The sequence below is a fragment of the Rattus rattus genome, chromosome 6 (assembly GCF_011064425.1).
Source record: "Rattus rattus isolate New Zealand chromosome 6, Rrattus_CSIRO_v1, whole genome shotgun sequence".
In the NCBI taxonomy this organism is placed as follows: Eukaryota; Metazoa; Chordata; class Mammalia; order Rodentia; family Muridae; genus Rattus; species Rattus rattus.
Window position 1 is genome coordinate 84,324,039 of NC_046159.1, and position 72,089 is coordinate 84,396,127.

The 72,089-nt window shown below is 39.3% G+C and overlaps 2 protein-coding genes and 1 non-coding gene across 3 annotated transcripts; 2 read left to right on the forward strand and 1 right to left on the reverse strand.

Annotated features, from left to right (window-relative positions):
* Positions 1-3,426: 3,426 nt before the first annotated feature.
* Avl9 (AVL9 cell migration associated) lies at positions 3,427-50,659 on the reverse strand. The gene is made up of 16 exons (XM_032906435.1): positions 50,336-50,659; positions 42,545-42,665; positions 41,461-41,546; positions 40,303-40,374; positions 37,869-37,958; positions 36,869-36,935; positions 35,767-35,807; positions 34,724-34,762; positions 24,578-24,647; positions 23,369-23,907; positions 18,868-19,002; positions 16,939-17,158; positions 14,504-14,621; positions 11,835-11,888; positions 11,310-11,398; positions 3,427-8,133 (listed from the first exon to the last, which is right to left on the reverse strand). The coding sequence occupies exons 1-16, from the start codon at positions 50,426-50,428 to the stop codon at positions 8,018-8,020; spliced, it is 1,950 nt and encodes a 649-aa protein (XP_032762326.1). The 5' UTR covers positions 50,429-50,659; the 3' UTR covers positions 3,427-8,017.
* Positions 25,715-25,816, forward strand: LOC116904653. The gene has a single exon (XR_004388354.1). It is a non-coding gene; the product is annotated as a U6 spliceosomal RNA (small nuclear RNA).
* Positions 50,660-55,100: 4,441 nt separating the features above from the next.
* Positions 55,101-58,381, forward strand: Lsm5 (LSM5 homolog, U6 small nuclear RNA and mRNA degradation associated). The gene is made up of 5 exons (XM_032906436.1): positions 55,101-55,213; positions 56,395-56,490; positions 56,766-56,793; positions 57,668-57,740; positions 58,133-58,381. The coding sequence occupies exons 1-5, from the start codon at positions 55,168-55,170 to the stop codon at positions 58,163-58,165; spliced, it is 276 nt and encodes a 91-aa protein (XP_032762327.1). The 5' UTR covers positions 55,101-55,167; the 3' UTR covers positions 58,166-58,381.
* Positions 58,382-72,089: the final 13,708 nt, after the last annotated feature.

Sequence of the window (72,089 nt, forward strand, 5' to 3'; positions counted from 1 at the left end):
TCTGGGAATTTCCATCTCACAGGCATTCGGTGTGAGCAGATGATTTATCTAGGGCAGAGGTTTCAGTTTCTAAATGGATGGACACTATGGAACAAAGAACCAATTCAGGCCATGGCAGCTGAAAATGGTGCAACAGAATTGCTGCAGAGCTCTACAAAGTGCTCAGTGGCTGCTCTCTGGGGCAGAGCAGGTGGGAAGGCTCCTGTTCTTTGCTCACTCATCACTTTATTCTCCAGAGAAGAACAAGTTCCTGCTTAAAACAGGCTCATGGATTAGGTTGGCTAGAAGAATCTAGATGGACTTTTCACACATGTAGACTAACCCCAGCGTGAAGCATGCAGAGTAGGTTTCTTTCTTGGAGCACTGTAGTAGAGCCACATCTCTAGGCTATGCGGGAGACAGTAGCTGGAGCTGTTCGGGCCCTCAATGACTACCCCACCCCTATACCTATAGTGGCTTACAGTGCCTCTTGGTTAGTCACCTTACTGTCTAACCTCTGGAGAAACCTAAGAAGCCATGTGCTCACAGTGACTGGATTTTGACTGAGAACAGTTGTGGGAGTTTTGTTTTGGGGCTTACTGTGTTTTGGACACATATGTTTGGTTGGTGGGAAGCTGAGATTCAGTGAAAAAGGCTGGAGTAGCAGGTGAGTTCGAGATGGCCAGCCAAGAAACTGAGTTCAGTTCAGTTAAACAGGCTGTGGTGGTTAGACTCCTGAAGCAGCTCTCTAAGATGCTACCTGCCCCTAGGAAGTCCTGTTACCTTCCAAATTGTTTACTTTCACCAGGCTGATGGGACTCCCCTTGCCCCGACTTGACCTTATTTTTTGGTTTCATTTCCTTTCTGACCCTTGTTGTCACTCTTAACATTTGATTTCTCCAAGACATGCTGCTCCCTAGTCTTCATTTGTGCTGTTCACAAAGCTCTGGGATCCTTAGTGTCTTCAAGTTCATGTTCAACTCCCTTCATGCTAAAACTCCCAACCTTTAGGTCTTGGCTCGGGCTCATAGGAACCTAACTGTCCCTGATGAACAGCTGCCACCCCCTAGGAAGGTGTTGGTTTAGTACTCTGGCTCACAAGTTAGTACGCTCTACCCTCTGGCAACTGGCAACCTATGGCAGCAAGCTATATTCAGCCGGAGATAGTGTGTGCTACCATGCAATACACATGGCACACAGAAGATACTCAAATACTCCACAAGGAAGGCAGAACTTAGTGTAGCCTGAGGGACTCAGTTGATGTTAACAAATTTCAAGTGGCCACAGACTGTAAACATTAGTTTCCTGGGGGAAAATGGAATCTCTGGTACAGTTAAAAGGCCCTCAAAGTTTGTGGCTGCCCAGGACAGGTTTGGAAACACTGGAGCCACTGTGAGACTATTTGACTTTGAGGACATCAGCCAATCAGAGTACCAAAACAAGGTCCCTTCATCCATCTCTACGAAGTGGTGCTGAGGTAATACTTTGCCAAGACCTGAAACAAAATGAGAAAAATATGGATAAGTTAAATGAGAATCTTAGCTAATATTTAATACTGTAAATTTACTGTTTTCCGTAAAGACTTCTTTTTAACACTTACTGATTTTATGCTCCTCTTGTGTTTTTGCATGAACGTACAAAGATGAGAAGTTAGCTTCACAAGAGTTCTTCCTTGAGGAAATAAGCAGCAGCAAGATACACTATTCTTGTATGTCTTGATTTCACACGGCTCTAATGAAGAAATCCCAGGTAGTCCTGAATGTGAAACGCAAGAGTAAATAACTTCTACACTAGAGTGTCTTTATGATCTTGTGAGTAAAGGGCTTCTTAAAGAGAATACAAAGCCTCTAAATGTAATTGGGTAAATGCAACTAGATTAAGTATTTTTTCATGTGCTAAAGAGAAGGTGAGAAATGCCCTTGAATGCTACACTTGAAGAAAACCAGAGTTCAGGTCTTGGCTTCTACTTTAGATACCACCCATGACTCCAGCTTTGGGGGATTGGATTCCCTCTTCTGGCTCTGATGGTCACGGCACTGTGAAAAACCAACCTCTCAATATACACATAATTAAAAATAATTAAAAGAAAAACTAACTCTCAAGACATTGTGAAGAATGAATCATGGGAAATACCTGTTAAACCAAAAATTACAAAGAAACAGTATGCAGAACACATACACCTATGTGTGTGACAGTTGAAAGATCTTGTCCTGTTGTGGCAGTAAATTAATCCTCTGGCAGCCGTGTTTGCTAGCGCTTCTCACTACCACCCCAAAGTTGTGGATTCTCAAATGAAAGGCACACACGTAGTCTTATTTTTAATATGTTCCAAAGCAGCTCAACAGCTGGGCTATTTCCAAATTTTCACGTAGCTAATGCCTCCCCTCCAATACCCCTGATTACTTACTAAGATCTAATTTCTATCTTTGTTACCCCAGACCCAAATGGTGGTGGGGGTCGGGGAATTGGGGCCACTCTTACATGGCTGTACACTCCCACTTCTCTAGCTCTCAAGTCCAATCTTCCTGATTCCCCGTCATGGCAATTCTAAAACTTCTCTCCATGGTTCCCTTGCCTGGGAGTCCTGCCTCTGTCGCCCTGCCTGACCATTGGACACAGGCAACTTTATTTACCAATTAGAGCCAACTGGGGACAGGGACCCTCAGCATCTTTCAGGCAGAAGTTAGGGTTCCCTGTGATTTTGGGAGCCAAATTAACACAAATAGCATTAGAACCAATTTACAACAATTCACCCTTTCCATCCTTAAAAAGGCCTCTTAGATATAGATTGAACATAGTTGTAACAGTTATGTAAACTATAAGGTAAGATATACAATAATAACATCCAGTCCATCAATTTTGTCAATGTAGTACATTGCTATAACATCTAATTTAAAGAGTTTATAACTTTCTACCTGAATTGTTTTGATTTTTATCTTGTATTATCAACTGAAAAACCATCCTTTTATATCCAGATCACCTTCCTTAGTGATAAAGGCCATACTCAATACAACCCCAGGAAAGGAACGTTTATCTTATTCCATGAACAAGTTGGAAGGAGTCACGGTGCACAGCAAACATGCCTGAAATCTTCAGTGTAATATTTTTAATCTTACCAGTCCAAGTGGAGAAATGGACTACAGTAGCACAGTTTCTTTCCTCCCTGGCCTTGACCATGAGGTGATTACATGACCAACCTCCTTAGAACTTGCATAGCATTCCTTCAGAGTTCCCCAGATGCTATATAGGGCTCTTTCTGCAGAGGTTTCCTAGAAAGCTGAGGTTCCACCATAAGCAGTATCAGGAGGAAGCTAGATTTGGTGTGGAGTCCTTCAGCTCACTTATGTGCTGCTTTCTTGACAAATGAAGAATGCAATGCTGTCCAGTTGTGAAGACCAGAAATCACACAGACAGCATGTAGTTAAGTCCAGGAGATCAACAGCAGTGTGCAAGAGAAACAGGATAATTTTATTATCAGGTTTTCCTTAAAATAAAGGTACAGTAGAAGCTCTACAGCTCAGCATGATTAGACATGATTTATAATTTGAATATGTTTTAGAAAACAAATGACAACAGAGATGAACCAGCACAAACTACAAAGCTACTAGAGGAAAGAGAAGCTATAGCTTAACTTCCTTAAAAACTATTTTCCAACCATTAAGTGTCTTTACCAAGTCATTAATCAAATGCTTCCTAAATTTAGAAACGGATGATCAAGTGGACTGAAACATGTAATGCACAATCTTGCTTTTCCAGTTATAAAATAACAGTATCTTAACAAAATAAAATATGCTCTAAGCAGTTTCTGACAACTTCAATGACCTTTTCTGGCTCAGTACCTGACTTGAAATGTTCAAATGTTTATATTGCACACAACATAAACTTTAGCAGCATACTATGTGCATGAGAAGCTGATGAAAAATAAGATTGGAAATCCCCTTAAATTGTGTTCAATATACATGATTTAAATATATAGTTTTCTATATCTTTAATTAGTGTAAGTAAAAAGGTAAATTTCTGAATAGCACAGAAATACAAATGTATTTAGAGTTTTACAAAATATATCCAACACCTTTGACATGCACAATCTTTTAATTTTGGAGTGTTATACCATATGAGGAAGCCAGTTTCTTCTTCATAATGTAGGTAGGAAGTCATTTTTATGAAGTTTTTTATATGAAAAAATAAAAACACATTCCTTTTGTCCCTAAAAAAATTTTATGGAATGTTGGAAATTATGGAAAAACAATTTCAAATTAATGAAGTCAGAAGACTTGGAATGAGAAAATTCTAGCGGCACATTATGTTATGAGGAATGATGGTTATTGTCAAGTGATTCAGGGAGCATTCTGTCAGAGTTAAAAGCTACCAGGAGATGGCGTGGAAAGCCATGAATGCTGGGCCATTTCTCATTACAGAATCACTGTGCAAACGTTTTAGGGATCCTAAAGCAATACTCCAATACATTAACAGGCAGGTACCATAGGCAGGAGCCAGCACTTCTGTTCTAACAGGCTGCCCTCCGTGGAGGTTGTAGCAGACACTGCCTGTGGGTATAAATCAGGACGCTGGCCTGCAGGGCTTCTAAACTTAACAACATGAAAGGAAGAGGGGCCACCGGCTGTTAACTCCCACAAAATTTTCTCCATAGAATATAAAGCTTCAATAATACCCGCTTACCAGGAAAAGAATGTTATAGCTTCACTTAAAAATGTAAATAGCATATTACAATTCTAACTTCTGCCTAGACTCATGCCTTTCGTAAGCTAAATACTGATGTCAAAATACTCTCCACTCAGACTTTAAGTGCCCTGTTTCTAAACCATGTGACAGCTTTTCATTTTTGTTTTCCTAATTTGCTTTTTCCTTGAATTTCTAAAGAAATAGCTAAAGAAAGCTAATTTAAAAAAAAAAGTTAACTGCTTAGTACAAAATTTGAAAAGCAGAAAGGCTGAGGAAGTCCTGTCATGGGCTCTACTTTGCTGCCCAAGAAAGCCAACTGTTTCTTAATGCAAAAGGAGAGAACTGTTTTCAGGCTTGTGAGCTAGTGAAGGATTTGAGGACAGACAATTCATATTGGTTATAAATCAGATATACATATACAATTGCTCTACACTGTTACATGCAGTTTCAGAATTTCCACTCTACTCCACAGACTGACAGCTTTAGCTCTTTCCCCTCCTTATCTGCGTCACTGTCATTACACTAGGATCACAGTGGGCTTCCTCAAAACCATCTTGAACAGCAGTGCAGCTACTGCCAATGTCTGCTTTCTGAAAACCTGAAAAATGGTGGTTGACTTTCACTCCCGCAGGTCTAGTTATAAACACTCAGTTCTTAGACACAAAAGCATTGGCTATCACTGGAGAAAGCGTGGTTTCCAATAGCCATAGCTCCTGGCAATAGGTAAAGGCCTACTGTTGGCTAAAGAGCCACCATGCCGGGACTGGAGGGAGACTACTCATCAGCTAGTTTAGCTCACTGGAGCCTAAAATACAGTCTTCACGTGTGTTGGCTCACTGGCTGTATCTCCTATTCTCCAGGACACTGGCTGCTGTATTAGGTGATGCCCCTGCCAGCAACAAAATGTTAGGTCTTGAAAAGTCAACAGTTCCAAGAACCTGAAGGAAATAAGTGTATGGTCTTTTGACCATTCTAAGATGTTTTATATTCCAAGGTAAGTTATTTTATGCTGACCAGTTAAGTGACCATTTTAAGAGTTAAGTTTTTAACTACATTAAGAGAAAGTTCAATTAAAATATACACATAGTGGTGTGCTCCTATAATCCCAGTTGAGACAGAGGGAGGAGTTTGGCAATTTAGAGACCTATGTGGTAAGACTGTGAGACCATACACAGGGAGACCCATATACACTCAAATGGGGAATGTGAAACAAAAGCAGTTACAATTTTCCCCCAAGTATATTTCAAGGTGAATGTTGCAGTGCTTTTGTTTAAGTGACAGCAGGCATTTCCCCAAGTCATACAAACCTGATGCAAACTAAAGAACAACCATTATCTTACTAGCTAACCCAGGCACGGCTCCTAGCAATGTCAACTACCATGGGCCTATCAGTATGCTGCAGCCACATGAAATGATATCTAAGAACGAATTCTCAATAGTCTCGGCACAACCTTGATTGATGTGCCTCTCGCAGTTCTGTGTGGCTTTACTTTCTTCTCTTTTCAAATATTTAATGACCAGAGAAAATTAATGGTGCTCTCCCATTAACCAATTAATTTGTTGTTACTGGACTCTCTCAAGTTATTATGCCCAATTGGAAGTAGTTTGTATTTTGTGGTTTTGTGTGAAAATCTAACTTGCAAAGTTTTAAAAATATTGAGTTATGCCCTATCTTCTTTTTATAGTCCTTAGGGAATCTCATAGGGGATAAATGAAATACAATTAATGTCCTTAATTAGGCCCCTTACTTTCCCAATCATATGTAGATATAATGGTTATTCCACATGCCCTGTGCTACTGAAAAGGCAGATTGTTTCCCATAAGTACTCCCTGAGAACACCAACTAAGGACCCTCTGAAAGGCAAATGACAGTTACACATGACAAACACATGAATTAAATGAGAGGCTGGCAAATTCATGCCTGTGGTAATATGAAACTGATTTGCCAAGCAAGTGACTCATGGCATGGGTGTGAACTCATTCTCTTGCTTCTTACTGTTCTTTCACTTGAGGTGTGTGTCCTTGTGTGTGTGAATATAAGCCTAGGCATGACACACTGCTTATGTGGAGGTCAGAGGACAATTTTCAAGAGTTAGTTCTTCCTCTCCACGAGAGGCAGGGTCTCTCGTTTCTGCCAATTCATTGTTCACTCTAGGCTGGCTGGCTTTCGATATTCTAGAAGATTCTCCTGACTGTTTCCCACTTCATTGTAGGAACACTAGGATTACAGATGCGGCTTTTTATGTGGGTTCCAGAGATCTGGACTCAGGTTGTCATGCTTGCACAGTAAGCACTTCTCCTCACTAAATCTCCTTGGCCCACTTCTTGTTGTTCTAAATGTGAGCTAAGTCATGGTTTATATTTAACCTTTATTGGTCACTTTGGTTTTCTTTAGAAGGTGTCAGACCTGAATAAAGGAGGATTTTCAGTCAGGGAAATAGGAAGGTCAAGTGCCTTAAAAGCTCAATGCAGAACAAGACTAAGAGAAGGCCCGTGGATCTATCCAGATCCAATGGACAACCATTCACATGAAGAAACAAGGCACATATTTTCAATAACGAAGTGCTGATCGGACAGCAACATAACTGGAGTTGATCAAGCTAGCGTGTGGGTCGTCAAAGTACTGCCTTCCAGACATGTGCCAACCCTTCAGTGCTGCTGAGTCAGCACTGCTGCTTCCTTGCATGAGCACTGCCAGCAGGAGAGCAGCACAGGGGCATCTCGGCTGCTTCACAGCAACTGTGACAGGAGACATTCATAGAAAATGGTACCTTACTTTCAGCTTTCCCCTCTTGACTCTCACAGCTCTGGGAAGTGAGTTGGCAGATATGTTTAGTGGGTAGAGTGTTTCCTCTAAGCCCCCATAAAAGCCCACCCTAGAACTCAGGCTGGAATGCATAGTCCCTACGCTTTACAAATACATTTTAGGGCTAACTTCAGAGATAGTCAAATAGTAATATAACTTAATTTTAGTCAATATAAATTACAATGACCATCTAAATATTTAAACAGCAAAATAGAACAAAATATACATATGTAAAAATTCTTCTAAGTAAACAAATGTACAATCTCAGAACTTAAAATTCACTAGAAGGTTCATTGTGCACATTAATTAGGCTCAGAATGAAGTGAAAGTAGTCAATTTAACCCCAACCTGGAAACTATTTCTGCTATGTTGGTTTCATCCATTCAGCATCCTGCAACTTTCATTTAGACAGAGTGCAACCGTCCATGTAAACAGTTTGTCATCGTGGTCCCTGGGTATGGACCTTCGGATAGAGGAAGAAACCCTGGGAGCAGCAGATGGAGAGGGAGCATTACACCTTTGAAAACACAGCAGCTTCTGCTGCTGGACTCAGGGCTTCCCGTTGGGTGGCTCAGGAAGACTCTGAGGGGTGGATGTGGTAAAAGTAGATAGCCATGAAGACATAGCTGTCTTTGCACTGGAAAAAGCTCCTCCAACTGACTGGCCTGTGTGAAAAAGAAAAACAAAAGGAAAGATGGATGAGCTTAATATAAGGTTTAAGTATTTTGCATGCTGGGAATAGAATGTAGGCAGGTCCTTTAATAGTGAACCACATCTAATATTTGGTTAGACAATGAGAACCCAATAAACATGAATAAGGTTAACTCACTTGTAGTTACTGAGACACCACTTAAATTTTTAGTTCAAAAGACTAAACTGAGTTATATTTCAACACACTAGGCACTTTGTGGGGGCTAATGACATAATTTTGTAGCCATAGCACTAGCAATTCTGACTATAATGAGAATTATCTGGAGAGCTTAAATAGCTAAATATACAGGTGGAGAGATGCCTCAGGAATTAAGACTGTTTACTGTTCTTCCAGGATCAAATCCAGTTCCTAGCACCCATATTAGGAGACTCAAGACTGCCTTTAACTCTAGCTCCAGGAGACCCAATGCTTCTGGTCTCCATGGATACCCACGCACACATGTAGACAGAACACACGCACACATTCTCTGAACCCAATTGTATTAGAAGAGTAGTACTATACTGGAAGAGAGTCCTGTAGGTCTCAAGTCTTGTTGTTTTAAAATAATACTTTGAAGCTGCTGTGAGTGTGAGATTATTTAAGTCACTGATGTTAGAGAAAGGGGGTGTAGAGGAGACTTGGGTTGCAATTTAATTAACAGCAGCAACACCGGAAACCAAATATAACAGTCCTCCCTGCCTATGGTTTCAGTTCTTACATTTGAGTTCCCTGACATCTGAATCTTCAGAGAATTATATCCAGGTGATAAATGTTCAATGGACTATTTTAGAAATAAATTATTTATAAATTATAAACTTCAGTCTAAGTACGCCCATCACACTTACCAGTTGGGCCCTACTCATATCTCCTTTTATTTAATGTATACATGCTTCTGTTCCGCCTACCAGGCATCTGGTAGACACCTGGTTATAGACTCAGTCCCATGGTGTGCAGGTGGGTTCTCATTAACTTGACACAAGCCTAGACATATCTGAAAGGGGGACCTTAATTGGGAAAATGCTACTAACAGACTGTGCATACATTTATAGGGCATTTTCTTGATTAATGATTAGTTAGGATTATTCAGCCCACCGTGGTTGGTACCACTCCTGGGCAAGTGGTCTTGCTGGTATGCAGGCTGAGCAAGGCACTGAGCAAACCAGTAAGCAGCCTTGACTTCTCTCGATGAACTGTGTCCTAGGACATGAAGCCAAACAAACCCCTTTTACTCCAAGTTGCTTTTGATCATGATTATCAAAGCAATAGAGCCCTGACTAAGATACCTGGTATCGCAGTGTCTATGTTCCAGTAACCCTAAAGGCAAGAGCAGTGGAGCTGGCAATTTGAACACGGCAAAGAAGAGCTGTAAAGTGATTTCTTTAAACGAAAAAGTGAAAAAATTTTGAGTGACAGAATATATTCATATAACTTTTACTAAAATATACTGTTATATAACTCTCTCATCCTATTATTGCTGTTAATTCCTGTGGTTAATTTACATGTTAATGTTTTATCACAGGTTGGATGTGCAAAAGAAACAAAACAAAAACAAAAACAAAACAAAAAACCATGGCATGTCCGTAGCTGTGAGTCTTCTCTGTGACTCTTTGAATAGATCTCTTGGATGTGGGGGTATGCTACTGTAGTGATGCTTATGTCTTCAACAAAGCTAATTTTTTCTATTAAATATAAGAATTCAAAATAAATCAAATGTATAACCATACAGAAACAAATATATCAAATTTCATTCCTCTGGCAATAAAATGTACCTAGCAGTAGGGCTATGTGTTCTGTGTCTTTTAAAAGGAGTCCAAAGAGTCCTTACACCAACTTTCTGTAGGTGTGAGGAGGGCTAGCTACCCAGATCATTAGGACATTCTTATACTGGGGCTTTTGTGTTTTACTCAATAAGAGTTAACAGTTATATTTCTGTTATGGGTTAAACATAAAATGTCCTGCATGGGCCCACATGTTTAAATACTTTCTCTCTGCATGGTGATACTACTTTGGGAGGCTAAGGAACTTTGGGACCTGTGGTCTAGCAGAAGTGAAGTTTTACATGGGCATTTGAAGTTGTATCTATTTCCAGCTCCAGCTCTCTGCTTCCTGGTCTACTAGGATATAAGGAGCAGCAGTCACGTGCTCACACTGTTATGCATTGCACGACTTTGCCGACCGCATAAACTGTGCCCTTTAAAACCATAAGCCAAAGCAGAGTCAGGTATGGTCAAAGTAATAAGAAAGTAACTAATATGGTTTCTAGGTTTGAAACTCGATTGAAATAAGTTAAAAGTTCAGAACAGAGGTCCTGGGTGTGGTGGTGTACACCTCACCTTTATTCCCAGTACTTGGGAGATAGAGACAGACAGATTTTGAGTTCAAGGCCATTTTGGTCTACAAATTAAGTTCCAGGTTACCTGGGACTCCAACAACAAACAAATAAAAAAGGAAATAAGAAATTTATTCAGACATAACACAGGATAATCTTCAAAAAATTTTGAGTGAAAAAAAGCTAGGCATAGAATATATGTACATGCTATGATTTATCTAGTGTTGGGTATCTGGGTAATACTGGCCTCATAAAGTGAGTCGGAAAGTATTACCTCATTCACTCCTTTATAAAAGGTTTGCATTCAGTTTATGTTCTTTCCTTAAATATCTGATAGAATTTCAATGTGAAGTCTGTAATCTCAGCACCTGCGATGTTGAGCCAGGAGAATCTGGAGTTTGAGGCTAATCTGGACTACAAAGTGAGACCCTGTCTTGACAAACAAACAAGAGGGGTTGAATAAGAGAAGAAAGAAAGAAAGAAAGAGAGGCAGGGAGAGAGAAAGGAAGGAGGAAAAAGAGGAGAAAAGAGTTCAAGAGCCAAGTCAACATAGATGTGGACTACATTAGAAACCCTACAGGAGTCCTAAATTCTTCAGCATATCCAGAGCTAGTCTCACTTTCCTGGCTATCTGTGGTTTCTCTTTTTATTCCTTACTTAGAAAACATACATTCCTTTTTTATTTTAGAATCGAAAGCTTTAAAAGCCTTTCTGTATTGTTTTGTGATCCAGATATCTCTATAACTTTATTGTAATGAATTGCTCACTGAAGACAGAAAATGGATACATGACAAACAGCTCCTGCTGAGGGTGTGCCTTACCAACGGCTTTTCCTGTTTGTACCACATTCCGGCTGGTTGTGACCATGACATTGCCAATTTTTTTGCCACGTTCACTGTTCTGAACAGAACTAAGAAAAGAAATACAATTTTTAAAAATCTCAAACATTTGAGAATATTCACAACCAAACAACTCTATTAACATCCCAAATTAGTATTGAGAAAATAAAAAACAAAATTATTATGAAAAAATACTTGAGTATACTTGAAAGAAAACAGAAATGAGCTGAGATGAGGACAGAAAGATTTATGGCTAAATCTCCTTGACAGACATGATTTCAGAGAGGCTATCATCAAAATAAGAATGGCAAGTCCTGTTATTATATCATACTATTGTGTGTAGACAGAGTTTTCATTTTGAAATACATACTATTGAGCTACAGAATATTATACACACTGGGTTACTATTTGGAACACTAATCTATCAAGTATATAAACAAAATACCTAATTGGCAACATATGGCATATACTCAGAATAACTCCCCCTTATATTCTCTAAGTACTCACTGTGAGAATCTGAGTTTCATGTCTGACACGGAGTACTGGCCTTGAAAAGGATGGCTGTAAAACAAAGTTTAAGTTTATATTGTGAATACATCAATAACACTGCAAGGAGCAGCCACATAAACTGTTAGTAAACCTTTTGGGAGACACAAGTGGATAGAGTGCTCTGAAACTGACAGTGGGGTCCCATGCATCATTCCGAATATGAACCCTCCAAGTGACTCAGCAGTTTTGAGTTCTACCTTCTTTCCTTGTGCAATGAATGATTGTGGTTAAAAGTGAACGTGTGTGTGTGTACTGGGAGATGGACGTGCTAACACTACTCTGATAGAGGAATTAGTTAATCTGGGGTAAGGAACAAGCATCAGTCCAACTTAAAAATACATCAGGAAATTAGGTGAGTAGCTGATTTAAGCCACAGTCACAACTTTACCTTGATCCTGGTAAATATGTGTCATTGGCCATGAAAATTTGCTAGTGAATCAGCAAAATCTGTAGTGTATTAGAAAAGCAACTCAAAATGAAGAATCTAAAATGGCACTGTAGTTTTGTGAGAATTTCTGTCACACCAAAGGAGAAACATTTTATTAAAACCAAAACCAAATCAACCACAGGACTTAAGCACAGTTAAGATTGGAAGAGAGAATTGTCTCATACTCGGGGTCCTCTGTTCTGTGTTACAGAGAAAGAGAAATTCATAGCTATTTACACAATGCTATGGTTTTGTCAAATGACAGCAAAGTGCTCTGGGTTAAAGTAAGCATACAAAAAGTTCTTCCTTTTATGGATCACAGAACTAACCTAACAAATCATATAAACATGCTGTGCTTGTAGCTGCCTAACATATTCGAAGCCCAAGTTCAGTATCAAACAGTCATTTTTCCTATTTCCCAAAAAAGCTTGATTTCAGGGATGGGATGTGTCTGATGCTTGGTAATTTAGAGGATTCCTCTTTAGAAGCTAAAATAGTGCAGACAGATCTCAAGGGTAATTAGTTCAGAATATTTCAAATTACATTTCCTGATAATTAATAAAGACCATTTCTTTTTTTTTCATTTCTTATTTTTAATCTGGTGAAAATGTTTAAAATGTGATTACCATGACTCCCTAATTACTACTCTAATGGGCCTCTTCATCCTTGATGTTCTTGCCTTTGTGTTTTAAAAATGTAAAAAAAAAACAAAAAAAAAACTTTTTTCTATGTGTACTTTTATAAAAATATTTTTTATTTTTTGAAATTAAAATATAATTACATTGTTTTTCCTCCTCCCTTTCTTCCCTCCAAACCTTACAATGTAATTCACCTTCATGGCCTCCATTTCTTCAATTTTTGTTACACACACACACACACACACACACACACACAGCCCTTACCAGTCTGTATAGTATATAATGCTAACTGTATGTATATGCTTTCAGGGCTGACCACAATTTGGGGGCTCTCCCCTGGGAGGACTTTTTCTCCTGCTTCTTCAGTGCTCTGCATTCTTTTGCCTATAATTCTTAGCCTGAGTTTGAAGCCCCATGAGATTTCCTCCTTCCGTGTTAGCATATCTACTGGTGTTCTCTTTGTTTATTTTTGTTTTTGAGGTAAGTCTAGCCTTCAAGCTTACAACTCTCCTACGTTAGCCTCTTGAGTATGAGATTACAGGAATGTGCTACCATACCTACTTATGTGTGCTTTCCAGTCTGCTTTTCAATCCCCAGAACCTTCGTTTCTTTATATATATATTTTTAGGTAACATTTTTTTAAAGCCCAGTCTAGCTAAGCCTAGGTACCAGCATTAAGGTTTGCAGAGTTGGTTCATGTTAAAAGCATCAGGTGCAATGATCAAGACAGCTCACACACTGGATAGTTTAATAACTAGGGTGACCCAGCTAGTAAAAAGAGCCACCTCATGTGTCCCCGGCAAACCAGTTCACATACATTTCCTTCTGTGTGCCTCAGCACCCAGACCTTGTAACTGGTGAGGTAGACTACTTTGAACTCTTAGTTCTTTCCTTTAATAGCACTAAAACATGGTCTACTTTTTAATTGTTTTTAAGGTATTCAGATGGCAATATTATTACCACACCTCCATAGAACATATAAAGACATCAAATATAGCTTTTGCTATAGACAAAAAATTTACCGAAATTAGAGTTGAACTTATTCATTTTCTTTGAGAAATAATATAAAGATATTATTTTGTAGACTTGTCCACCAAAATGTTCTGAAACCATGTTTCCCACCAAATTCATCTAGAAGTTTTATTGTTTAATCTGTATGTCAGAAAGTGTGTGTATGTGTTTATCTTTTCTAGCATCATTTAAGTGGCATTTCTACTTTAGCTAAAAACAATAAACGATAGGTCCCAAATAACAATGGTGTTGAATACAAAGTTGACTTTGTCTATTCCCACCCAGAAAAAAAAGTTCAAAGTACAATAAAAATAGCCAATTTATGCTTGTAACATTAAAATTAGTATTTAAGCCAGGAGTGGTAGTAAACACCTTTAATCTAAGCACTGGGAAGGCAGAGGCAGATGGCTCTCAGTTTGAGGTCAGCCCGATCTATCACAGTGAGTTCCAAGTTAGGCAGGGGCTACATAGTAAGATTGCCTCAATATCAGAAAAGTTTTCGTTGTAAAGCAACCATTTTCTATCCCATTAAGTCTAGAAGACATGCTTACTTTGGATTTATCTCTGCAAGTGCTGGATGCTTATTGCTGTTCCATACCCTGTAGTTGTGAGTATTCTTCCAGGCAGCAACAAAAGTTGTCCCATAGTCTGATAACATCTTTTCATTATCTGCAAAGAAAACGGTTGAAGAAAAGTTAAGCTGGATCACAGCCATCTGGGCATGAAGATTAATAACTGTAAAGGGCGAAAGTCCTTTACGGTTTTAAATCCCACACCCACATCGTGGGGACATAGCCTATAGATGTAAGCAAATTTGGCTCTAGTTCCAGAAATCCTGTTAAGAAGCGATGTAGCCTCTGGCAAGTCACTTAATCATTCAGAAATTTATTTCCTTAACTGTGAAATAAGAGGGCTGAGCCAAATACTGCCCAAGGCTCTCTACCAACACCAAAATGTTTCCATGTTTTCCTTACTCTTACAAGGATCCTATTATCTATTAAAGAAAAACCACAGACATGACACTGAGCAGACATACTGGCTTAAGCATATGGTGAGGCAGTTAAAATCTCCTTCCAAATGTTAAAGAGGTTGAGCACAAAGAACTAAACTACTTCTTTTACCCACGGTTTCTCTTTTTTGGACTTTGTCTCAGTATTTGGTGCTGCATTCTTGAATTACTGAAGCATTTATACTGTCAAAAATACTTAAAACAACATAGGATTTTCACATTAATGCTAAGGAGCTCTTGGCTATTGATACCATGGGGAAGTGTCAATGAATATTTTCTTTTGCTTGGACACAGAAGGACACAAAAGGTCTAGAGAAGTGATTGAAGTAGCTATTGCCTCGCATTTAGCACAAATGAAGGTTTGCTATTTTGTTTTTGACACAAGATCTTGCTATGCACTCGGGCTGGTTTTGAACTCTCGTGGCCCTTCTGTCTTAGCTTCCTTCTGTCCAGGCAGATGGTATGTGAGGTGTGTACCACCACGTCTGGCTATATTGTTTGCTTTTAAGGTGAAATACAAGTGCTTTTCATTGCAAGAAAAGGACTAGGAGACACAAAGTTCAATTTACAGCATAAAGGTATGCTTCCCCCAAGGTATTGCTACAGCTCAACCTCCTCTGCTAATCATACAGAAGAATGGGCTTTTGACTGCTGAAGCCTTTCAACCAGATGGATGACCAAGTTACAGTAGTTTCCTGTCTTCTGTAAATTGGAATTTCTGAGATTATTAAGGCCCAAATTAATTACCAGCTATTACGTGTTCAGAACACACCTTGCAATGTATTGATTTTTTCAATTAGAAAAAAAGGTAAATGTTGGACAATTATGGCACATGCTTTTAATCCTACTCCTTGGGAGGCAGAGGCAGGCAGACAGATCTCTGAATTTGAGGCCAGCATGGTCTACAGAGTGAGTTCCATAACATCCAGGGCTACACAGAGAAACCCTGTCTTGAAAACAAAGAAGTGATTATTCATGAGGCCAAATAACTAGTAGATATCTGGCCTTCTTTTTAATATTAGGAAGTAAATTTGGGTTAAAAGACTTAATTTTGATGCCTCTGCTCCTATGTTTATAGAGATGATAGACATTAAAAAATACCCAACTAATAAATGAGGACTTGTTCATTACTTTTTCTTTATAATGGAGAATCTATCCCTGGAATCTAGAAATCTGGTAGGTGGAAATGATAATAATGATTAAAAAATAAATTCTGCTGACAAAAAAACGCAACTGCACGGTACTACAGACGTGCACTCTACAGACTGTTACAAATAAGTCACATGACACTGCAGACGTGTACTCTTATAGACTGTTACAAGAAAGTAAACTGCATGTTGTAAATATTTCATTGCTATTTTTTTAAAAAAGCAAAATATATACTGAAATCTCTTTTTGCTACAAGTCTACAAGTATTTGCCACAATTCCAAAGTAGAAATGTTCATTGCAAAACTCCACTTCTAGTTCATGTTGTTTTCTAAGTAGAGTGAAGTAGTTTTAACCAGGAACGTATTTTCACTTGTCCCATTTTAAATTTAATGGGAAATATAATATTTTTTAAAATGGGTCCAATCACTCTGAATATGATTTGCAATGATTCCTTTAAAATTTATTCTTTAATAACTTGAAAATATATAAGCAGTATTTATGAAGTTACCAAATACTGACATTTCCTTTGATACAAAATAATCAGCAGCCAAGTGGAAGTAAAAACAGTCAGTATTCTTTTAACATTTTTATCATAAAGAAAAGAGTAATGGTCAGATAATATGTTTAAATAGACTCACTTTTGTAAAGACTACACTGAACTATAAAATCAAAGTTCAAAACATATGTAAAGGAAAGATTTGGGGGGATATAAAGTACTCAAAATGTCAAAGAGTCATTACATCTGTATGGGTACCAATAATTTTCTAACTATGAACACCTATTTCTTAGAAGGCTTATAGGAAGAATTGTGGCTAAGTGCTTCTTACCTAACTGCAGTGTAGCAGCCAGCAGAGCGTGGATGTAGACCGCAAACTGGGCCCGGATCCATTCATCACCTCCCTCCCAGCCTGTGCCATCCAGGAAGACATCATCCCGGTTCTCAGTCACATGCCTCACTAGGTAATCTGCAAACCTTAGGTCTGCAGTTGTTGGGTTAAGCAGCTTCCTAAGTTCTGGATCATGGATCTGGATCAGTGCTTCTTCTACCTAGAAGAGTATCCAGATACAAGTCAGAGTTAGGACACAGATATCCATGCCACATTATAAAAAGGAACTACTGGGGAATTGGTACTGGAATAAAAAAATATGAGTAACAACATTCTCAAAGGATGAATCTAAGAAAGAGACAGGCTTGTACACTGAGGTTTCTATATATTCTCTCTTTTTATGGAAAAGAGTGCCTTTTCTAATTTTAGAAATTACAGGTAGAGGGGGATAGTTGGCTCAGTGGTTAAGAGCACTTGCTATTCTTGGGAATGATCTGTGTTTGGTTAACAGCCTCACAGGGTTGCTTATATCCATTCAGTTCCAGGGAATCTGACACGCTCTTCTGATGTCCATGGTCACCTAGTGTGCACACAGGTGCATGCAGGCAAAATAAGCACACATATAAATAAGTCTTAAGAAAAGACTTACAGAAAATATATGTGCAACTAAGAACATGACTTTGAACTATGAAAGTAATTCATGCTTTTAAAATCTTTGATAGTATACTTACTTTGGAAAATATAATACATACACAATGAAACTTGCCCTTATATTAACATGGAAAAGAACAAGTTTAGTTATAATTCCTTCAAATTTTCCATTTTGAGGGTATGTATACTTCAAAATACTTTTAATACTAAACACACACACACACACACACACACACACACACACACACACACACACACACACACACACACACACACACACCCCTACCTAACTGGCAAGGTTTTGTTCTCTTCTTTAGCTGCTGGTGATTAAACTTAGGATCTTACACATACTTAGCAACTGCTCTTCAAGTGAATTCACCCGAAAAGTTAGTTTTGGATCAATCAACTTATGAATGTTAAGCACTTTGTGCTCTCCCACTGTACCCTCCTATCTGGTATAAATTTTTTTTCTCTCATTTATATTGGGGATAATAATAAATCTGTTAGTAATTATAAAAACCTTAGTGCAGTTAAATAATCCCAACATTTTGAATTGTGAAATTAAATGAATTAAAAAATTTAAAAATAGGGGTTGGGGATTTAGCTCAGTGGTAGAGCACTTGCCTAGCAAGCACAAGGCCCTGGGTTCGGTCCTCAGCTCCAAAAAAAAAAAAAAAATTAAAAATAGTGATACAGAATTGAATAACTGCTATGAAGTTCTTTAATATCAGGAACATATTAAGCAGGGTATGTGTTTAAATTGTTCTGAAAAAAAATTTCACATTTTAATAAGGCATTGAGACCATGATAGGCCTGGTTTGCTCGGGCTGGAATCCTTGCTCAAGCATTTATCAGTTTTTTGATAATGGGACAAGTACTTAATTGTGTCCCTCAGCTTATGTATGTGCAAAATGTAGACAGTATTTATCTTATAGGGCTGCTAGGAAAATTAAGATCAGTTAATATATATAAAGTGGATATAGTGAAGTATGCCTTTAATCCCAATACTTAGGAGGAACTGGCAAGCAGATCTCTGAGTTCAAGGCTAGCTTGGTCTACAAAGTACATTCCAGGCCAGCCAGGGTTAAGTAGAGACCCTGTCTCAAAACCAAACAAAACCAAAACAACACAAAACCAAAAACTCAAACAAATATAAAATTAAAATGACTAGAATATTATTTTTCTTATTAATGTTGTTTATAATAGGTTCATAATTATATTTAGGAAAAAATAGTGAACCAGCAGGCCGAGAGTTCATATACTCAGACATAAACGTACTTCCACAATGGCATCACTGAGGTGCTTCTGTTGTCGAAAAAGGATGTTAGTAGCTCCAGCCACAAATCCCCGAACAGTGACATCAGAGAGAAGATGATGCTGCTGCAGTGCCATGTAAGGCAAACACAGATATCCCTATGGATTACAAGAGAAAATAAGAGAAATGTGAAAAACACAGCTACTCCTCTTTTCATGCAAGAAATGTCCATTCTTCTCTGCTGCCCATTTAATCTTTGACTCATTAGTATTCACAGAGCAATGGCTCGCCTTGACTGCAGTACGTCCAGCTAGTGATTAGCTCGTTTTCTTCATAAATGGCCAAGCCTCTGTAAGGCCATCTTACTTGATCCCTTCATTCTTGGTTCAATTTAAAGTCTGACTTTCTTTTAATTTAGGGAATTAAACATATTACATCCATTAAAAAGTATGTTGTCTAATAGAAAGCAGTTAAGAATTTTAAAGCATACATCTTCACACAGTCACCAATGTGCAATGAGAATAGTAAAGCATCCAGTTTACTATTAGACACAAAGCAAAAATATGTCAAAATACTTGCTACAAATTAAAGTAAAAGTATCCAACTTACATTTGAAAAAGCACTGCCTTAAAATTATAGCTGAATCACTAATCTTCAAAAGGCATTTGAATCTACAAACCACCCAACCGAAAGCAAGCCCAACCCATCCCAATCCCTAGAGTTAAGGGTGTGGTCAGTGGGAATGATCTGGGCATAAATGCAGGACAGAGCTGTTGAACCTCTCATCCTGTTTGTAGTCTGAGGTTATACATAAACCATCAGACTTACTGAAAACCTATTCTGATTCAGAATCTTTCAGCAACAGTTTCTATTTTCCTGTGAATATTTCAACTGGGCTGCAAGAACCTTGTCTCGAAAAAACACACACATCCTTCTGCCCAATACTTTACCTAAATTTATCCTATAGACATGCCTGCTCATCTGTTGACATATTTTTAAATTATTTAATATAGTACTTTTTATAAACAGGAATAATAACTTCATGAAAACTGGATTAGATATATTTCTAGCTAGAACATTCTAAAGCTAAAAAAGTGATAAAGTTCAATTCTCAGAAATGTAAAAGTGATCAAGGGGTAGAGAAAGATGGGCACAGACAATCATTGTGTAAAAGGGGTAAGGGAAAGTCTATATATTTCTTTGTGCTATAAAAATACCACTAGAAGGAAGCACAATATTGGTAATACTCATAGCTACCAGAGAAGGCAGATGGGCAGAAGAGATGGGTTAGGAATCATTTGGTTTTTGGTTCTAGGGGTTAAATCCTGTGCTGGGTGTATGCTAGGCATGCATTCTACATCCTCAGTCCACAGAAAATTTTATTACAGGTGCTTTGGACCTTTTTCCTATTGAACTATATGAAAATATTGCATATTAATACAACTGTTCAAAACAGTTTTAATATGGTATTATTTTTCTTTTTATGATGTTCAATTTAGCTAAAACCTTTGGAAGGTGCTGGAATATGATTATAGAAGAATATAAGTCTTTATCCAAAAGAACAGATATTTTTTTTTTTTTTTTTTATTAACTTGAGTATTTCTTATATACATTTTGAGTGTTATTCCCTTTCCCGGTTTCCGGGCAAACATCCCCTCCCCCCCCCTTCCTTATGGGTGTTCCTCCAACCCTCCCCCATTGCCGCCCCTCCCCTCAACAGTAGAGTTCACTGGGGGTTCAGTCTTAGCAGGACCCAGGGCTTCCCCTTCCACTGGTGCTCTTACTAGGATATTCATTGCTACCTATGAGGTCAGAGTCCAGGGTCGGTCCATGTATAGTCTTTAGGTAGTGGCTTAGTCCCTGGAAGCTCTGGTTGCTTGGCATTGTTGTACATATGGGGTCTCGAGCCCTTCAAGCTCAAAAGACCAGATTTTATATCCAAACCTACTCCTGGCTTCCCACTTATCTAAGACAATTCAATACCCATACTTGAAATGGTAACATATACTGACAAAACAAGACAAAAACCACAGAATAATTATCATGTATGATAAACATACACTAATACACAAGTTATAAAGATAAAAATTACAAGCAAACATTATTGAGATATTTGCCTATCTATATTCTCAGAAGTGAGTGAATAAATAAAAAAGTAGGGTGGACTATAATGGAATATTATTCATCTCCCCTTCAAATATCCAAATACTAAAAAAAAAATGCTATATTCAATTACAAGTTGAGAAGTTACATAACTTTTTATTGTCTGAGATATGATCCTGCTATGTATCTTGGGCTGGCCTCAAACTCAGGATCCTCATGCCTCTGCTACCAAAGTGCTGGGTCACAGTCATGTGCCACCACACATGGCTAAGATAACTAAACTTCACTATTTAAGATGCCTTGTTTTAAATTGGCATATAGAAATTAAAACAAAGTAACTTCTAATCATAGTTTTTACAGTACATCAACTGATTTTACTAAAAGATTTGTAATTAGAGAGGAAAGCTGACACAGGAAATTAAACAGAAAAGGATTCCAGTCCTAACACTTAACATGTTAAGTGTTAGTGTTAGTTGCAGCATGTGCCCAACTCCAGTACTAAATCAGGAGGAAACAGAAGGAAGGCCTTCAATACTGGACTTCCACACCCCCAAATGCTATTCTGTCTCTCTTTTTCAGTTTATCTTACTCCATCCCTCGTTTCAGTGTTCCTCTGCTCATTCATTTTGCATAGCAGCAAAGCATGAGTATACAGGCATGATTTGTTTCAATTTTCTCTTGGTCTGCTGGAATAGATGTTTCTAGACTCATCACTTCCTCAGCCAGTCTGTTACTTCTTTTTTAAAAAAGACTTATTATTTTATATATGTGAGTACATTGTAGCTGTCTTCAGACACATCAGAAGAGGGCACCAGATCCCATTACATATGGTTGTGAGCCATCATGTGGTTGCTGAGAATTGAACTCAGGACCTCTAGAAGAGCTCTTAAGTCAGTGCTCTTAACCTCTGAGCCATTTCTCCAGCCCCTTCTGTGTATTTCTTAAATAAGCTCTCAGAAAAAAGCCATACAAATTATTTAACAATCTGGTGTAACCTCTAATGCGCGCACGCACACACGTGTACTCACACACACACACACACACACACACAACAATAACAACGAGAACAACAACAACAAAACCACGCCCTTCTCAAAAGCAAAAGCAGAGTCAGAGCACAGGATATTAGCTGCACCCACATGGTAGCTCACAACCTTCTGTCACCTGAGCTCCAGGGGATCTGACACCTCCTTCTGATCTGAGCAGGCACTGTATGCACACGTATACATACAGGCAAAACTTTATACATATAAGATAAAAATAAATAAGAAAGTAAAAGAATCCCAAGAGGAAAAGAGCTTAAAAAATTTAGTTTTTAGAGCATCTTATCTTCCAAAGTTATTGACCAAAAGGATCAGTATTTGTAGTTAGAAGTGTGATTAAGCAACACACTGGGTTTTACTCAACACACAAGATGAAACCAAAGAGGAAAAATGACTTATTTATCACAATAACAGTGGTAAGCCTACCACTTATTTAGTACTGGCATAAAGCACACAAATCTAACTAATAGCTAACATGGTTTATTGAAAAAAATCCAGATCACTTTGAGTAACCTGACCCTCAAAACCAAAATTTTTCAGTCCATTTGCCTCCTGACAAGAAGTGCTCTTAGAGATGCAGAAATAACAGCAGTTAAAGAAATTGTACAATTTGGGGTGGGAAGGAGGGCTCAACTGCTAATAGCACCTGATGCTTTGCAGAGGGCCTGGGTCTAGGTGCACCTTAATGATAGGTCCCAACTATCTCTCACTCCACTTTCCAGAGATCTAGTATTGTTTGGACACTAGGTACACATGGCATATGTATATATATTTTCTTAGGGTTTCTATTGCTGTGATAATATACCATGACCAAAAGCAAATTGGGAAAGAGGGGGTCTATTTCACCTTACAACTCTCAGGTCACATCCATCACTGAGTGAAATTAGAGCAGAAATCATGCAAGAACGTTACTACCAGCTTATCTCCCATGGCTTCCTCAGTCTGCTCTTAAACAATCCAAAACTATCTGCCCAATAATGGTACCAACCATAGGGGGGCAGGCCCTCCCACAGCAATGTTTGACTAAGAAAATGCCCTACAGACTTGCCAATCTTATGGAGGTGTTTTTTCAGTTAAGATTTCCTCTTCCCAGGTATGTCAAGGTTCATTTAACCCCTTGCCAACTTCACACAAACACATCACTTTTTTTTTTTTTTTTCCGGAGCTGGGGACCGAACCCAGGGCCTTGCGCTTGCTAGGCAAGTGCTCTACCACTGAGTTAAATCCCCAACCCCCAACACATCACTTATTAATCATAACTTTTCCTTTCTTGTTCATCCCCAAAGATCTCATATTAATTATAATATAAACACAATAATTTTAAAAGTTCTTTAGTCTCGTTATAATCAATGTCTCAATTAAGGATACTCCATTTTACCTTTGTAAAGATGGCCAGAGGCATGCCATATTGGTCTTCTTCCAAACCAGAAATGAGCCCTGGTATCAGGACCACCTGCCTGGTATTAGCTTGAGGCTGTACTGTGATTGGAGGACTGTCTGAGGGCACAGAGTCCTTTTGGAATAAGTGTGTCTGGTCTGAGCCCATCTGCTCCCTTTCTTTCAAGCTGGCATCCTCTAAGACACTAGGATCCAAAGTTTCCCAGTCACTTTCTGAAGACTCTGGAGATGGTCGAGGTGGAAGTTCCAAATATCGGCCAGTGTCACTGTGTTCTTGTCCTTTGTTGTTGTTACCTTCTACCTGGAAGTAAGGCTTCTCCGTCGGAGGAACAGCATCTTCTCCATGGTTTACTGCCACGATTCTTGTGACAGTTCCCAAGCTGGTATTTAAGTTGTCAGAAGTAGACTCAGAAATAAAATCATCTGCAGAGGGATTACTTTCCTGAAGTCCAGCATCTTCAGACATACTCTTTCGGGGTCTATACTGAGAACAGTCACTGAGACCATGCTCAATCATGCCTAAAATATAAAATATTGAAGAACAGCTTGGCTTATAATAATATGGAAGAAAATAAAGTGTAGTTTCTGTTTTATACAGTGGAAATTTCCTATAAAAAGTTTCCAAAAGCTATATTTGCATCTTTTAAAATGAAATTTCTATTAAAAAAGGAAAAGCTGGGAAGTTGGGTGTGGTGGCCCACAAATTAATCCCAGTATTTGTGAGGCAGAGGCACGCAGCTCTCTGAGTTTGAAGCCAGCCTGGTCTACAAAGTGAGTTATGACAGCCAGGGCTGCACAGAGAAACTATTATCTTAAAACCCAAACCAACCAAGCAACCAACCAACCAACCAAACAAACAAAGGAAAGATGGGAGCTGGCAAGACGGGTAAGGGTGCTTGTTGCCAAACCAAGCCTGAAGATCTAGACTGAATACCACAACACACAATGGAGGGTACATTCTCACAGGATGTCCTCTGACCACCAGCATGACAAGGCTTACAGCCACCCCACTCCCACCCCCAATGTTAAAATTAAAGTAAGGAAGGAAAACCAGGGTAAATGAAAAAAACATATTGCCAAAAGAACTGGAAAGGTTAACCCTAATGAGTTTACTTTTTGTCTATTTTTATTATTAAAAAGTTGAAATTCCAATAACATTAAGCAAAAGTAGCAATGGCTACCCGCTTACCTGGAAAAAGGGATAGCACAGTCATTAGTGCACCCACCAACCTATTCACTGGAGAAATGTAAAACAGAACCTGAAATGGATCCAAATGAAATTAAATTAGAAAATTCACAAGGCTGTAATAATATATAAGGGGAGGATCCTTTGCATAAGAATAATACTTAAAAAGCCTATGAACAGATGTACGCTTAGTCTTCATGGGGAAGCCCTGACAACTGGCGCAGGGCTGTCTCCGACTCTGTGGCCTGCTTCTGGATTCTCTTCCCCTAATGAGGCTGCCTTGTATAGCCTCAACGGAAGATGCACCTAGTCCTGCTGCAATGTGATATGCCATGGCGGGTTGATATACATGAGAGTAAGAGAAGAAGCTGCTATCAGGATGCAAAGCAAAGCAAATAAATAAATACTAATTATATAAAAGTAGCTAGTAGATTAGTAAATGACACCCCTAAAAAATGAGAGAAATATAACGATTTGGATGATTTAAGGACCTCCCCAACAAACAACAACAATAACAAACGAGTCATGTTTTAAAACAACACAACAACAACAACAATCAACCACCCACAATTCAGATAAAATCTGCCAATAAGGTCTGATGGTGATTCAAAGGATAAAAGTGCCATCTCAGTTTAATCTGTGTGTCCTGCATGGTAGAAGAAGAAAAACCATCTGCAAAGGCTGTCCTCTGACTTCTATACGCTTTGGTGACGGTGGGAGTGCAAACATACACATGCAGAGACACACACTGAGTTAACCAGACTTTGGGTCTAGTTAATTTCATGATTTAAAAAAAAAATCTCAAGTTCTTTATAATAAAGTTTTAATAAATAAAAAAAAATTATAACTTAGAAAGTACTGCCAACCGACACTAAATGACCATGGTAGGTTGGGCAACAGAATAGTCACAACATGTTAGAGTCATTGTCCCATGAATTATTGGTTAAGGTAGTTTGTCAACTTAATTAACCAAATGATCAAAACTCCTATTATCAAAGAACCATACGGTTGTGTAACACTGACGTCATATCATCATTGATCTAGCATCTTGCTAAAAATGTTTAAAATGAAAGTAACCACAAGAAAACAATTACACATTTAATTCTGTAATACTCAAGTAGATCCTTTTTAAAAGTGCCAATTGCACCCACTTCAACACCATAGATATTAAAATTGGAACTATACAGAGAAATGACCCCTTGCAAAGATGACATGCAAATTCATGAAGCATTCCATAATTTAAAAAGGTGTCAATCATAAGGACTGAAGTTCCAGTTCCAATGCCCCCACATATCAAACTTGTAAAGAGCAGCTCTGAGGTGGGCAGAGCCTAGCTGATTGCTGAGGCTTGCTGGTTTCCTGTATATCTTAAGAAATAAAAGTCCCAAAACGGCAACCAACAGATTGGGAAAAGATCTTTACCAATCCTACAACAGATAGAGGGCTTATATCCAAAATATACAAAGAACTGAAGAAGTTAGACAGCAGGGAGACAAATAACCCTATTAAAAAATGGGGTTCAGAGCTAAACAGAGAATTCACAGCTGAGGAATGCCGAATGGCTGAGAAACACCTAAAGAAATGTTCAACATCGCTAGTCATAAGGGAAATGCAAATCAAAACAACCCTGAGATTTCACCTCACACCAGTGAGAATGGCTAAGATCAAAAACTCAGGTGACAGCAAATGCTGGCGAGGATGTGGAGAAAGGGGAACACTCCTCCATTGTTGGTGGGGTTGCAGACTGCTACAACCATTCTGGAAATCAGTCTGGAGGTTCCTCAGAAAATTGGACATTGAACTGCCTGAGGATCCAGCTATACCTCTCTTGGGCATATACCCAAAAGATGCCCCAACATATAAAAAAACACGTGCTCCACTATATTCATCTTGTAATTTATTCATAATAGCCAGAAGCTGGAAAAGAACCCAGATGCCCTTCAACAGAGGAATGGATACAGAAAATGTGGTACATCTACACAATGGAATATTACTCAGCCATCAAAAACAATGACTTTGTGAAATTAAATAGGCAAATGGTTGGAACTGGAAACTATCATCCTGGTGAGTTAACCCAATCACAGAAAAGACATACATGGTATGTACTCATTGATAAGTGGCTATTAGCCCAAATGCTTGAATTACCCTAGATGCCTAGAACAAATGAAACTCAAGACGGATGATCAAAATGTGAATGCAGATCGGCTCCTGAGAGACACAGCCAGAATACAGCAAATACAGAGGCGTATGCCAGCAGGAAACCACTGAACTGAGAACAGGACCCCTGTTGAAGGAATCAGAGAAAAGAACTGGAAGAGCAAGGAGCTCAAGACCCCATATGTACCCAGCAATGCCAACCAACCAGAGCTTCCAGGGACTAAGCCACTACCCAAAGACTATACATGGACTGACCCTGGACTCTGACCTCGTGGGTTGCAATGAATATCCTAGTAAGAGCACCAGTGGAAGGGGCCCTGGGTCCTGCTAAGACTGAACCCCTAGTGAACTAGACTGTTGGGAGAGGGCAGCAATGGGGGAGGGTTGGGAGGAACACCCATAAGGGAAGGGGGGAGGGGGGAGGGATGTTTGCCTGGAAAACCGGGAAAGGAATAACACTCGAAATGTATATAAAAATACTCAAGTTAATAATAAAAAAAAAAAAAATCTATAAATAAGTGACAATTCAGACGGAAGGAGAATAAGTGTCACGTGAGCATGGCAGGTCCTAAGGAAAGGCCTCATTGGCAGAGAAAACTTTATTAGAAGACTCATGCTGTATAACAGTGACCACTCACATATGTAAAATATGAGAAAATTCTTAGCAAACCCAGGGAAATCTTTCTATTTTCTTGAAAAAAAAAACCATGTCTTTTGTCTTCTTTTTAAAGTTATTTTGATATATTTTATATTTTTATTGCTAAGGGAAATGATTTTATATATGTAGTTATTTCATAATTAGAGTCATTATTGCACTGGCTAGATTATTACCGTTGTACAGAACAGGAATTAATTTGCTTTCTATTTCTGTTCAGCACAATTGGTATTGTGATGCGATTTAAAATGGATCTGCATGACACATAAGTGCAAAAAGAGGTCCTGCTGATCTGGCCAGTCCCCAGTTCTAATGCCAGAAGTAGAAAATCAGTATGCTTACTGCTAGTTAGGTAGATGCAAGAAAATTTCTCAATGGCAAAGTTTCCAGAACTGTCAGTTTTGCATATTTAATGAGGAATCTCATACACACTCCTATTAATCCTTAATTCATTTACATTGTTTAGTTTTATTCAATCAATATTCAGTTTTAAGCTATTATTATAAATAAATATTCAGACCCATATAACTTAATTGTACCGTATACATTCTTCTTCTGTTTTAATATTTTAACTTTTTTCATACACCTGTCCTTTTTTTCCTACTCACTGTAATCCCTTTCTTGTAAGACTGACAAACCTAAAAAATTCTCAACAGAGTGTGTACATTGTAACATCTACTGGTTTTTTTTTTTTTTTTTTGGAGCTGGGGACCCGAACCCAGGGTCAGCGCCTACCACTGAGCCAATCCCCAACTCCCATCTACTGGTTTTAATCTTACCAGAATTACTGTGTATGCTTCCTTTTGTTGTCTTAGGGATAGTTCTCAGGGGCTATATTAATTGTAGTTCTGCTTATCTTTCCTGGCTTTATTTTTTTATTTTGAAAATTTTTCAGATTATGTTCATATATATATATATATATATATATGTATATATATGTGTGTATATATATTAGTAAAGCACCTGTAACTGCTCAGAATTAAATATTTTCACACAGAAAAAAAAAAAAAAAAAAAAATAAAGTCCCAGGTTAAAAAGAGATCTTGACGCAAAATGAATAGGGTGATTGATAGATGAGGATAAGCATTACCCTCTGCTAGCCACCCATGCAGGCACAGGTTCTCATACCTGCATATAAGTGTACATAAACCCACACAGATATAGATCAATTAAAAAGTCCCAATGTCATGAAATTCAAGAAAAAAAATGGGAAAAAGAGGCAGGACTAGGAAGACAGTCCAGTGGTTAAAATATTCTACTTTAGCAGAAGACATGAGTAGATTCCCAGAATCCACATTAGGTGGTCTAAAAGTGCTTATAATTCCAGTTCCAGAGGATCCAAAGATCTCCTGGATTCTGAGCACAGCTTCACTTATATACACAGATACACACATAGACACATAGTTAAATATAAGACAGATCTTAAAAAAATGAATAAAGAAAAGGATGCCCACTCTTCCCACATCTATTCAATATAGTAAGGTAGAACAATGAGACAACAAAAAGAGATCAAGGGGATACAAGTTGGCAAAGACGAATTAAAGGTATCACTATTTGCAGATGATATTATAGTATAGTATATAAGGGACCCCAAAAATTCTACCAGAGAACTTCTCCAGCTGATAAACAACTTTAGCAAAGTGGCCAGATATAAAATTAACTCAAATAAATCAGTAGCCTTCCTTTGTACAAATGATAAACAGGCTGAGAAAGAAATTAGGGAAACAATTTCCTTCAAAATAGCCACAGATAATATAAAATATCTTGGGATAACTCTAACCAAGCAAGTAAAAGACCTTTATGATAAGAACGTCAAGTCTCTCAAGAAAGAAATCGAAGATCTCAGAAAATGGAGAGATCTCCTACGTTCATGGATTGGCATAATTAACCTAGTGAAAATGGCCATCCTATCAAAAGCAATCTATAGATTCAATGCAATCCCCATCAAAATCCCAACACAATTCTTCAAAGACATGAAGACAATTCTCAAATTCATCTGGAAAGGCAAAAACACCAGAATAGTGAAAACAATTCCTAACAAAATAGAATGGCTGGGGAAATCACCACCCCTGACCTTAAGCTCTACTAGAGCGATAGTGATAAAAACTGCATGGTATTGGTATAGAGACAGACAGGTTGATCAATGGTATAGAACTGAAGACCCAGAAATAAAATCACACACTTACGCACACTTGATCTTTGATAAATACAACGGAAAAAAGAAAGCATCTAGTCTAGCTGGATGTCTGTATGTAGAAAAATAAAAATAGACCCATATTTGTCACCATGCACAAAGTTCAAGTCCAAGTGGATCAAGGATCTCAACATAAAACCAGATACACTGAATCTAATAAAAGTGGGAAAAAGCCTTGAACTCATTGGCAGAGGCAAAATTTTCCTAAACAGAACTCCAATGGCTTATGCTCTAAGATCAAGAATTGATAAATGAGACCTCATGAAACTGGAAAGCTTCTGTAAGGCAAAGGACATAGTCAATGAGACAAATCAGCATCCTATAGATTGGGAAAAAAATCTTCACCAACCCCACAACTGATAGAGGGCTAATATCCAAAATATATAAAGAACTCAAGAAGCTAACCACCAAAACACCAAACAACCCAATCAAAAAATGGGGTAAAGAACTAAACCAAGAATTCACAATAGTGGAATCTCAAATAGCTGAGAAGCACCTAAAGAAATGTTCAAAGTCCTTAATGATCAGAGAAATGCAAATCAAAACAACCCTGAGATTCCACCTCACACTAGTCAGAATGGCTAAGATCAAAACCTCAGGTGACAACACATGTTGGCGAGGATGTGGAGAAAGAGGAACACTCCTCCATTGCTGGTGGGATTGCAACCACTCTAGAAATCAATTTGGAGGTTCCTCAGAAAATTGTAAATAGACCCACCTAAAGATCCAGAAATACCATTCTTAGGAATATACCCCAAAGATGCCCCACCATGCCACAGGGGCACATGTTCCACTATGTTCATAGCAGCCTTATTTGAGATAGCCAGAAGCTGGAAACAATCTAGATGTCCCACTATAGAAGAATGGATACAGAAAATGTGGTTCATTTACACAATGGAATACTACTCAGCTATTAAGAATGAGGACATCCTGAATTTAGCAGGCAAATGGATGGAACTAGAAAATGTCATCTGGAGTGAGGTAATTCAGACACAAAAGGCCATGCACAGCATGTTCTCACTAATAAGTGGATATTAGTCAAAAAAAAAAAAAAAAAGTACAGAATACCCAAGATACAGTCCACAGAACTGAAAAAGGTCAATAAGCTGAAGGGCCCAAGTGAGGACGCCTTAGTTCCACTTGGGAGGGAGAAGAAAGCAACCACAAGGGAGGGACAGGGGAGGGAAAGGAGATGGGGGTGGGAGGGAGATGGGAACATGATCTGGATTGGGGGGGGAGAAGGACGGAAGCCCTGAGGGCCAGCAGAAAGAATGAAAACAGGAGACCTTGGGAGGAAGGAGGTTGGGAGGACCCTCTAGAATGTACCAGAGACTATCAGGACTCAAAGTCGGGGACCCTAGATAAAAGGCCCTACAGTGGTGAGAGGGAACTTATTGAATCTACCTCCAGCAGAAAGACAGGGCATCAAGCGAGGAATGTGGTTGCTATCCCACAGCCAAACTCTGACCCATAAGTCTTCTTGTCTGAGAAAACTGCAGGGACAAAAATGGAGAAAAGACTGAGAAAAAGGAGGTCCAGTGACAGGTCCAAAGTGGGATCCAGCTCAAGGGGAGGCCACAAGCCCTCACACTATTACTGAAGCTATGGAGCACTCACAACAAGGGACCTGCTGAAAGAGTCAGATGAAGATATGTGTGCTCAACCAATGAACAGAAGCTGCTGACCCCTCTGGCTGAATTAGGGAAAAGCTGGTGGAAGCTAAGGAGCAGAGGGGGCAACCCTGTAGGAGGACCAGCAGTCTCAATTACCCTGGACCCCTGAGACCTCTCAGACACTGGGTCACCAACCAGACAGCACACACCAGCTGAGATGAGGCCTCCAAGACATGCAGCAGAGGACTCCCGGGTCTGCATTCAGTCAGAGAAGATGCATCTAATCTTCAAGAGACTGGAGGCTCCAGGAAGTTTAGTGGTTGGGTGGGGGCATCCTTGTGGAGACTGTGTGTGCGTGTGAGCACGTGTGTGCAGGGAGGGGAGTACGGGGGCGGGGGAAGGGGGGAGGAGGTATGAGATGTGAAACTCTCCGGGGTAGACTGGGAGGGGAATAAAATCTGGAGTGAATAAATAATAACTAAATAAATATGAATAAACAAAAGAGTATGAAGTAATGATGGTACAATTTGACTTGGAGTTAGATGTACTACCATTGTGCTATAGAATAATTTGAGACTAGCAGACACTAGAAATACAATATAGGATTCTTGATTCATGTGGTTCCTAGATGAAAATGAACAACTGTCTATACGTTTTATCTATAAAGTTAGAGGTAAGATACTCTCATTCATTATCTTTCTATAAAGACATTGAAAACTCAGCTCCTTACTACTCTTTAAATCTGTAATTTTTATACAAGATAAATGACTAAGAGATTGATGGGATGGGCCAGAGATATCAGAGAAATAAATGCAAAGGCTATAGTGCAAGAAAAATAAAATCTAGAGTGTGAAAACTGGGCAGTTACCATGTAGCCCAGGCTACTCTGGAGCCTACCACCATTCTCCTGTCTTAGCCTTCCAAGGCCTGAGATGACAAGACTGAGATACTATGTCTGGGTTTCTTTTTCTCTTCTTTTTTTAATAGAGCACCAGAATTTTTAAAAATTAAACTGTATGTGTGTTTTGCCTGCATGAACAATGTGTACTGTACAGATGTGTGCTTGCAGAAAGGCAGAAGAGAACGTCAGATACCCTGGTACGGGAATTACAGATGGTTATGAGCTACCATGTGGGTACTGGGAATCAAACCCTGTGACTGTGAAAGAACAGCTAGTACTCTTAACTGCTGAGTCATCTCCTATGAGCCAGCTCCTACGCCTGTGTTTTTAATCCTTATTTCATATTCATGTTTGTAGGTGTTCATGTACACATTTAAATGTGTGTGGAGGCTGGAGACATCAGGTATCTTTTCCCATTGTTTCTCCAGCTTATTACATTTGAGACAAAGTCTCTCACTTAAATCTGGAGCTCATAGACTGGTCAGATGGGCTAGTCAGCAAGTGACAGAGATCGTCAATTTCTATTTCTCCAGTGCAGAGATTACAGAACAGGTACTGTGCTAGCTTTTCTTTTCACATGGACACTGGGGATCTGAACTCAAGTGCTCATGCTTGCATCACAAGCATTTTACTAACTGAGCCATTTCCCCAATCCTTAATATCCTAATTACAGTAAAAATCCATTCTCCTAAATCCCCACAATGACACTTAACACCTGCATTGATAAAAAAATTCTCTACTTCACCTTGTGTATTATAATTACATTATTTCTAGGCAAATCGAATTAACATAAGGACATTATTATAACTACAAGTAGTAATATATGCTTATAATCCCAGATTCCCATGTTGGAGGCACTGGGATTAAGTTTTCAAACAGCTGTGATCACATTAGAGATCCTGTCCCACCCCAACTCCCTCCATGGCCCCCCCCAAAAAAAAGAAAAAAAAGAAAGCAAAGGAGGTTAAAACATCTAGGGAAACTTGAAAACAGACTGTATATTGTGTTCTACAGTCTTGTTTCAGTGAATCTGTATTTGTCTATAAAACAGGATCATAGTTAATAGAACACAGGGCTGGAGAAATAGCTCAGTGATGAACACTTCCTGCTTTAGCAGGTGATCCAGGTTCAGTTCCCAGCACCCACAGAGCAGTTCACAACCTTATATAACTCCAGTTCCAGGGGATCTGATACCTTCTTCTGTCCTCTGGGGGCATTAGGCACACATGTAATGAATATATACAAATACAGGCAAAACACTCATCCTCATTAGGTAACAATAAATAAACTTAAAAACAAAGTCACAGACTTGAAGGTTGGATAGCTTTTAGCCTCATGTGCCATGAAGCATTTTGACAATAAAAAGTATTGGAAATTTTTATTGTCCAGAGTAACATGCAACACACAACATAATTAGCTGATTTGTAACTCATTTTAAATGGCTCTGTGATGGACTCTTTCAGGTAGTTTTGCATCCAACTCAGATTAATTGTAAAAAAAAAAAAACTCTATGGAGCAAAGGAAGGTAATAAGCTTTAAGGTAATGAGCCATAATGAGCATAGTGCATGACTGACCCCTCAACATCCCTTTTACCTTAGATGCACTGAATACAGTTAATGTGGGATATAAAACTGGATGTATTTCAGGGACAGCTTCTGATTAGTCTAAGCATAAGTTCAGCAAACTTTTTCTATAAAGGGTCAGACACATGGCTTGTTAGCCATATAGTTTCTCACAGCTACTCAACTGTTTCTAAAGGATGAAAACAGCTATAAACAATAAGCAAACAGTAGCTGCTATGCCTCTTTTCCAATAAAACTTTTATCATGGCTCAATAGTTAAGAACAGCCGTTGCTCTTGCTAAAGACCTGAGTTCAAGTCCTAGCACTCACATTAGGTACCCTGTAACCACAACTACAGAGTGTCTGATGTCCTGTTTTTGGTTTCTGCAGGAACATGGAAGCAGATGCATATACCTACACACATAAACATAAAAACAAGTAAGTCTTAAAAACAACAAATTTCCCTAAAAGAAAGTGGTAAGGTAGAGTAGGCTACAAGACCTAGTTCATAGACCTGAGGTCTACAATGACTATGGCAATCCCATCTCTTTGTCGTACACAGTGGTCTGGAACCCAAGTTTAAGCCAATTAGTTTAGGCAGAATTTTGATAGCAAGCTGATGGAACAAATTCATGTTCAATAGCTCGGGAAGTGGTATTATATCTGAGAAAGCAAATAGCCAAATTATTGTTGGCAGTTTACTGTATACAAGGGAGATCACTTTGAGTAAAACCAGCTGGACTGTGGGACAAAGAGAAAACCCAAGATTGTGACACCCTGGAAGCACCAAATCAACCATCAACCCTGAAGTCTGAGTGAACCAACACATTTCCTTTTCTATTTAAGTTAGTTTAAACTTCTTATGGTGACAGTACAATTGACTATACTATCAAACTGTCTTTAAAAAGAACACAAATTTGTATATGTATGATAGTAAAAAAGAATTTTGTGTTTCACTTGACAGACAAAATATGTTTTAATACTTAATCATTAATTTCCACATTACAATAGTATGTAAAAATGCCAATAAAAAACCTGTTCTTCCTTTTATCCTTCTGTATCTCACCTTCTTTTCAAGAAGAATTAGCTTAAACAGGATCAAGACCTGCAGAAAGAGAAAGAAATACTATTTTAAAACAAGAACTCAGATCTATTTTTTTTTTCTTTTTTTCGGAGCTGGGGACCGAACCCAGGGCCTTGTGCTTGCTAGGCAAGTGCTCTACCGCTGAGCTAAATCCCCAACCCCAGAACTCAGATCTATTAATCATTTGCTATTTCTTTTTTAAATATAATCATGTTATATAATATTATATAATTATACTTAAGATACATGAGAAACTGAACTTGAGCTGAGAAATTAAGCATTAGCTATGTCCTCTAAAAATGTGAATCATTTGACCTTTAATTGAAATAATCTTTTTTTGGAAAGAATAGTGTCATCTCTGCTTGACATTTTTCTGAAGAGGAAGAGATTTGAGGCTGGGGAATTGCTTAGTTGGTAATGTGCTTGCCTACCATTCATGAGAGCCTGGTGTTCAGATTCCCAGAACCAGTAAGTTAGGCATGGTGGTACACACTTACAATCTCAGCACTGGGAGGTAGAGGCAGGAGAGTCACAAATTCAGGGTAATCCTTAGCTATACAGTGAATTCAAGGCCAGTCTGGGATACATGACATTTACATGGCTATTCAATAAAAGTTCGGTAAAAGTGACTGTATGTGTGTGTCCTTGGCAACTTATGCTTTAACAATAAGGACCATATCTTTGACACCAAAACCACAACAAAAGAAAAAGTAAGTCATGTAGAAGAATATTCCACTTTCAGGGAAACATCTTCGTTTCTACCCATACTAAGTGAAACTGCAAAGACTGCAGAATAAGAAATCAAAAGCAAACTCTATTGAGCAAGAGGTACTCCCAGACTTTTACCACACAAATATTCCTGATGCCTCCAGCCTTGTATACTTAAGAAGCTGTCTTAGAAGAGCAAAACCACAATTATGCCGCCAGCTGATTGTGATGCTGCCCCAATGAGTTCGCAGGAAAAGGAACACAATCACAGCCTCTCCCATTTCAGTACACCGCAAGTTGAAGGAGATCTATCACACCTTGTGTCGAAAATGAAGGACAAGATCTCGAGGAGACAGACCTACAATGTAAACAGGAGAGGTAAATGTGAAAAAAAAAATCTAGAGAAGCAAATGAGAACATGTAAATATTCAAACATTTATGTAATTTTTGGTGAAATATATATATATATATATATATATATATATATATATTTTTTTTTTTTTGAAAGAGTATCATCCCCAAGGATGAAAATGTTTAAAATATACCCTGTCAGACACATTAGCCATGTGGTCACTAAGCACTTCAAATGTGGCTTTCAAATTTTATGAACTATAGTATAATACACTTAGTCTATACTATTAGTAGATACAGTTTTAGACACTGGGTTTAACACTTCTATTCTACACACATAAACCACATAAATTTAAGTCATAAAGCTTACACCATAATGGCAGTCAGTCTTTTAAATGTGAACTCTGGTCACTGCATTACATATACTGCTATTTCTGAATCACAGTGTTTTCCAATCACATAGCTCTAACACCATAGTAAAAGAGAAAACAACTTACAAATACAGTCTTAGAATAGGAATGTCTAGCTGACTTTCTAAGACTGCACTAGTAAACCACAATGTGGCTACTTTACATTGAAATGGAAACCGAGGAAACAAAAATTACCATAGCATTACAACTCTTTTATCACAAAAGAATATTTATTGACTACCTAGGCTAACAATGGATTTTTTTGTGCTGTCGATAGTGTACATTAACAACCCCCCCGCCCCCAAAGTGAAGAATCTCAGTGAAGAGCTAAGCAACACCTGTGCCATTCTATTGGAATTGAGCTGATCAGCATTAATGGAAAAAAGTCTAGTACTAGTCTAAAACGCTGAAACTTGCCTCTGCAATACATGTAAATATCACCACCAGTATAAAATAATGACCCATCTCAGATGAATTCTGGGTATTTAAGGAAGAAGCAAACTTAAGAACTTAGATCCCATACGAAGATTGTGTGAGTACTTATTAGTTGTATAATACTCAATGGAATGTACATACGCTTAACAGTTCTGATCAACAGTTACATGCAACTCAAAGCAGAAAACTTTGAGGACATTAACTTGTTTTGCAAGTCACTCACCAAGATACACCTGTGATCCTTCTAATGAGGCTCCTCCCAAGGAACTGTTCATATGCTCATAGAGCTCCTGTGGAATGCAGAACGAGTTTAGAACTCTACACTGATACTTTAGCCACTAAGCTCCTAGAAATATGATGACCAGAGAGGGACTTTATTCTGCCACCTACTAAATAAAATAAGCAACCACAGTCTCCGAAACCTGCTAGTTTTCAGCACTCAACCCATTTCTTTTCTTGTAGACATGAACAGTAACAGGAGAGATCTGAGCAAAAAGAACAAAATGCTACTCGGGGGCGCGCTCTCTCTCTCTCTCTCTCTCTCTCTCTCTCTCTCTCTCTCTCTCTCTGTTCCTTTTCAGAACTTTAACAGAAATATAAATTAACCTTCCCTCTGTCTCCCCACTAAATTCCTAGCTGGCTCCCCTCTCACCAATGCCCAAGAAAGATAGAGAACTGTATACCACTGCCAGTCTTGAGAAGGATGTTATCTTTTTTTCAATAAAATACCAGGAACTAGAAACTGGACTTAAATTTATAGATACAATGCCATAGCAAGATATCATTCCTCCTAAGAGACACTGATAATAGTTGTTTATAGTCACTGCCTTGTCAAAAACAGTTTGAATTTAGTACTTGGGTTAATCTACTAGCACTTCAATGTTTAATGCAGATATATTATAGATAAAGATTTACTCTATTCTATATTTTAAAAATGATTTATCTTAGATTTTTATCAACATGCATGTGTGTGCCTAAAGAAGTCAGAGAAGAAGAAAGACATCAGATCCCTAGGTGGTTGTGAGCCATCAAATGTGGATGCTAGGAACCAAACTTGGGTTCTCTGTAAGAGCTTTTAAGCACTGAATCATCTCAGGTCCAAGCAAATGGATTTTCATACAATGTTTTTCTTAAACTATCAGGACTAGCCTTCACAGTACTGCCACAAGAGCTATTTGATTCATTAAGCTACCATTCACCAAACACGTATGGAAATTGATTACCTTTAGAATGGAAATTTGGGAAAAATCTTTCTCTTCAAAATATGCATGTGTAATAAGTTGAAGTTTTGCTTGAAGTAAGCCATAAAGAGGCTAAGAAAAAGAGAAACCATCATTAGGTTGATCATAGTGAACAACAGAAGCAAACAAAACCCTTCAGCTTTTAATTCAAAGATATCAGGGTGGAAAGTTTAGTAACTATCAACTGTAGGGTACACATTCAGAACCAGAAACTGTGATATCTCCTAGTCCCACTCTTTGGCAGCAGGTGAAAGCTATCTTGGCAAGGTTGTGAGACAGACTCTGGGCCAAGCTCCATCTTTCAATCTGCTTAATTAAATGCCTTAACCTCTCCATACCTCCTCACCAAGCTGATCCTGTATACCAAAAGGTGCAGCTTCTATGGCTGCGTAAAGGATTAGGTAAAGCACTTAGCAGAGTCTTTGACACATAGCAAGAATGTCAACAGCTACTGCACTGCATTCTATTGTGGCAACATTTAATCATGCTTAAGCAGTCTGGTTCTTACACCAAGTTAAACACTCATGATTTGATTTAAGTTCACATCCTTTCCCATTATTTGTGAATGGTGGGAGTACCAAATCTAGGTCCTCTACCATATTATTTTGTATATTTAAACAAAGTTATTCCTCAATTCTTATTTCTCCTACCCAAGATAGATCCACCCTTTTTATTTACATTTGAGACATTTTCTCATATTTCTCTCCCTTTTAGAATGCAAGTAATTAATACTGAACTAGTACCCATTCCTGTGAATATATGACTGTTATCATTAAGCACAATATCAGTACATTTTCATATCTACTACAATGCACTACGAACAAATGAACCTTTCTAAGTAAGCAGTTTTCATTCCTTAGTTTGTTTTAGATACAACAAAGTTGTATTTTTATCCTATTTTTATACTTGGTAGTCTCATATATGAGAATTAGATATTGCTACTCTAAAATATGGTATTTGTAAAATGAGACTAGCAAAGATATCTCAACATTGTTAGGAAAATAAAACTGACAATATAGAAAATGTTTTGAAACAGGTTCTCACTATGTAACTCTGTTTGCCTAAACTCACTATGTAGACCAGGCAGGTCTTAAACTCAGAAATCTGCTTGCCTCTGCTTCAAGTACTGAGATTAAAAGTGTATGCTACCACACTTGTATAGCCTGGCTATACAAGACTATTTAAACTGTCTGTGGATAAGGAAATTAGGTAAGTACTCAAGAAATAATCAGACAAAACATACATATATCTTATAATTGGGCCAATAAAATATTCTCAATTTTGGCTTGGAACAATTACAGAATGGCTAAGATAGTATCATAAAATATGGGTAATTAACATGATATACAGTTAGACTATTCCTTATGACATTTTGAGGGGGGGAATAAATTTTACTGTAGAATTAGGCATTTGATGCAAAGATGTCAAGATCCCCTTCGTTATCAATAGACATCAAATATTGTGTATTACTCAACTGAGCGCTATGAAAACCAACAATATCACTGTATATAGTATTTCCTTCCTCTCTCTGACCCTCTCTCCAATTCTTCCATTGTGGTGGGGAACAGAACTAGGACTTGCATAAGATAGATTAATACCCCAGTCATTTGTTTCTCTAAAGAAAATAAAAATAAGCTGAATGTGATCAAACACACATGTAATTTGAGAAGTGGAGGCAGAAGGATCAGGAGTTCAAGGTTTTAGCTATACAAAAAGTTGCAGGCCAACCTGGGCCAAAAAGGACTCTGTCTTAAAAACAAAATGATGTTACAATAGGGGCCTGGCAATGGCTCCGCTCACAGAGGTACTTGCAACTTGAGAGAGCCCCGATGAGTGAGTCTGATCCCTGACACATAAAGTCAGAGGGAGAGAAATGACCACCAAAGGTGTTCTATTGCCTCCACATGTGCACTCTGGCAGGTACTCCTCCCCCTTCTCTAGCAGCCCAAATTTTAAAGATAATGTACATGTTTAAATGTGTAATTGTTAATTTAAACTTGAAGACTATGCACCAAGAAGAAACACAACTCTGAAATTTTGTTTTAGTACAGTTATACCATGTCACTGGCTTTCCTCAAACATTCTAAAATTTAAAGTACATGTTAAGGCTAAATTTCTTAACTGCAATAGTCATGGACTTCTGTATTATCAATAAAATTGGAGAAGTTAAGATTTTTTTTAAGTTGTTAAAAGAACCGTTATCCACAGTCTTAGGAACAAACAAAAATAGATAAACGAAATGTAACAGCTGTTTCATTTGGGTCAAACTTGCTCAACTTAGAGTCTTCAGCAGAGTAGAAATGAGAGCACACTGATGGATACAGAGGAAATAAGAGCACATTAGTAAGCACCTGACTAATTTTAGCAAAGTTCTGCCTTGAATGTTAATAGGTAAGTAAGTTACTAGATCTCTTACCAGCTTGCTTAAAACACAGACACTTTTCTGAACAGTCTCTCTGGTGATGTCGGCTTGCCTTACTTTTAATGCCTATTATAAGCAAATAGTTAAGTATTAGAAATACTTTATAGCAGCATTTACAAAACAGTTTTCAATAAGAACATACAAAAATTGTGTATTTGGTTAAAGAATGCCACAGTGAATTTCAGATATGCTAGTTGAGCGAGTACCTGCCAGCCTTGTTCTGAATGTCAGAAGCTATGCCCTGGGTAGAACAGTGAGGAACAAACCCTCCTCTCCCAGAAGTTACTGGCTGATGAAAACTGCTTTACGTACAAGTCACATACCAGACCAACCATTTAGTGAGAACCAACTAACAAAAACTGACTGGATTAAAAAACAAAATTTGCTATCTTCTAAAAAAGCATACCTGTCACACATCCAAAAACTGAGAGTCACAAGGATGGAAATCCACCTATCAAACAAATGGAGCCGCCACAAAAACTAATGTTGCTAGATTCATAGCTGCTAAAGCAGACTTCAAAACTAGTCAGGAGAGATAAAGGAGGTCATCATAAATGTGTTTTTAGAAACTGATACTCAAATTTACTATGGATGTATTTCCTGTTTGTTAGTAATGCTACTGAAGTGCTGTAACATTTTCTTTTTGTACATTTCTATACATTTAACTACTACTGAATTTAATTTTTAATGTAATTTTGATGGATGCCTTCCATCTTTCACTAGTTCTCATTATATAAATTTTAATATGCTAATAAAAATAATCCACGGCAAAAAAAATTGTTAACAAATGCTGGTAACTATGTAAAGAAAGGAAAACCCTAATCATTGCTGGTAAGGGTGCAAATTGTTACAGCCATTATAGAAATCAGTATGGAGATTTGGCAAAAACCTACAAATTAAGAGCTGGAACAATGGCTCAAAAGTTAGGAATACACACTGCTCTGGCAGAGGACCCCAATTCTGTTCCCAGAACCCAAGTCAGATGAGGCACGACTACCTATTACTCCTACTCTATGGGACTGAACATCCTCTTCTGGCCTTTGCACACCTGTACTACATGAAGTTAAAGACTGTGACAAACAACCAAATGACAAACAACCAAGAAAGGATGGAGGACCTTTTCCTGCTGCTGCTCATCATCAACCATCATACCTTGGCTTCAATTTGTCGATAACAAGAGATACCATACACTGTGGCTCCATTTCCATTTCTGGGTGGCAAGTGAAAAAACACAGTATCTAAGAGAAACACAGAAAAATATAAGTAGTGACATTAGTTACTTATTACTGAACAATCAAATGTGAAATTATAATGCAGTCATTAACATAAACATAATGACACATCCAGGAACTATGTGATACTTATTTCTAGCATCAGACTTTTTCCCAAGCCTTATAGTACATGTCTGCCACAACACCTAGGAGTGTCAAAGATAGCAAGTCAAACTGACTATAAAATTACAGAAAATATATACAGGGACTGTTCCAGACTAAAGGAAAATCAAATCATAAAAACTGATGGCAACATGTGAATTCTTCAATTTTCTGAGTGCACTCAAAAAATTTGGTTTAAAAACTGGAAAAATTTGAACATAGACTAGATGTGAGATGATATTATGAAATCACTGTTAAATTATTTAGCTATGATAATACAACTGGATGCTGGGAAATGATTACATTCTTAGAGGGTGCATGCACTTAAATATTTAGAAGTCAAGTGTCTGTCATTATTCCAAATGACTTTAGAATAAAAAGTTACAAAACTGACAATACACACAAAGAAAACTTGCAAATATTCCCTATAATCTTAATTTAATTTTCCCACCAGGTTGAAAGCATCCATAATAAAAAAGTTAGGAAGAAACATAATTTCTGAGGTTACAAATCTTATAATAAAATTTATTTAAACTGTATGGTAACATCTGATTTATTTTATAAGGGATTTATTTATAAGTATTAAGTAATGCATGAGGAAAACAAGTACTCAAATGATGTTTAATCTGGTTTAATTAAGGTAGAATAGTCCTTCATTAGATGTGACAAAGCACTCCCATATGGTGGAAGAAGACTCCATAGGAAGGAAATAGGCCCAGTACTCTCTGAAGCTTCTCTTGTGCGTGTCTCACCTCCAACACATACACATTTTACAAATAATCACAACAGGTCCAAAGTAATCAAAACCATGAGAGAAATTTCAAAATTGCACTTAGTAATTCATCTATTATTTGACTGCATACCTTCCTGATAGTTATGTGCACCATCTGGTAAGGCAAGGAAAGGCAGATACTTCCATTCTTCAGGTAAAGTGTGGCTGTCATGTCCATCTCCTGGAATTAGTGGTGGGTAAGAGAATTCAACCTAAAACGGAAAAGAATGTTAGCCAAGCAGTGATCAAAGAAGGGATCTTACACTGATAAACTGTGATGCTCTTAAATCCTGAATGATGCTATTGAAGATTATCAGCAAACACAGAAGTGGAGAAAGATGGGAAGGTTTATAGACTATTCCCAGTTGACTTAAAGCGTCTAGTTATAACTCAAAGTGCTATCTACTTGTAAGTATGTTTAAACAGAATTTAGGTGCTAAGTATACTCAAAAATTCTGTAAGTGAAATTAAGGCTATGCTAGGATGACTTGGGTTCACAGTGTCTGTAACACAGTTTCTTTGGAAAAATGTGGTCCAGACTTTAAACAGCCAACTTTGGGAACACAATTCATCCATAAATTGTAGACTGCCTACCTTATGTTGGCAATTTTAGAATTCTTGTTTCCTGCTGGTAAAATTGCTACCATTAGACACTTGTTCTTGAAAATTAGAAGAATTTGCTATCAATTTTAAAATACTTAACCTCCTTTCTACATGAACACTCACGATTTTAATAGCTACATAGTACTACTACTTGTTTAGTCAATACTTCTGTTATATTAGAAGGTTTTAATAGCTGTATAAACTAGCTATTGTTATTCAATGGGCATAATAAAAATACTACTGGTTCCTACAACAAAGATACTAAAACCTTTAAAACTTCCTGAATCATAAATTACTTGTAATCAGCCCCTTATACTTAAACCATCTTTAGAATAAAGAGTAGTCACCCGAAATCCATGCCTTGATTAGAAAGATGGAACTTTCAAGCTTGTCCTTTCACCCTAGGAGAGATCCTGGAGATCAGCAAATAGCCAGTGTGTTGATCAATCATGCCCTTAGCAGTGGGGTTCAGGGAGCTCCTGAGTTGCTAAATACATGAAGATGAAGGGAAGGAATGGATGCTCCCTATCTCTCCTTCATATTCTGCTTTATATTCCACTCTCTTCATTTGGCTATTCTTGAGCTGACGGTTGTGGGAACCTTTAAATTTGACAAGTTCAAGTGGCCTGGGACCTTGGCACCTGTAACTGGCTTTGTAATAAGTCTTATGGATCCAAGCCCTTAAATTATGGGTTTTAACGTTAACTCAGAGTAGTTAATAATAGGTCTGCAGAGATGGTAAGAATCTGAGATCATACATGAACAATAAGCTTCCAGCTTCATATCTGGAGTTTCCTTTTCATACTTATCCTGATTATTATCTACTACTAAGTAGTTCATGGGCCAAAATCTAAGTAAAATTTAAGGATTAAAAAACACAGTGAGACATTAATATACATCAGTGTAAAGGAGATACAAACATCCCCCAAAAGGATAAAACTAAAACCAAGAAAATTTCAAGTATCTCTCTTTAGCCAATTCTTTTTTTTCTTTTTTTCTTTTTTTCGGAGCTGGGGTAGGCAAGCGCTCTACCACTGAGCTAAATCCCCAACCCCGAGTATCTCTCTTTAAATAACCAATTCATGTGGGTAGATCTACTCTGATTCTAATAATCTTACATATTTATTAAGAAGTGGTAACAGAAGGAAAGAAGACAATGGCTGACTTACGAAAAGTGGAAACAATAATGATGCTCTAAATCACAAGGAATAAGCTTTTTCTTTCTTATGTGTACAGGTGTCTTGCCTGCATCTATGTAAGAACACCATGCGGGTGTCTTTTTCTAGTGGTTGCCAACGAAACAGAAGGTGGGGTCCAAAGCTGAACACGAGGCAAGGATCTATCCTCAATGGCCTCCCACACGGTTAATTCCGATTTAGGTACCTAATAGGAAACATCACAACTGCCACTTAGAGTTTAAAATGATAATATAAAAAGGTGAAAGCTATGTTGAGGCCCATTAAGGGAAAGCTACTTTCTCTGGGTCAAAATAATAGAATCTTAATTATGCCTTTTGTCTTAGGAGGAGACATGACATTCTGATATGCTCCAAAGATTAGAACATTACATACTATTCTCTCTTAATCCTGGGCCAGTAAAATAGCTCAGCAGGTAATGTACTTGCAGTCATAATTCAATCCCTGAAGTCCTGTAGTGAAGGAGAGAACTCTCTTTCCAGCTGTTCTTCTAACCTCCACTTCTGTACCTGCTCTGTCACTCACCCACCAGAAAACCTGGTTAGAAAGCCTGGTTCACCTGAAGGCATCATGGAAATGGGAAAATGATCCCCTTAGTAAGATCATGTATTCATCTCCCAGAAGCACAACTCCCAAAAAGCTGCTTATAGCTTTCCCATCAAGCAGTACTACTAAGTCTGCCAACATTTCCTTTTCTATCTTTCTATTTCTTCTTTTGATACACTCCAAAACCCTAACAACACATGCCCATGCCTTTTCACTTTCTATGAAGACTCCTCCACCTCCATTTATAGCTGTTTACTGACTTCTAGGGCTGAACCCTCCTGGTTTATTGGACTCTAATTTGAAAGGCATGACTTTCAGGGACTATGAAATGGCTCAGAAGGTTAAAGGCATCAAGCTTCATATCTGGAGTCAGAACTCCCACAGTGCAAGGAGAGAACTGTTTCCAATTTGTTTCCTTTAAAATTTGCCTGAAATTAGACTATTTGACATGAAATAATTTCTCTCTCTCTCTCTTTCTCTCTCTCTCTTTCTCTCTCTCTCTCAAAATATATATATATTTCTACAGGAAATTTGCTATAGAACCCAGATTTTTATTTGTTCAAGTATAAAGTATAATTGTCAGATTGCCAGATTTAAAAATATTGTGATTCATTTATTTTTGAGACAGTGTCTCCTATGTAGTCTTGGCTGGCTGGAACTTATACTATGTAGACCAGACTGGCCTTGAAGTCAGAGATCTGCCTGCCTCTACCTCCCAAGTGCTGGAATTAAAGTTATGCGCCACCATGTCCAGCTTTTTTTTAAAATGCAATGCATGAGTATCGTATTTACACAATTTTCACCCTTTCTCTCTACTCCCAACTCCTCCCATGCCCTTCTCTCTCAGGACTTTGTCTTTGTTATTTTACACACAGAGACACACACACAAATGTTCATATAAACTACTGAGTCTATTTAGTGCCGTATGTGTGTGTGTGTGTGTGTGTGTGTGGCTGAGCACTTGAAACGATTAACTCATTATCAGGGACTTATCCGCTGTCTCCCTCTCTAAGCATCCATTAATTGGTTGTGGCTCTTCACAGTAAAAGAAAAGTAAAACTTCCATGCATATACAAAATAAAATTGAAATGTAGTTAAAAAACAAGTGATGACTTTCTCTCTTTCTCCTTTGTCTTTCCAGCCTGGCAGCTGCAAAATTTATAACTTATTGACCCTGGTGGGGTTGTTTGTTTGTTTGTTTGTTCCATTGTTTTTTGAGACTGGTTTTCTCGTGTACCCTTGCTAAAACTGTTTTGTAGACTAGGCTGTCCTGGAACTCAATGTTATACCTGCCTCTGTCTCTTGAGTGCTGGATTAACAGTGTCAATACCACCATCTGGCTCCTGGTTTTGTTTTTGTTTATCAAATGAACCTTAAACTTCTTTCTGAGTCAGTTCCTAAACTGTTAGAAAATCGGTTTCCCTGGTAAAGTTCCAACTGTCTTACAATTTTGCTTTTTCTTCCTAGGAAATATAGTGTGGGGCTGGATAGCAAAGAGCTAAGTTTCAATTTCTAACATCTACTTTGAGGGGCTCATAACTGAATGTAACTACAGGACAACTAACACACTCTTCTGGATTCCACAGGCACCTGCATACATATGGTGAACATATATACATAAACTCAGGCACGCACATACACACAAAACAAATAATCTTGGGGGGAAAAAAAAGAAAAAGAAAATAAGAGTTCGGATCTGAGATCCAAGCCAGCCTGATCTACAGACTGAGTACCAGGACACCAAAGGGCTACACAGAGAAACCCTGTCTCAAAAAAAAAAAAAAAAAAAAAAAAAAAAAGCCAGACAATAAAAAGAGAGTTATGGAGAGAGTCATAAGGCCCCACCCGTCTTTGAGAAGCTATTAGCATTTATAGGTGCTAGGGCATGGGAGTGGATCATTTTCTTTCACAGTATAGCCATTAACCTGCCCAAGTTCCAGTGACTAATTTCCCCATCCATGCTTGTGCAGTGGGTCACACTATAACAACAAAAACAAAGAAACATGAAAATAGAAGAAAGACTTGTTGAGAAGAAAATGTTCAGTAGGAGTGGAGGGCATGAAAAAGAGTAATGAGATATGAAAATGACCCAAAGATTTTACATACTTGTATGATACTGTCAAAGCATAATAAAGAAAGAAAACAGTTTGGTAAAAAAAAACAAAAACAAAAACAAAAACAAAAACAAAAAGCATACAACCTGCTCTCAAAACCCAAGAAAACAAAAACAAAAAAAATCAGTTTATTCAAGAATTAAAGATGCTAGCTATGTATACAATCCAGGACTCTATCAGAAAATAGGCCAAAAGCAAAAATTTAGATTGGTGACATGGTAACATAGTGGGTAAAGGTGCCTGTAGCCTGATAATATAAGCATGAAGACCTGAATTCATGAAAATGTTGAGAGAACTGATACCACAAATTGTCTTTTGACTTCTACACATGGGCCATACCCCATTCCAAGCACATCATATACACAATTAATAATAATAATAATAATAATAATAATAATAATAATGTTAAGGCTTGGAAAATAATTGCTCTCTATTGAACATTAAAAAATTTAAAAGTATGAACAAAATCAAAGAGCTTACGTGATACATACTTGATTATTTAATAAAAGATTATGGCAATCTGATTTGTGGGCTGGCCCAGCCTGGTAAGTATTGCTGCTGCTCTTACTCCTCAAAGAAGCTTTTTTCTTCATAGAAATCTACAACTGGTCAAAATGCAGAGGACAACAACTGACCATGAGGTACATAACCCAAGCTGATGATATATTTATAGCACAATCTCTACACCTGATGCTCAGGGAACATGGTAGAAGCAGTGTGTGGAAAGATTCTAGGAGTCAGAGGACAAGGACATCTGTGAGATAATATCTTCTATATATAGCAGGAAAGCTGCACACAAGAACTCTCAGTAATGTGGTTGTTTACACAATGACAACAGTAGGTAGGGCAAGCAGAAAGGGCCCCATACCTAGATGAAGAGCTATAGGTAATTCATTGAGCTAGATATGGAGACTCAGTCTTCTCCAAGGACATATCCCTGATAGGTTATCTATTCCAAGTAGTCAACCCTAAACACATACACACCAGCAACACTAAACATACTCAGCAGGTTAAATTTATATGTGTGGATGATTATGTGCAGCACACATGCTTGCATGTGTGTAACAGATGAAATGATAAATTTGAGGAGAGGGAGGGACACAAGAGAAATTGGAAGAGGTGTAAAGAATGTAAATAAAATATTCATATGTGACAAAAAAGAGCAGGGCATGGCAGCAAATAAATCTTTATTTTTGTTTTAAGATAGGATCTCTCTATTATATAGCCCTGTTGTCCTGGAACTCAGTCTGTGGACCAGGATGGCCTTAAACTCACAGAGATCTACCCTTTGTACTTACTAGGCAAGCACTCTACCACTGAGCTACCTACATTCCCTAGTCTAGGATTAGATTCTTAGTGCTTTGTTTCTACAATACCCTAGGTAGGTGTAACTTTTAAAAGATCAATAATTAATCAAGCTACTTTAAGCATCAAATAGAGGAAAAACTAGGATTTATTTGCTTCATTGGAATTATTATATATTATTTGGCAATAGAAACTGAGAAGGGCAAATTACGAAGCTATTTGGATTTGATGGTCTTAGAGAAACATAATATAGGCCTCCTGCTTCTGGCACAAAACTTACTTTACAAAAGCAGTCACTTTTACCTGCATGCTAAAACCAAAAGTCAAAGGCAGAGAGAGAGAGAGAGAGAGAGAGAGAGAGAGAGAGAGAGAGAGAGAGAGAGAGAGAGAGAGAATTGCAGGTTGCTTGTATCTTTGCTTTTTAAAAAAAAATCTTTTATTATTTTTTATTTATATGTGTACAGTGTAGCTGTTTTGAGATGTACCAGAAGAGGGCATCAGATCCCATTACAGATGGTTGTGAGCCACCATGTGGTTGCTGGGATTTGAACTTAGGACCTCTGCAAGAGCAGCCAGTGCTCTTAACCACTGAGCCATCGCTCCAGCCCTGTATCTTTGCTTTTAAGAACAGTTCTCTGTTCTCTAGTCTTTATGCAGCACTATATACTGTTTCCTTTGTTGAAATTTATATTAGCAATAAAACCAGTAAGAAAGGCAGAAAACGTAATGAATCTTGGCTTTCAAATGACAGCAAGAATCAGAAGACTACCCTATCTTCTATCAATTCTGATTTTTCTTTCCTTTCCAGAGCTCCATTCAGTGTAGTTCTGAAGCGAGCTTCCACAATGACTATACTGCCACACACGGACACACATGGCACAGGAAGCAAGGTTACTACTTCTGACTGACTCCAGGGCTGTTTTTCAAAACAGTATGATCTCAGCAATCTTTTTTTTTTTCAGTGTGATTTTTGTCATTTTGTCGCTTTACTCCTAGCTTATAAAGCAACTAGTTAGTTCAAAGGCTGTAGTCATGAAGTACTAAAAAATCATAATAGCACACACAATAATGCTACTTTCTCTTTAGTGTTATTCTACATCTTTCTAATCTGAGGATAAAAGGATAGAACATCTTAAAGTTAATAGTCTCTTTTTGAGGCAGGATCTAAGTATCCTGTCCAACTTAAGGTAATCAATTTGCCACAGCCTCCCATTTGCTGGATGTGTGCTGTGTACCACCACACCTAGATTGAAGTTAACAGTCGACACACACCTATACAAACACACACACACACACACACACACACACACACACACGCGCGCGCGCGCGCGCGCGCGCGCGCGCAGCTAGCTAGCTAGCTAGCAGTTCTCCACTCCCTTTTCTACTTTTGTTATCTTCTAATGTTACATTCTCTGTGAAAAGAAAGAAACCAAATGCTTTGTTTTCTATTAGCAGTACTCCGTTTTTTCAACACCTTAGGTATTCAATATATACATCCACTAGCGCATTATGACATCATTGCCTTCCAGTGTTTGTTCAGATTAAACAACCCTATTCTATTTTGCTCCTCTGCCTTCAAAACAAAGCAAATGCTCTGTTCAGACGGTAGGTTGAAGAGTAAGCTAAGAAGCTGGCTCCATTTGCACTATCCATGTCCATTTGCACTATCTGTTTGGCACGTTACATTTTCATTTACTGCAATCGACTTGGAGGGTCAACCTAACCAAAAGAATAGTTCTGGGCAGGATCAAATCTTACATGGCACAAAGAGAAGGGGGCGGGGCCGCTCGCCAACCCTAAACTACAGATTCGGAGGCTTGCGGGAGATAAACAAAGGAAGCTGATTCTTCAGAGCGGAGCCTACAAGTGCGTCAGCCTACTTGAGCATTCGTGTGGAAACCCATAGCTCACTACATGCCGGCGTTCAAACGCCGAGTTTTTCCTCAAGATTTCCTTTACGGTTAGACACCCAGCAGGTCGGTGGAGATTGACAGGGAACAGAAGGCTCGACCGTCCTTCTTTCTCTAAACCCGAACCCCCGCTGCTCGTCACACAATTCCCAGAGGCACAACGCGCGGGAGGCCGCGGGGCGCCGAGTAGGCGCGGGCCGGTCCTCACCTGGCAGCCCTTCTTGTGGTGAAAGCCGACCACCACGATATGCAGGACAGGCCCGCAGGGGGCGCCGTCACTTTCACGCCCAGCCTTCTCCATGGGCGCTCGCCGTAGACCGGCACCGCGACTCCAAACGCCGAGGCCGGGCCGCACAAAGCAGAGCGACGGCTTTCAGATGTCAACCGGAGCGCCACATACGCGCTGCGCCACGGGCTCGGGGGCCGCCGACCAGCTCCCTCACCTCCGCGAAGCCCCACGGGGCCTCCACCGCTCTGCTTCATCCGCTTCCGCAGCTTCCGGGCTGTCACCTGACGCTACAGCCGCCTCCGGCAGGGCGGGGCGGTACCCTGAGACCCATGTCCCGGCAGGGTCTGAGGCAGTGTGGGCGGAGCCTGACTAGGGGGCGGGATTAAAGGAAAATAAGTCGGAGAAGGGCGGGGTTGTATAACAAGAGAGGCGGGACTGTTTGAGAGCAGGATTGGCGGAAGAGGTTGAAGGCGGGGCCTATAGGACCTGTGAGGCGGGGCGGAGCGGGCGGGGCGGGGCGGGGCAAGGTAAGGCAGAAGCTGACCATCAGGGACCCTTTGCAGTCTGTGGTGGAGAGGCATAGGAGTTGAATTGGCTTCCACTTAAACCTGCTCCTTTCTCCCTACGATCTTTGTCAAATCACTTCCTTCTAAAAATCTATTTTTCCTTCATGAAATATCCTTACTCCTCCTCCTTCAATTTTACTTATTTATAAACGTATTTTCACTCCTTAAATCTTTCGTGGAATCTCTCAGCCTTGAGTTTTAAATGTTTCACAACGACGCATGCATTTTCATGAAGTTTGGAATCTTGTGTATTCAACGTTGAAATTAAGTTGCTTGCTTACTCAAATTTTTCTTTACTTTCACTCTAGAATTTTTTCATTTAATTTTTTTTCTGTACAGTCCCATGTACTAGGCTGCAAGTGTGTAATGCTACAACTTGAGGAGCTGAAGTAAGAGAGTTCCAAGTTTCAAGCCAACCTGGGCTACATTGTCTTAGAAATGTGCTCACAAGGTCAAAGATCACTACTGCAAGTATAATGACCCAGCAAAGCTTTATAACTTTCAAGTCACTCCAGGTGTGGTGGTGCGTGCCTTTAATTCAAACACTCACTCCAGAGGCAGAGGCAGGCAGATTTCTGAGTTTGAGACCAGCCTGGTCTACAGAGCAAGTACCAGGACAGCCAGAGCTACACAGAATCGCTGTCTTGAAAAACAATGACGATGATAACAACAACAGCAGCAACAGCCTATGGAGTAAAACTACCACATTCCCAGATGTAGTTATAGAGTCTAATCAATGCTCTTTGAATTTATTATATCTCATGTATGCTCATTGGCACACTCCTTAATCTTTGTAAAATCTCATACAGAGTAAGGCCACACTCATTAATGAAGCCCCCTTCTTTTCTTGCTTTTCTTTTCTATCTGTATTCCTGTTTTGTTTTCATCAGAAAAAGAATACAGCCGATGCTTTACATCTTCCCTGATATGAACTGCAAAAAGAAACTTGCTAGTGTTCATTTTGTTCATATGTGGTAGTTTTACTGTGCCAAGGCAGATAAATTGTTGCTTGAATGTGGTTTATGGTTATAAAATAACCTTTCTTTTACATTTATTTTGCCTGTTGGAGTGTCTATGTGGTAATGGGAGTACAGCTTTTGGGAGTTGGTATGCCTCTACCTTGTGAGTTCCAGAGGTTGGACTTGGCTCATTTGGCTTGGCATCACTCACCTTTACCATCACTGAGCCGTCTCACCAGCCCCCTCAATAACATACATGTGCAAGCAATTAATAATGCTACCTATATGCTGTTCTACCCAAAGCCAAATAGAATGTTAGCATTAGGAAACAAAGATCTATAAGTAACACTACATCACATAGAATAGTTTGCTATGGGCTGGAGAGATGGCTCAGCTGTTAAAGGATAGGCTAACAACCAAAAATATAAGAATAGTTTGCTGTATATTAGATCGTGTCCTAACCAATTTTCATAGGTTATTTCATTTAATCATTAAAATAATGAGAGAGATAGCTCCGAGGTTGAGAGCATTGGTTCCTCTTCTAGAAGACCTGGGTTTGATTCCCAGCATCTGCATGGGATTCATAATTATAATTTAAGTTCCAAGGGATCTGATACCTTCCCTGACCTCCATGGACACCAGGCACATATGTAGTGCACAGACAATAGGCTGGTTTGAGTAAGAATGAACTCCATAGGCTCATATGTTTGAATGTTTAATTACTAAGGGTTGGAACTGTTTGAAAAGATTAGAAGGATTAGTAGGTGTGGCCTTATTGCAGTAGGATTGGCCTTAGAGGAAGTATGTCACTTGGGGGGGCGGGGAGGGGAGGTGAGCTTTAAGGTTATCAAAAGCCCTGTCAGGTCCAATCTCTTTCTCTTGACTTGTGGATCAGGACGTAGATCTCCACTACTGCTTCAGTGCCATGGAGCACACACCCCACCCCTTCAAGAATGATAATGAACTAAAGCTCTATAGCTTGAAGCAAGTTCCTAATTAATGTTGATATGTTATCTTGGTCACGGTGTCTCTTCATAGTAATAGGAAGGTCACAAAGACACATATACATGCAAACAAAACATCCATATACATAATTAATAATTAAAACTAATATTGTATTTGGTATTACCACCAGTGCTTCAAACAGGTAAGCTGAGATTTAAAAAGCATAAATAATGTACCCATAAGAAAAAGTAGTTAGTAGAAACTGTGCTGGGGCTAGTGAGATGGCTCAATAGGTAAAGATGCTTTCTGCCAAGCTTGTTGACCAGAGTTTGAGTCCCAGAACTCACATAATAGAAGGAAAGAACACATTCCTTCCAATTTTCTGCTGTTACACACATATGTGTGCACTCATGTGGTGCACACAATTAAAGGTAATGTTAAAAACATTTTTAAAAGCTTTTAAAAACTGCGAAGTTTGGATTTGAAAAAAAGCCACTAAATTCAGAACCAATGGATTTAATCACTATACTATGTCCCAATGTTCTTAGTTTTGAGGAACTCAGTTTTTTTTTAAGGGTAGGTGCTTTGTTGAATAATTATATTAAAAAATACATCCAAATAACTTTGACAGCTATTGACAGTGCTGCCAGCCAGCATCAGACTCCAAAAAGACTACACAAGTCAGGAGAGGTGATCATTTCTGATCAGGGTCTTGAAAAATGAACATCTTTACCAGAACATTGAGGAATAGCATGAAGTTAAATAGGAAAAAACTGAAGACTGGGGTTATTCAGGAAAAAAAAACCCCACATTTTGAAAGGCAAGTGTTTTATGTTAAATGTAGAAGAAATAAATGGTTATGGCTCAAAGACAAGATCAACAAGAAAAGCTTGTAAGTGACATATACCCACGACACACAATATTTCCTTTTCTCAGGATGCTACTTTTGTCTCTTCTCTGCTTTTCCATCCTTAATCACTGTGCGGGATTAGACTCCCAACAACTCCTCAGTTCTTTAAGCTGTTATGTGTGGCCAGGGGACAGTGTTTTAACTTTTTTTTTTTTTTAAGCACAAGAAACTTAATCCTGATTCTTGCTTCAAAGGACGGCTGTAAAGTGTGTTTGCAATTGCTTCGGCACCTAGTAGATACAAAAAATTTATCCTTTGGGAGTGGAAGAAAAGCCACCACTGGCTTGGAATTGAGAATGGGATTGAGTTATCTAAGTTCCTTGGAGGCATTGCTTTCTATATTAAATTCTGTAGTTCTGTGTACATGGAATGTATTATTTGTCCTTCTTCCCACTCACTTGGTTGAAGACTTTTCTGGACATTGTTTTACATACCCAGCAAGCTGGTAGTCAGACAGTATTTGATGGATATGTTTGTTCAACGAAGGAAAGGATCGTGCTTACCAAACACTGTAAAATGAATGCTGTTCATAATGATCTCTCATATTAGATTGTTTGATTTTAAGTCTATCACATGATATGGACAAAGGCAAAGAATTTATCTGCTTTAAAAACAACAATAAAACAAACAAGCAAACAAACAAAAACACTAGGGCTCAAACTCAGGGCCTCATCAATGTTAGGAAAGTACTCTATAGTGAAGCTACTAGCTAACCCTTGTTAGTTTTAATTTTTTCTTTTATGTCAGGGTCTAAGGTGGCCATGATGGCAACTGAAGCCTCCTTCTGTCTCTGGGTTTACTGGCCATTCCACATTAAAAGGGGCCTTTTCAATCTTTTCCAACACAGAAGTGTGATAGCAAGGTTTCCAAACATGATGGTGAAAACATACAGAACGACATCTTTCTGTTGCCTGTAAGTCAAAAACTGATGACTTTAAAACCTGTAATAAACTAGACTCCTAGAAACGATACGAAGAAATTAAATAAGTATTAAAACCTTTTTTTAAAAGGATAATGAAAAATAATGCTGCTTATGGATTTTCAGTCCTCTGTCCTTAAAAGTAACAGATTCCTTAAGAAAATGAGTAGTTGTTAAGGAACACGCTGAACTATGGTGGGAAATATAAATTGATTATTTTGCTCTGAAGAAAAATGCCGGCTTGAGATGCAACCTTCTAAAGGAAAGTTAGCCAACTCGGAGATCTCATTTGCTGTGGTCTTCTGGAGGCAAACTATCTCTGAAGTTTAGTAAAACTTCAGGGGACTATAGTCCAGTTGGTGGCAGGGATAGAGGGCCGAACCTCTCTACAGAGCTCTACAATCGCAAGATCGGCCTCCGATTAGTCTTGTCTGACCCAGCTGTGGGAAAAGGGCGGAAGCGCGCTATTTTAAAGTCTGCGCCGGTGTCCTTATGCCACTTCCGGCGTGGCCATGGCGGCTAACGCGACCACGAACCCGTCTCAACTCCTGCCACTAGGTAAAAGTCTTGCTTGGGGAGCGGGCGGGTTGCTACAGTTCCACGTTGGGGGCCGAGGCTGGGCCGCCGCCCTTCCGAGCTCGACTGTACCGCCCTTGGCGTCGCTGGGAAGACAGACCGTTTTGCCTGTCGGTGGTCGGCGAAGGTCTCACTTAGTGAAGGACATGCTCGGCCTTCTTTTTGAGCTCGCCAATAAGATGTCATGGGTACCAGTCCCAGTTCTCTGCGTGGCCTTTTCGGCCTCTAGATTAGGCAGACCCTGTATTAGGCATTGCATCCACGGTATACAGTGAATCTTAAAATAGAAATCTGGAAACTAGCTCCCTTATTCATTAATTCAACAAGCAGTTCCCGCGCAGTGCCAGAGAACTGTTGAATAACGAACTTAAATTACAGCCATTGCTTTCAGATAGCAGCACACCAGCACACATCGTGCTGAACAATTCCAAGATGCTGAGACGCTCAGGTTGGTCTTGGAGCTCAGAGAAGAAGTGACAGGAAAGCTGGTGTCTCTAATAATGCTTCTCCCCTGTAATGCTTTGGGTCTGGTGAACGTAGTGAAAGTGGCTGTGATTGAAAGTTTTTACAATGTTAGATATTGTTTATCGGTACAAACACTGATGAAGGAAAACAGTCATGGTTTCCATCTCATGGTGTTTGTATTTTCCTATATTAATCAATTAATCTAAATAAAAATCACAGTCCTATTAATTGCAAATAAAGAGTTAAGTGAAAGCTAAAGCAGACATTTGTGCTAATGATTGAACAGAGATTTGTATAAGATGTAAAATTATTGAGTATTGATTCATGGCTTCAGATACATATGTAGCAGAGGATGGCCTTGTCTGACATTAGTGGGAGGGGAGGCCCTTGGTCCTGTGGAGGTTTGATGCCCCAGCATAGGGAGAGGCTGGAGTGGAGGGGCAGGAGTGTGGGAGCACTCTCATAGAGGCAAAGAGGAGGTGGGAGAGAGCGGATGTCAGAGGAGGGCTGTGGAGGGGTAATCAGGAGGGGGATATCATTTGAGATGTAAACGAATGGAATGATTAATAAAAATAAATAAAAAGCAAAATAAATGTTGAATGTTTTTGCCTATCTATAATGATAAGAAAATAATAAAGTAGGCATTCAAATGTTTGTTGATTTAATAAGTGGGTAAAACTACCTCTTTCCTTCCACAGAGCTTGTGGACAAGTGTATAGGATCAAGAATTCACATTGTGATGAAGAGTGATAAAGAAATCGTGGGTACACTTCTAGGATTTGATGACTTTGTCAGTATCCTTTTTATAAGTGGTAATGATGTAGGGTTTTAAAGATGTATTAATATAAGTAAGAACTATAGACAGACGAAGTCTTTCTGGTTATTACATTAATAATTTTGTTTTCCAGGAACTTGGTAGCATTTTAAGAGGTGTGTTTGGTGATAGGGTTTTTGCCAACAACAAACCTTTGAATTTGCACTACCATAATGTTGAACATATTTGAAACCAAACAAAAACATACACCAGAATAAAGTCAACCTTGTTTATTTTCTTAACGTCGAATTTCAGATATGGTGTTGGAAGATGTCACAGAGTTGTGAGTAGTTAAAGAATTGGGGAGGAGGGGAGGACATCTCTTATCGAGTAATCTCTGTTTACTTTTCTGTTCCTGTGAAGAGACAGTATAACAAAGTCATCTTATAGAAGAAGGCTTTAACTGAGGGCTTGCTTGTAGCTTCAGATGATTAGAGTCCTTGACCCTCCTGGTGGGGATTGTGGCAGCAGGCAGCAAGGTGTGCATCTGGAGCAGTAGCTAGGAGCTTATATGTTGAGACAACAACCAGGAGACAGAGAGAGGGAGAGAGAGTTCGAATATGAGTTAGCAGTAACCGGGTGTAGTTTAGGCTTTTGAAATCTCAAAGCCCACTCCCATTGACACACCTCCTCCAAAAAGGCCACACCTCCTAATCATTCCCAGTCTACTGAGGACCAAGTGGAGGCCCTTCTTTTTTAAACCTCCATAGCAGCTTTAGTATGATTGGTTAAAAAAAAATTACTTGTTGGAAAATACCTTAACATTGAAACATTATTTACTGGTATTTGTGAGGTCCAGTTAGAGAATTATTATCTTAATATTCCTGAATTTTTAAGAATTGCGAGCAAGCTTTATGGTGAATTATATTTACATGAATGTTATCCAGTGGACAGTTTATATTTCTGAAACTTACTGTAATTGTATAAGTTCACATTCATTCATATGTAAGAATAGCAGCTTGGTACTAGGGATGGAACCCAGGGCCGTGTGTGTGTGTGTGTGTGTGTGTGTGTGTGTGTGTGTGTGTGTGTGTGTACACTCTTCCAGCAAGCTATTCTCCTTGCCCCAGTAATAACTCTTAGGGAGGGAAAGTGTTTCCAAAATACTGCATTTGATTACTTGTTTATCCTGACTCCATTTTAATCTGTTTATTTAGTGAAATTACACCAGAAGGAAGAAGAATTACAAAATTAGATCAAATTCTACTAAATGGAAATAATATAACAATGGTAAGATATTAAAACTTTTCTTTTGAAATTATTTTACTTTTGTGGTGCAGGAATTACGGAACTGACTTAAACTGATAGTTGACAGTGTTCATGGCCTAGGCGCGAGGCTGAGATGGGAAGGGAGCCTTGGTGCCCCAAGGCAGCTGTGGAAAGAGCATTGGTCTAAGCTTGACGTTAGTTTGCTTATTAGTCTTTGTAGACTTTTAGCTCATCAGAAATCATCAGTAACGTAAACGTCAGTCAGTGATGTAGGGATTACATACAGAGGACTTGGAGAAGATGGGATTTGAAGGATGGGGGAGAGGCAAAGCTAGCTTTGGTCCATGAGGAACACTCAGGGTTTCTTAGGTGATGTGATAGTGTTATTAATAAACTCTTTTTCTCCAATGCAGCTGGTTCCTGGAGGAGAAGGGCCTGAAGTATGAGTGGATTTCCTTGACTTATGCTGGATTCTGGCTTTGTTTTCTTCAAACCTTTAATGTTTAGATTCTATAAAATGAAGTTTCCGTTAAAGGGAAACACTTTGAAGATATACATCCATTTTTCTAAGCTAATCATGGTTATTTTGGGAAAAGAAGAGTTTTGTTTTGTCTTGTTTTTTTAAAGACTAAAAAAATAAAGATGGTTTTGGTTAACTGTGATTTGATTTATTATGTTGAAATAGCTAGTGGAACAAATATAGTTATTTTGATACTTGGTTTCATATTGATTTCTGTTCATTTGTATTACTTCGATTGGGGAGGGGTAAGTTTACTTAGTGGCTTGAGGGTAGGGTAGAGCAAAGGAGATCCTCCTGAAGTGATGTCCTCCAATAGCTGCTCCTGGCCTCTTTGCTGAAAGTGAACTTACCTCTTGTTTTTTCATAAAGACTTTGTTCGTTTTTATGTGTATGAGTGTCTTCTCTGCATGTAGGTCTGCTGCCTGTGCAGGTCTGCAGAGGCCAGGAGGTTGTTTGGTCCCTGGTACTAGACTTACTGTGGGTTGTCACCTGCAATGTGAGTCTGGGAATTAAACCTGGGTTCTCTCTGAGGAACCAGTGCTCTTAACCATCGTGCCATCTCTTCAGCTCTTGAACTTAAACAGTATCACTCCAAAACAAAATGAGTTTGAATATATATCATTTAAAAAACCTTCATGATCCCTTAAGAAAATTCAGTTCAAATTCTGATATTCCCTAATGATGCTTTTCATATCGAATTCAGTTTTTATTAATTCCTATAAAAAACACAAACCATGTGTGTTGTATTGTGCAAGTGCAGGTTAGCAAAAGGTAGAATCACATCTTATATTTTCCTGGCTTGAAAAAACACTAATTTTATTTTTTTAATGTATACGAGAGCCTGCCTGTATCTCTGTGTACCACTTACCCGCTTTGTACCCTGGAGGCCAGAAGATGTTGGGTCCCCTGGAATTACAAGGGGTTGTGAACTTTATATGGATGCCTGAAATGAACTGGGGTCATGTGCAAGTCCATCGAGTGTTTTCAATTGCTGAGCCATCTCTCCAGCTCTATCTTGTCCTATATTTAAACCAACAGCGACAACAATAAACATGTCCTTACTCTGGGTATGAATGTGCCGTGTGAGTGTGTGAGTGCCATGGAGCATGCATGGCGAGCAGAGGACAACTTGTGGGAGTCCTTCCTTTCCCTTCTGTCATATGGGTCCTGAATATTGAACTTAGGCCGTCAGGCTGGGTAGCAAGTGCCTTTGCCTGCAGAGCCACCTCATTCATTCCTGTCAATGCTTTTTGATGTGTACATTTTAACAAAAACTTGCTTATCCTAAATTTTAGACTCTATGCTGAGTATAATTTTAAAGAAGGTTGAATGTTGAGTATTTTTCTGTGTCAAATATTTCAGCAGTAAATTATTTTGCCTATTCTTGTAGGCTATAGCAATTTTAACTAAATCTTTGTAATTTTTTTCCTAGAATAAATTCATAGAGCACATATTTGTTGTATTGCTAATAAAGTTTATTCCACGCTACTTTTGCCAGTTCTTTCAGTTTCCTTACACCCTTATCAACATTCAACTATGCTATATATTTTTCTTCCATATGCTAAGCAAAACCCGATTTAAAAACCTTTAAAAATGTACTTTGAACTTACTTGTATTTTATGAGTTATTTGAGGCCTTCTCATCCCAGTCCTTTTTGGAGACAGAGTCTTGCCATACCTTCCAGGCTGGCCTCGAACTTGCAATTTTGCTTCAGTGCCCCAGCACTAGAATTACAGGCAGGTTCTACCACATTAAATTTATATAAAGCAGGGCTGGTGAGATGGCTCAGTGGTTAGGAACACTGGCTGCTCACTCAGAGGTTAAGAGTTCAATTACCAGCAACCACATGGTAGCTCATGGCCATTTGTAAAAGTGATCTGATATTCCTTCTGGCATGCAGGTGTACACTCAGAGCGCTCATGTATAAATTAATAAATCTTTTGAAAAGTTCAAAAATGTTTATATCAAGCTTTTGCCTATGTGTCTTAAATTTGCAAAAACTTTTATGAGATTATTTTACTCTTCCTGTTGCTGCAACAAAATACTTGACAGAGCAACTTAATGAACGAAGGGGTTGCTTTCCCTTGTAGTTCAGGGACAGGTAAGTCAGCGTTGCATGCAGCAGGAGATGGGGCAGCTATAGTGTCCACAGCCAGGGAGCAGAGAGCAATGAGTGCTGCTACTCAGTTCCCTGTGTCCCTTCTATTCAACCTAGGACCCCAGGTATGGGATGATCGTCACCTCAACTTTAAAAGAGTCCCTTACACACATGCCCAGAGGTTTCTTTCTATGGTGATTCTAATTCCCATCAGATTGAAAGCTAGGATGATGAATAATCAAATTATTTTTGTCACATATTTTACAAATAATATCCCCAGCCTAGTGGCATTTTTGATATAATGTACTTTTATGTTTACCTAGGCTGCATTTTCATCTGGCCCAAATTGATCAGAAAGTTCATTGCTCTGTGTGTGTGTGTGTGTGTGTGTGTGTGTGTGTGTGATATGACAGGAAAGGAAAAATACTTAATATAGCATATTAAATATTTTAGTGTTTCTGGCTTTAAAAACAATCTTAATTTTCAGAACAAAGTTAGTTACTTGTAATATTGATTGACTTAACATGGTATAAATATTACTACACTGCCTAATTTCAGGAAAACTATGGTTTGGTACTTGCTTGCTCTTTTCCTTCTGGAATAAGCTGAACGATGCAATGCTGGCTTTCCCCACCTCTTATTTTTCAATACCAGGGAAACGTGGTCGTTGCCAACTCCCTTTTCTTTTCTCGGACCTAGTACTTCACAGGGAGCATATATTCTTAAGTGTGCTATAAGCTTTATAGGAGGAGTCATAGTTGCCCATGTGGCTGCATGGATGAGTACACTTGCTTCCAGTCAAACTAGCTTTCCTGGTCTGTTTGTTCTCAGAGCTGAATCAAATCCAGAGTCCTGTATATGCTCTCCCAATCTATTCTGTAACAGTAATAATGATATAATTCCCTTCTGTTTACACATTTACTCTCAATTTGTTTAGAATAGTTACTATTCTGAATTTTTCAACCTTGGCACTCACTGTCAGGATCTCTAGCCATGAAATATGAGTAGACCACCCCCTTTATTCTCTATCTACTTCTAACTGTCCAGATACTGCCAAATATCCTGAGTAAATAATCACTCTTTGACTGAACCATCAGAATAAGTAGGTGTTATTTATTGGGCTCTCCCAAGTCACCTAATACTTAGTCAAGGACCAGGAGCACTGGTGTTAGGTAACTAAAAATTGTGGGAGAAAATGCTGTGGAAGAGGGTCTAGTTGGGCAAATGGGTGGGTTTAATCTGGAAGGATGATGAACTGGGTGCTAGTCATACATGATCTTTCACTGGCAGGTTGGTAGCCCCTGGCAAGATGATGACACATTAAAGCTGTACTGGAGTTCCCTGCCCACCTTCTAGGCAACGCCCACTGGAACTGGTCACCCAGGGACTGTTTACTGCTTTCTAACCTTGAGGGGTTCTATGAGTCTTGTAAGTTTCAGGAATTTTCTGAGTTTTTGGATTCTCAGGCACTTCCTCCATGAAGGAATGCTTTAATTCAGAGGAAGTAGCTATGCAACAGAAGCAGGAGTGTGACCAAGTCTTAAAGAAAGAAGCAGGAGCACACAGAAATGGATTAGAGTGAACTTGGACAAAGGCCACTGCTGCAGATATAGATGTAGCAGAAAGAAAGCCTGCTTCCAGCCTGGCACATCTGAAGTAAGGTCCTGACAGATTCCAGTTCTCAGTTCATCTTCAGAATTTACACTGGTCAGACCTATATTTGCACCCCTCATATTCAGAGTCTGTTCTGTGACTTTGACAGTGTTAGGTTTCAGGCTCCAGGACATTTTTTACTCGATAGAATCATGAACTGAGATCTAGGATGAGTTGTTTTCTAAATTGAATGTTGGGGCTGGTGATAATATTTTGTATCTTTGGCCCCATTAAAAAGTGAATCATGGGCCTGGAAAGATGCCTCAGCAGTTAAGAGCGCTTGCTGCTCTTTCAGAAGACCCTACTTTGGTTCCCAGCACCCACGTCAGGTGACTCAAAACTGCCTGGAACTCCAACTTAGAGGTATCAGACGCTCTCTTCTGGCCTCCACTAACCCACAAACACATGGCTGACACGCACTCATACATGTAAACAAAAATAATTTTAAAAATGAAAAGTAAAGCGTGAGTAATAAAAAGTGAATAGGATGTCTTCAAGATGAAGAAAAATTCCTAAGTAATGGCATGTATCTCTAATCTCAGCACCTGTACTGAAGCAGGAAGGTTGCTGCAAGTCTGAGGCCATCCTGGTACATGTATTGAGTAAGGACGAGGCCCGGCAGGGCTACATTCCAAACAACTTTCACCTCAAGAAGTGAAAAGATGAGCCACAGGGTGGGAGAAAGTATTTGTGACTTAAATTTGAAAGGAAAAGGCTTACTCTCATCCCGAAGGAGATTTATTTGCCCCAGAGGGACAGAGGGCAGGGATAAGGGACAAAGAGGGAGGAAGACAGGAGGATGAATGGAAGAGGGGGAGGGAACAAAGAAGGGAGGAAAGGGGCAAAGGAGAGGGTAAGTGGTATTTGTCGGAGGGAGACAGACGTGGCATATAGGAAAATGTCAGTTTATAAAGGCACAAGGGGAAACCCTGTGTTCAGAAGAGGTGTTTAATTTTAACTGGGCATGTTAATTAGGTGACCCAAAGGGGGCTTTGATTTCTGACCTTCAATATGATAGCTAGACCTTGGTAGTCAGAAAGCAGAGAAGCAAAAAATGTTGAGAAATGGCAGAAATTGGACTCTAGTGGACTCTCTTGCTGGAGTAAAGATGTAGCCACTGTGGGAAACAGTTTGACAGATCCACAGAGTTAAGTAGCCTGTACCTGCCATAGCAGTCCCACTGCTGGGCTACGCCTTCAACAGAACTAGCTGGCAGTCCAGCTACATGACTGTCCATAGCAGCATCAATTATGACTGCCCCTGCCAAGTGTGAACAACTCCCATTCATACGGTCACCAGCTGTAAAAAGGATGAAGTACGATCAAGCAACAACTCAATTGAGAAACTGATCTCATCTATGTGAAGTTTCCAGAGCAGGCAAATCCACAGAAGATATTGTTGGTTACCAGGGCTGGGTAGAGAAAAGGAAAGTGACTGTTAAAGGGTACAGTGCTTGTTTTTGGGTGGTGCAAACCTGGAATTAGTGGTGGCTGTCTGCAGAATTTGGCCAATATATGGAAACTCACTGAACTCAGGTGATTTTGAAGCCAGATTATATATTAATTTTAAAACTGAGGAAGATGTGAGATCTATAACTTAGTGAGAGTAAAGAACCATTTTCATGAGTGCCACTCAGCCTGTGACTGAAGTAACTTTCTGAAGTCTCTTGGTGAGATGGCTCAGTGGGTAGAGGCACTGACTGGTAAGCCTGACCTGAATCTGATCCTTGGGACCCACCCACGTGGTAAGAAGAAAAGAACCAACTTCTGTAAGTTGTCCTCTGTCCTGCACACTCAGACCCATGTATACAATAACTGGTTAAATAAACAAATGGAGAGGGGGGGAGAGAGAGAGAGAGAGAGAGAGAGAGAGAGAGAGAGAGAGAGAGAGAGAGAGAGAGAGAAAGGAAAGTATTTTTGGTTAAGTTAGAACAGTAAGAATTTAAGGAATATTGTTTTATGTTGGATTCTTTTTATTTTATTTTATTTTTTAAACTTATGGGATCAGGATGGACAAGGACTCATTATTTGGCCCTGGAACTTTCTATGTAGACAAGGTTGGCCTTGAACTCAAAGAGATCTGCCTGCCTTTGCCTCTAGAGTGCTGAGGTGAAAGATATGCCACCACACCAGGCAGAATGTTGGATTCTTAACTCACCGAGAAAGGCAATTTCAGTTAGATTTTTTATTTTGTTAAATTTAACATGTTTGGACTCCTCCATTGGGGCCCTCTTATTTAGTCCAATGGTTAGCTGCAACCATCCTCATCTGTATTAATAGGGCTCTTGCAGAGCCTCTCAGGAGAAACCCGTATCTAGCTCCTATCAACAAGCACCTCTTGATATCGGATTTTGCTTTACAATATTCAACTTTTAAATTTTCCTTATAAACTTGATAATGAGAGGCTTATTGAGGTTGGCGATATTATCATTATTAATGGTTCTAAGTCCTTATACATGCCAGTTTAAATCAGGAGCTAGCTAGGCATAACCCGGCATGGGAAATTGAATGAATTTTTAGACTTGGAATTTTACCAGCAAGTCAAAAGCACAAAAACACAGAGAAGAAAGGGAGGAATGCTGCTTTGCCAGTTCTGGTGTTTTCTTTTGTGTGCAGGGAGATTAGTCACCACACCTGGATGCTGTCTGCTCTCATGGACTGATTTGACTAAATGTGGAAAGCAGAAGTAGTGTAGGCATGCTTACTCCTCTCTCCTTTTGGGATTGAATTGTTGGAGGGAGTATGCATTCTTTGTTGTTTTATGGCTATCTGCTTCTACACAAGAATCTGAGCTTGGGTAAATCTCAGAGATTCTGAACTTCATACAAAGAAGTTAACCACAGTACATTGATTGAAGCCACCAAGCCTGCGTGCCCCTATAAGACTCCAATAGCCCTCATCTCTGCTGCACTGGTACGATGGCCTTCTCTGGCTCCTGGTGTCCACTTACCTTATATATGTCTTTCACAGCCCCCAACAACAGGGATGATTGCTCTAGCATATGGTTTACAGTCATATAACTTTGGCTTTAAATCCTTTAGTAACTCACCATTTAGAAATGAACTCAAGCTTTATAACAGGATTCTAGGATCTATTGAACCACTAACAGAAGTTCCTGGTTCTTGCTCCCTGGTTTGGATTTTGGCTTAATGCATATTAAGCCTCTGGGGGAATGGTCTTGTTCAATTCATGACTGACTGTAGAATTCTATCCTCTAGGAAGTCCTTCAAGATCCCTTACCAGCACCACTCACTGCTTACCTAGATGCGTCATAGTGACTTTAAAGGCTTTTCCAATTTTGTACAGCTGTTCACTTCTGGGAAAGTAGCATCTAGTATGGATGTCATGCAAAGTCCTAGTTTCAAGGGAGATGAATCTTGTTCCCTGTTTAGGTTAGAATTCAGAATTTAAGCCGCTTTTTAACAGCACCAGCTTTTGCACAGTTTGCTGGCATGGTTGATAGCCAGCAAGGTTGTATCTCCTTCAGTGCAAGGAGGTACAATTATCAAGATTGTACTACTGGGGTTTACTAAAGATCAGGAGGTCACGTCTTGTGCTCTGTGGATCCCACTTTAGAAAGACATCACCTGACATCTCCAAGTAGTGATCTTAGGGTAGTCTGATGCCCAATGCATGTCCTGTGGACCCAGTCTTAAGGACTGTGAGGTCAGGATACATTTGCTGGAACAAGATGGATGAAAGCAGATTCAATCTACTTATCCGAGGGTGACACTGACAATCTGGTTATCAAGCTTTCATTTTCAACTTTAAGAAAAATTCATGAAGCCAAGCACAGTGATGGGACTTCCTACTTCAAATCCCAGCTCTACGGAGGTTGAGACAAAACTGTGAATTTTACATAATTAGTTCCAGGCTAGCCTGGAGTGAGCTCATCTCAAAAAACAAAACAAAACAAAACAAAACAAAACAAAACAAAACAAAAGTATGTTTGTTATCAACTGACCACCAGAGGGCACTGTGGGACTAGTCTGATAGTTGCTGGAGCCTGTGACTTTTCACTCCCAGAAGCCCCCGGGGGAACTTGGTTTCTGGTTACCTACTCTGCAGTGTTTATTGCTGGATCACAAGATAAGCTGGGGAGAGCTTTAACTCACGCTATTGTTTTACCCTCTTCTTTTTTCTGGACAGAGTTCACTATGTAGGCTTGGCTAGCCTGGAACTCACTATTGTAGACCAAGCTGGCCTTGAACTCCTGTTCTGCCTCCTGAGTTGTGGTATTAAAGACACTCATACCATTATGCCATGCATATACTATAAAAAGGAAATCAATTTTGGGTACTAGAGAGATGGCTCAGTGGTTAAGAGCGCTGGCTGTTCTTCCAGAGGACCTAAATTGAATTCCCAGCACCAACATGGCAACTTACAACTGTCCACTGTCTGTAACTCCTGTTCCAAGGGGATCTGATACCCTCACACAGACAAACATGTAGTCAAAATACCAATGCAAGTTATTCTAAAAAGGAAACAAATTTTTATTCATGAAGAATAATGTTTTACCTGGACTATGCCTCATGCCTGCTAGGGAGGTGCTCTACCACTGAAATACATTCCAGTTTTAAATTAAGGACGAGATATCACTAAGTCATTCAGGTTGGTCTTGAACTCACTTTTTATCTCAAGCTGGTCCTGAACTTTGAATCACCCTGCTTCTGCCTGAATGTGGTGTAATACAAACATGAACTATAGGCCTAAACTCACCCAGGGCTGTAATCTTAACCTTTGCCAGTTGTTTGACTTTGGACAGGTTACACACTTAACCTTGTTGGCTTTGATTTCTAACTTGTAAATTAGGGGAAAATAACTACCATTCAAGCTTGCGAAGATTAATAAAGACCATATATATATATAAATCCATAATTGTTTAGATATATAGCAAGCTCTCAGGGAGTGAAGGCTTTTTACTGTTGAAGAGCCTCTTTTTATTAAAACGTAGCCTTATTTTTTAGTTAGAGTAACTCATACAACAAAATAACAGCCGTCCTTATGGCATTTTCAAACACTGAGCTCTGGTTGATCACCCCAACACCTGCTTCTCTTGCTTTTCCCACACTATCCACTTTCACGCCACACTGGAAAGGCTTAGGAGGTCAGGTTACCCTGCTCCCACACCTCCTCCCACCGGAGCCATATCCCGTATGTAAACAAATGATTTCTCACTCTGAAAAGAGTTTTACAGATCAAAGATTCCTCCTTCCCTCTGGGAGAGAAAGTATAGTTAAAAGACCGGATACCTCCTAACTTGACTGAGTTCTAGCAGCTTGTGTAAGGTCTGTGAGCAGGCACTCCTCACTAGAGGCATCCCACATTCACCGCCCAGCTTCTGTTGGTCCCCTGCTGGCCCGGGTGCTTCACTTACTGGGTGCGGCAGGTGCGCAGCCGCAGAAGCCCACTTCTCTGCCGTCAGTGTCCGGAGGAGCTGCCCTTCTGTAGCAGCCAAGTACTAAGTGGCTTTGGTTTAGCTCCAAGCACCAGGGCCTCCCTCAGACAGTTTTCCTTAACAAGCAATGGACAATCTTCCAGCTGATGTATCCACTGGCATTTATTATGGCTGGCCCATTTTGGGGATTAAAGATGTCCATGATATGATAAATGTGAAAAAGTCCATGGAAATCCAGATCATACACCCTTGAAACGGGACTTCTATGGAGAAATTTTCAATGTTGCCAGAAAGAATCTTAATTTTTTTTTATTTAATCATTTATTTACTTTATATCCCAACCAGAGCTTTACCACTCTTCCTTTTCCCCTCCACCCAGGCCTCTCTACTTCTCCTCTGAGAAGGGGAAACCTCTCATGGATATCAACCCACCATATCCAGTCATAGTAGGATTGGGAGCATCTTTTTGTTCTTGAGGTCAGACAAGGGCATCCAGTTAGGAAAAAGGGATGCAAAGTCAGGCAACAGAGTCAGAGACAGCCCTTGCTCCTGCTGTTAGAGGTACCACATGAGGTCCAAGCTGTATGCCTGTTACATATGTATAGGTGGACTAGATCTGTCCCATGCATGCTCTCTGGCTGGTGATTCAGTCTCTGTGCCCATGTTAGTTGATTCTATATATTTTCTTGTGGTGTCTGTCCTTGACCTCTCTGGTTCTTTCAGTCCTTGCTCCTCCTCTTCCACAAGGTTCCCCGAGCTCCACCTTCTGCTTGGCTGTAGGTCTCTGCATCTGTTTTCGTGAGATGCTGGGTGAAGCCAGTTTGGCAGTGTCTCAGAAAACTGGGAATAGTTCTACCTCAAGACCCAGCTATACCATTCCTGGGCACATAACTAAAAGATGCTCCACCACACTACAAGGACACATTCACAGCTATGTTCATGGCAGCTTTATTTGTAATAGCCAGAAGCTGAAAACAACCTAGATGTCCTTCAACTGAAGAATGGATAGAGAAAATATGGTACATTTATTTATACAATGGAATATTACATTAAAAACAATGACATCATGAAACTTGCAGGCAAACAGATGGAACTAGATAAGATTATCCTGAGTGAGGTAACCCAGATCCAGAAAAACAAACATGGTATGTACTCACTTAAAAGTGTATGTTAGCCATAAAATACCATGCTAGAATCCACAGACCCAAACTAAGTAACAAATAGGGAGGGTCTGAGAGAGGATGCTTGAATCTCACTGAGGAGGGGAAATAAAATAGACATCTGGGGAGGGAGAGTTGGGGAAAAGGGAACAGAAGGGATCAAGTATGGGAGGATAGCAGGTAAGAGAACTAGAATCAGTTGGAGGGCATCACTTGGACAGGCTAGAAACCTAGGACAATGGAAACTTCCAGGAATCTGTAAGGGGGACCCTAGCTAAGACTCCTAGCAATGGGGGATATGGAGCATGGAATGGTCACCTCCTGTTACCAGGCAAGACTTCCAATGAAGGGATGGGGATCAACCCAGCCACGAAACCTTCACCTCACAATTTCCCCTGCATATAAGAGGTTCAAGGATAAAGAGGTAATGGCCAACCAATGACTGATATAACTTGAGTCCCATGCCATGAGAGAGCCCACCCCCTGACACTATTAATATTAATAATATTCTGCTATCCTTGCAGACAGGAGGCTAGCAGAACAGTCATCTGAGTGGCTTCACCCAGAAGTTGAAAACAAGGACGTTGATTCTTTTTTTTTTTTTTTTTAGTTTAAATATTTTTTATCTTTATTAACTTGAGTATTTCTTATTTACATTTCTGATTGTTATTCCTTTCCCGGTTTCCCGCCAACATTCCCCTAACTCTTCCCTCCTTTCTATATGGGCTTCCCTCCCCATCCTCCCCCCAATACCACCCTCCCCGACAGTCTAGTTCACTGGGGGTTCAGTCTTGGCAGGACCAAGGGCTTCCCCTTCCACTGGTGCTCTTACTAGGATATTCATTGCTACCTATGAGGTCAGAGTCCAGGGTCAGTCCATGTATAGTCTTTGGGTAGTGGCTTAGTCCCTGGGAGCTCTGGTTGGTTGGCATTGTTGTTCATATGGGGTCTCGAGCCCCTTCAAGCTCTTCCAGTCCTTTCTCTTATTCCTTCAACGGGGGTCCTATTCTCAGTTCAGTGGTTTGCTGCTGGCATTCGCCTCTGTATTTGCTGTATTCTGGTTGTGTCTCTCAGGAGAGATCTACATCCAGTTCCTGTCAGCCTGCACTTCTTTGCTTCATCCATCTTATCTAGTTTGGTGGCTGTATATGTGTGAGCCACATGTGGGGCAGGCTCTGAATGGGTGTTCCTTCTGCCTCTGTTCTAAACTTTGCCTCCCTATTCCCTGCCAAGGGTATTCTTGTTCCCCCTTTAAAGAAGGAGTGAAGCATTTGCATTTTGGTCATCCTTCTTGAGTTTCATTGTTCTGTGCATCTAGGGTAATTTGAGCATTTGGGCTAATAGCCACTTATCAATGAGTGCATGCCATGTGTGTTTTTCTGTGATTGGGTTACCTCACTCAGGATGATATTTTCCAGTTCTATCCATTTGCCTATGAATTTCATAAAGTCAGGACCTTGATTCTTTAGAGTTACTTATTACAGCAATTCGAGGCAGGTACTGTAGAAAGAGAAAACAAATAAATCAAAACAACGAAGACTGGATTTGAAACCAGTTTCTTCCACATTTCTAAAGGCACATTTGTGAATTGCCACTGATGAAAGGTTCCTTATCTACCCATCCACTGCAGTGTTTCACTGCTCATGATACGGTCTCATCTCAGTTCTATTTTAGGTCAAACATTTTCCAGTAGCTGGGAATTAGTTTGACAGTACTACTAAGCTTCAGTTACTAAATCCACCATGTTATAGTACTAAAAAAATCAAGATATTTTTATGTAATATTAATTAGAGTGAACCACTAGAAACTCAGTGTCTTAAAATGGAAATGAAATCTGTGAGTGTGGGTAGAAGAGGAAGCCACTGGAGTGAAATAAGGATTTAAATAACGTTGTCAGAACCTTGTGTGCTGGCGAGCGTGCCGTGCCAAACAGAGAGGGCTTTCTCAGGAAACCATCACACAGAACTCATCCAAGGAGGAAGATCTATACCTTAGTTGTATTGTTTTGCGCACCAATATATTTTTATAAGCATAAACATATACGAGCTTTTTGTGAGCTTTGACATCCTACTCATTGTTGTGTGAACGGTGGTCATGCGCAGATCCACATTGCAAGTTTAAGAAAAACTAAAGAAACTTGTATCATCAGGCTTATATGGGGTTAAAGTGGACAGTTTTTCATCTGTAAACACCTCCTCCTTCTTTCTTCTTTTTTCTTTTTTGAGACAGTTTCATTATGTAGCCCTAAATTTCCTCAAACTCATAGAGATCCACCTGTCTCAGTCGGGATTAAAGGGGTGTACTGCTATATGTCTAGTTATACAAGGTTTGTTTATTTGGTTTTTAAAGAAAACCAACAAAACACTTGTTTTCCCCTTAGGAAAGTTATTTAATAACTAAGTGTCGAAGTAGAAGGATTTCTTTTTTGGATGGCATCCTTTGTTCTCAAAGCAAATGAAGGCTGTTTAGCCCCGTATATACAGCTACTTAAGTATAATCTAATGCCCTTCTAAAGAGTCCTGTAGCTTTCTAAACATTTTCCTGTCTAAAGGAAATGCAGGGAGAAAAGAAGCAGAGACTGAAGCAAAGGCCATCCAGAGGCTGCCCCACCTTGGGATCCATCCCAGGCAGACACATAACCTTGACACTTGCTGATGCCAAGATGTGCTTGCAGACAGGAGCCTGGTATGGCTGTCCTCTGAGAGGCTCTGCCAACACCTGACTAAGACAGATGCAGATACTCACACTCAACCAAAGGACTGTGCCCCTGGGACCCCAATGGAAGAGTTAGGGGAAGGACTGAAGGAACTGAAGGGGATTGCAACTAAACCACCAACCAACGAGTACACATGAGTAGGTCCATGGCTCCCGCTACTTAGTAGCAGAGGATGGCCTTATCTGGTGTCAGTGGGAGGAGAGGCACTTGGTCCTGTGGAGGCTTGATGCCCCAGCGAAGGGGATGCTAGAAAGGTGAGGCAGGAGTGGGTGGGCGGGTGGGGGGGCACCCTCTTAGAGGTGAAGGGGGCGGCGTTGGGGTGAGAAGTTTGCGGAGGGAGACTGGGAAGTGGGACATTTGAAATGTAAATAAAATAATTTTAAAAATATAGTACTATTTTGATTAGATTGAATGTTTTCACCGGCCTTGAAATAAATTGTGACTATGTGATTAAAAAAACAAAACATAAAGTACAAAACAAGAACAAAAACAACAAACCACCACCACCAAAATCACGGAGCCTCGGAGCCTGTTCCTGGTGTGATGTGATTAGACTTTTTGACTTTAAGTTCCTCCCCTGCCTGGTTTTGTGGCAAGAGTTCTTTGTGGCAAGAGCCTGCTTGCTCTGCCATTGGCTTTCTGAATAAAGGACTCTCTATATTCCTAATTGTCTTAATAAGCACGGTGCTCTCTGACTTTCTCCAGGTTCTATAACAACACATTCGATTGCCTTCCCCCACTGACTCCTTTAAGGCCTCTTTGTTGCCCTCTTTCATGGGCCCCTTTCTAGCTTCCTGACCTCTACCTACACTCATTCCCACACGAA

What these genes read in the sequence shown, in the direction of transcription:
- Avl9 (XM_032906435.1), bottom strand. Translation starts at nt 50,428, where the DNA reads ATGGAGAAGGCTGGGCGTGAAAGTGACGGCGCCCCCTGCGGGCCTGTC. An exon ending in CTCTGGCCATCTTTACAAAG is followed by an intron (nt 19,003 to 23,368) that starts GTAAAATGGAGT and finishes TGTAATCCATAG; the next exon opens with GGATATCTGTGTTTGCCTTA. An exon ending in CTTGCAGAGATAAATCCAAA is followed by an intron (nt 11,889 to 14,503) that starts GTAAGCATGTCT and finishes TTTGTTTTACAG; the next exon opens with CCATCCTTTTCAAGGCCAGT.
- Lsm5 (XM_032906436.1), top strand. Translation starts at nt 55,168, where the DNA reads ATGGCGGCTAACGCGACCACGAACCCGTCTCAACTCCTGCCACTAG. An exon ending in GTCTCAACTCCTGCCACTAG is followed by an intron (nt 55,214 to 56,394) that starts GTAAAAGTCTTG and finishes TTCCTTCCACAG; the next exon opens with AGCTTGTGGACAAGTGTATA. An exon ending in AGGATTTGATGACTTTGTCA is followed by an intron (nt 56,491 to 56,765) that starts GTATCCTTTTTA and finishes GTCGAATTTCAG; the next exon opens with ATATGGTGTTGGAAGATGTC.